The sequence below is a fragment of the Nomia melanderi genome, chromosome 1 (genome assembly GCF_051020985.1).
Source record: "Nomia melanderi isolate GNS246 chromosome 1, iyNomMela1, whole genome shotgun sequence".
Classification (NCBI taxonomy): domain Eukaryota; kingdom Metazoa; phylum Arthropoda; class Insecta; order Hymenoptera; family Halictidae; genus Nomia; species Nomia melanderi.
This window is the reverse complement of record NC_134999.1, coordinates 32,252,096-32,324,184: the sequence shown is the minus strand read 5'-3', so window position 1 is coordinate 32,324,184 and position 72,089 is coordinate 32,252,096. Positions and strand designations below refer to the sequence as shown.

Genomic DNA, 72,089 nt, shown 5'->3' with positions numbered 1-72,089 from the left:
AAATCAGCTGTTCCATCCGCTCGCGTCACGAACCTTCAAACACCTCGGCCGGCCCAGCGCATGCCGGAAGAAAGTAAAAGGGGTTCGAAAGTCCGAAAGCGAAGCGTGCCGGCCGTGGCGAAGCGTCTCGCGGCGAAGAAACGTCCGAGGATAATTGTCTTCCGCGTGTATTGTAAGTTTAAGGAATTTTTTAATTAATCCCGAGGCCAGTCCAGCGCGTGTGGAGGATGCGAGGGACCTTCTTGCAGCATCACCGACCGATCGAGAGCAACCAGCAAAAGAGAGTGAGGGGGCGGGAGGGGGCGAATCTCCTGAACGTGTTGGTTGAACGGCGAGTGTAGGCGGCGAGTAGCTGCGGTCTTCTCGATAGAAACGCGCGAGAGTGAAACAAAGAAAAAAGAAGGAAACTGGAAAGAGAGAGAGGGCGGATGACAGAAACTGCGAGAGAGAAGAAGAGAAAGGGACTGCGAGAGAAATGAAAGAAAAAGAGGGAGAAAGCAAAAAGATGAAAGAAAAGGAGAGAGACAGAGAGAAAAACAGAAAGAGAAAGGAAGAGTGGAGTGAGAGAAGAAGCGAAAAGAGAATACGAGGCGAAGAGAGAAAAGAGAACGATGTAGAGAGAGTGAGTGAGAAAGAAAAAGAGAGCAAAGAAAAGAGAGTTAGAGAAAGGAAGAAAGATTCAGAAAGAGAGAGCGAAGTATAGTGTGTGAGAAAGAAACCGTAAGTGAAGAGGAGACAGTGAGAAGGAACGAGAGAGTGAAGGAAGAATGATCGAGACAGAGAAAACAGGAGAGCGAGAGAGAGCAGAAGAAACAGGTAGAGTAGGGGTTGGGAGGCCGGAGCGGGGAGGCTTAATTAATGAGACGTACGCGGCAGCTGCAGATACCAAGATGCATTGTAAATACACCACCCCAGAAAAACTATTGTCCCCGAACGAGATTTATGCCTGTCCCAATTACGCTCGCGTCGGCCAGTCCAATTTTTTTCGTTCGTAGGACAATTCGTTGACCGACCCTTTTTTGCATGGGCCGAGGCTGTATAACGTTCGCCGGGTAGCCCGGGACTGATCGTTATAGGCGGCCGCGCACGGGACAACAAATGCCCGGCCCCGGACTCGTAAAGCTCACCCACGCAACGGCTCGCCGTCTCACCCCCTCGCCACACCCTCCGTCCACGAACCACCCCCGCCTTCCAATGTTTTATCAATCGAACCGAGGAAGCGGCTGTGTTTGCTCGCAATTTGTTTCTGGGATATTGGATAATGACGGCGCCGGACGTGTTTCAACAGGTGTCGGCCACGCATCCCTCGGCGCGATTTAAACGCCGCGAAATTTAATAGGAACCGCTGGCCCACGTCGACCCGTTGCCGAGTTGCGCGAATTTCCACGGCGCAATCGGATATTCCGGTTTCCCTCGTTCCTCGAATTCGGTTTCGTTCGGGGGTAGTTCTTTTTTAATGGAGTGGATCGAATTTTGGGAGAGTTTGTTATTCGTTGGTGGATACGATATCATGGGGAACGTTGTGTTTGATGATTTGGGGAAATCTTTATGCGTAGTTGCTCCGTAGATGCTCCGTAATTATGAACTTAATTTATCGTTAGTATGGGCAACGTTACTTTTCCTACTTATATTTCCCTTGATTTATTAGCAAGAACATCTACAAAACCATACGGGTAGAATAACCATCTGTGTATACAGTGTGTCTCACTTGTGAGTACTTCGAGTACCTCCTATTGGAAACACAATCAACCAAATAATAATTCACATAATTTCAAAATACGAATCTAATAACAAAAAAATTCTGAAATCGCTTCGAAAGTCAATTTAATTTTTCAACTTTACAAAAAAGACAATTCCAAACATACACAAATTATATCTTATATCACTTTCAATCTTTAATTCTTCACCAATGTTTCTTTAACATGTTGACCGCCACGAAAATTTCAAGCGTTACGTATATTCCCTATATCACAACAAACGCAAATGGTATTAGAATTAATTAGCAACGATTTGGTACCGTAGCTCTTACACTATTATTTACCTACCTACGTAACTAAATATTCTGATACATCACTTTTCTTCTTATAATTGTTTCCAACTAATTTAAACGCTTCAGCCACCAGCGACCACTGTGACAGTCAACGTATAGCAAGAATAATTCAAATATTCAGGACACCCAGTAGACCGCCCGTATCCCCCGACTCGAGACGCTCATTTCTATAATTCTTCAATAATCCGATACCTTGTCCGCAAGTTTCCCCGTCACGTCGCGAACGTTTCGCAACAACGATTCCTCGCGGTGAATTGCACGCGACAACTGTGGTTACGTGCGAACAGGAATTCCGCGGAACGGCGATAATCTCGCCGTGTTACCGTCGCCCCGGTGGCTCCCTGTCACGGAGTAATGACGGCGTTTAAAACTCGGCGACCGATAGCCCGCCGGACACGATAATACCATAGCATTAGCATCTTTATGTGACACGCGGCTCGGACTGCGGCCACGGCCGCCGATTTTATCGGCATAGCCCGTGGGACACGCCGCGACACGGGAACGGCGTCGTTCCTGTCGATAACCGCCACGAAAAACGCGCCGGCCGGTCGCAGAATCGGCGATTCGAATTTCTAACTTCGACTCCCTTTCGAACGTTAAACGCCGAGGATCCGCGAGGCTTTAGGCTATCCGCACGTAACACGCGATCCCGCGATATTTACACACGGGTATCGTAAACTTTGTGCCATTGCTCGTGCGGAGGGAAGGCCAATTACAGTATCGCCGGGGAGGTGTACAGTTTCAACTCGGAACCGGGCATAATTTTAGTGCGAATAGAATGTGCTGGTACGGGGCGTGTTAAAAACAAGGGAATGTGGACGATCTTGGAGTGTATTCGAAAGTTTGGATTTGTTTCCTTCAGAAATTTTAAGTTGGATGTTTGATGTCGGTTTTTATGAGTTAGGGGTTTGTATATAATTTGTGTTAGGAAAAATCTAAATTCTATACTTATTGTACGTTAGTAAAGATTTACTGTTAGGAGGGTTTCTTCTTTTGTTTTAAGGCACTGATTCCATACCTAGAAAGGAAAAGCTTCGTGTTTAATGTGCAATTCGATAGTTTCTTTGAATTTTCATCGGTGAAGATCGTATAGAACAAACGATAAGCACTTTTGAAGAGGATCCTTTTTAGGGAAGGCCCTCGAATTGTTTCAAATTTCTCTTATAATACCCCGAAAACTGTGATATCAAGCGAAATCACATTACCAGAATCTCACGGCGCGAGGCGTAACACGCGATCGCACGACATTTACACGCGAGCATCATAAACCACGTGTCATTGCTCGCACGCAGGGGACGCCAATTACACTGTCGCCTGGAAGGTGTACAATTTGGACGCGAAGCGTAGGTTAATTTCCGTACGGGCAGAGAATACTGGCGGGGGGTGATTTGTCAAAGGAGAAATGAAAGAAACGCGAAGAAAAAAGGGGAAGCGTACCGTTCCGTAGAATGGTTCGGCCGGGCGGTGGCTCGCCGACGTCAAACTGAACGATAAAAAAGTCTCGTATTTTATCGCGAGTTATGATTGCTGTTACAAGAAAATCGAGCCACAATTTATCGGGCCGGCCGCGACTGTCGAAGCTAAATCATTTTTGCCCGATCCCGTACGCTGCCGTTCTTTGCACAGCTGGACGTGAGAACCAGCATGCGAAATCACTGAATATATTCTCGCGGATGCGAAAGATAAATTACGCCCGGCGTCACACTTGTATGTCCGAGTTATAGTTTATGGTTATCGATTAACGTAATTTCAATATCAGCTTTTCAATGCTGCCCTCCCCCCCGTCCCACTTCCTGCGTCCGTGTCGTTTCCCGCGCGTTTTTGTGCCCCCTCTTTTTCGACGAACGAGAGGAAGACAGTATTCGCGTGCTCTTATTGCCCGCCATTCTTGATACCCGGGACAAAATGGATGCGATCCAGCTTGGTAGGTACGAATTTAATCTTTAAGCGGTTTTGAACGGTGTGTTTCAATGGCGGGACACGTGGCGCTTTGTCGAGGAAGTCGAACTTTCATGCGATAAATAATGAAATTTCACGCGGGGTGGTTTGTTTCGGAAATCCTGTCCGGGAAAAGAAATATTGATAACGCCGGGGAAATAAAGTATCGTGTCAGAGGATGCACCATTAATGCGAGATTTATTATTAATGAGATAACAGATTTCAGTGGACGTACGAATATCAGTCAACCGATTGGTGGCAACTGGAATTAAATACAAATTTATTTGTTTGTAATGTTATAATTACTTGAAAATATCATGTACTTATGGCAATAAAGAAGCATTGGTAATGCAAGTATTTATGACAATACGTGTACGCTCGGAACATATAATTGAATCGAAACTGAATAATGAATATCTTAAAATTTGATTGGTACATCCGTGTGGTGTACATTTCTTGAAAGAATTCGTAAATGTCCGAGTATATTAAATTTCTCTATTACGAATCAATATATTTCGGGCTATATTTCTTAATTATATTTACTTTTACCGAGTATATTGAATTTCTCTTTTGCGAATTATCGTTATGAAACATAGATCATAATTACATTCATTTTCACTGAATACTCTTAATTTCTCCTCCAAGAATGAATATATTTTAAAGTACTTTTCATAATTTCACTTATAAACGAATACTTAGAAAAGCATTGAGCACATATATTTCTAAGATTTGAAAATCTAAAAATGCAAAACTACTAAAAATTCCCACAATAAAAATTTGAATTCTCATCTGGACTCTACTACAGTGAACCTGTCCACCATTCCATAAAATACTCTTCAATTTCGTAAAACTTCAATTCCTCGTTCCTCCCGATCTGTTCTAGCATACTTATCCGTTTACCCATAAATTATTACATAGAACTATATCGCAACGTACATAAGACGGCAACGAAAATTATGATTATAATCATTAGAGAGTAAACAATTCTCCGTCGTAAAGTCACGCAGTTAACAGGTTAACAGATATTGTTTCAGCAGCGAACGAATTACCGTGCACGGAGAAGTCCACGGAATGCGAGCGAAACTCGCTGACAATGACTGAGGGAACCCGTTTACTGAATGGTCCGGGTCCATTGTCAGCGTTGCCGGACTCTCGCCGAACAAGGGGTTACCGTGTCCCGGGGACTGTCAGTTAATTGGTGAAAGTATAAGGCCGCGAGTCGAACCCTGTAGTTACACGAGATTATTATTTACAGCGTCGTCGATACGATTCCTTGTAAAGTAGAAGCCCTCGAAAAAGCAATAGCCAATGGAATGCCAGGCCGGGGCAGCGGCAGCAGCTGGCCGATGCGCCGCCAAAGTGCTCCCGTTATTGATTTACGTTGATAGCTTCTTGGATCTTCGGTACGCAACTCCTGGTGCTTCGTTGCGTACCGAGGCCAGTGTAAACAGTGCGTAAAATTACTTTTTCAGTCCGTCCATCCACGGGGCTTCGTATGCCCCAGCCATTTCTGAAGCAAATTAACCTGACCATCCTGCCGCCGTGTGACTAGAGTGCTTTATGTGAGCCGATCTCCGTGATATTTTTATCGAACTTTTATGTTCCTCGGGCCGGTTCGTGTGTAGCGGGAATGAAGATTGCATAGGGAGGGTTTAAAATCGACGCTGGATACGTTTTAATTATAGCACGTGGGCTTGACACCGCCCACACGCTTTCGCGGTCTTTTGTTTAAGTAATTGCCGCGGGCCGAGCCGATAAACTGTTGACTCACGTGCGAACTTGCGGTTTTATAGAATACTCTCGCTTTGCGGTGGAAACTGTTGTAATAGATTTTTCATTTCGTCTACGTTAGGATTGTACGATTTTCATCTCGGTTATCGTTACATTAAGCTAAGATATATTGAGATATCGTATAGATAAATGAAAAGACGTGAAAAGATAAACGAAACCTTCTAGGTTATTCAGAAATACTTAAATTTTCTTTGAATACTTTTCACTGTATAACGAAAATAATCAACTATTCAACTTCCTATTTACAAGTAACACACTTACCGAGTTTAACTCAGATTTTCAGCTACGACCGAAATGATGAAAACCGTTTCACGGATACAACAATTTCAACTTACCGAAACGAATTCTAACATCCCCGGCATCCGAACAATTCCACGTGCCCTCCGCAGCATCCGTACAAATTGTTAATTAAACGGCGCCCATTAATCCGACATAGTCACGCTCCAGCCATTCCGCGGCTCGCGCATTAAAACTCAGCACCTGCAGCACAAAGAGAGCAGCGGAAAGGTCTCCATCAGAAAGTCCAGACATAACTAAAGGATTCCTCGGTGCCCGAAAGCATCGATATCAATTTGTACCGCGGCAGCGCGCAATTGTGCCGGCGGACGATGAAAAAAATGCGGTAAACCGGAATCCGCCGTGTGTGTCCCGCGGCATTATTCTCCGTCCGCGGCGAATCGATGCCTCCTTCTTCGTGCGGCATCCAGCAGGACGATCCCGTTGTCGGATTTTTCGAGTTCCGGCTAATTACGCGTTGTAAACGCGGCCCATCGACAATTTATGTAGCTCGCCCCTGTCCGAACGGGGATGCTGGTCCCCGCGCTCGCGCGCGCGCGCAATTATGCAACATTTCCGGCCGTGTCGCCCGCGGAATGTAGCCGGCGGCCATAGTTGCACCTTCGCGAACGGATCCGCGGCGCCGGATTGCAAATTTTCTGAATCGGCCGATTCCGCCGAGCCACCCGGTATTCATGTATTCACCCGGACGGGACCGAGCCGAATGTGTACCCCGTGTTTACGTTTCCACGCGAGATGGAAGGGTGCGCGAGAAAATAAAACGAACGACAAACTCGGATACCGCGGGATCCTCCGGGAAATTATACGTTCCGGTGGGTCGCCCCGGACTTCGCTTGTCGTGTCCGCCTACCGGCGAATTTCGTCTTGCAATCGTTTCAATTAATACGGGTTTGTCGTGTGCAGATTGTAATTGGGGGGCTTGCGGTAAGTTGTTAACCTTTATGCTTGGCCCTGATGTTGATTAATTGGATGATTACGGTTTCGGGGGAAACACGAGTGTTACTTTTATTGATAAAATGTTGGGAAAGACGGTCTGTCGTCTGTCAGACTTTCTTTTTCAAACGTTTCTCTCGTTATTTCGTGGATGGTAATAGCAAGAAATATTCTTTAGCTCGATGCGACGTTTCTGTTGGTTTCTATGTTATTACGGAGAAGATTCAACGAGCAACTAAAAGATTCCGGCACTTTAAATACACAGATATTTCATTCCGCGGAGGCAGCACAGAGAGATAGGGGATAGAATGGTGAAACGCGTGGCTGACCCATCGCAATGCTGAAAGCCTCGCGGGTAACTCGGCGAATCATAAAGTTTCCAGGCCTGCCGAAGTTATGTGAAAAGGCGAGCACCTTCATATATCACGCGGCTTTAAATTAGATCACATAATAAATTCTTCCCTCCCGGCAGGCTGGTAGCAGCATTCTGTATGCATAGGGTAGCCAACATCTTGCCAGGTTACTTGTTGCTGCTGCAGGTTCTTGCTCCGGGCACCGACATACCACCTTTGATTCTATGAAGGCCTGCCTATTCCCGATATCGAGAGCCCTCGAACGTCGAATCAGCAATGGAAGTGATGATTATAGGCCCTCTCGCGTATTAGGAACGATTAGAAATTCGGATACACGAATTTTCGGAGCGTCGCTCGTGTTATTTATTAGGGTGCGCCGGTTGTTTTATTCGGCCGGTGCATGGGAACGCGAGACTCTTCGAATAATGGTCGTTCTTTCGTTAATTATAGGATGAAACATTGAATGTTTGGTTTATTTTGTACATTCATCAAGCGTTTACTTGCCAACGGTAATTAAATTGATTTATTTCTTTGGATGTGCTGGATAAAGGACTCAATGTTTCTGATCTCCTCATTTATCGTTCATTTTGTGAAATCAAATTCCTCTGTTGTCAATTTGTTTAGATAACCAAGACGTACAATACTAGAACGGGTAAATATTTTACCTTTTTTGATGCTTTATTGAAAATATTTAGGCTTTATTAATAATTCTTTCTTACTATGTGAATAAGAATTCAAATTTTCAGTTTTCAAGGTCTTTAAAACGAGAATAAATAAGGAGGAACGTATGAAATATAAACTGTTTTAATATCACGAAGAACCATTATACCTAAGATATTTTTTAATTTCTTCGAGGAATAAATTTCAGAGAACACTTACATCTATGAAAGGACGATGTTTCGGTTTTCTGAGAAGAATCTACAGCGGCCTGGATTCCTTTGTCCGTCAAGGTTCTTCGTGAGTGGACCGGAATAAGACCCGGAGCGATGGTTTCCGTGCGAGGAGCACAGGCTGCGACCGTCGAAAACGAGGGAACACGTTGTGTGAATTAAGCCCATTGTCCGGCAGATATTCACCGGCTAAAGTGATAATTTGCGGGTCACGATTAAGACGTGGGATTATAAATCGTGTCGTGGCACGTCTGCGGTGCGTGACCAATCGCCCATTAAGGTAACGTCCGAATCACGCGAGAGGTGCCAGGTTAATTTGTGACTCGTGTTGCTCACGAGAACTTCTCTAAAATTATTTCTGAACGAACGGAGATTCGCACACATGCTCCGCCCGAGCCTAATTTTTTGGTTCCGACTAAAACGACTTCGAACGATTTCTGGAATCGACGTTCGATTATTCGACTAATTTCAAACAGATAGTTTAAACTAATTTCATTCGTCCGTATTATAAACTCTGAGATGCATTTTAATGAGTTGTGTTACCAATGATAGCAAACACTTGTGCAATATTTATTTGTGTCTCGAATTATGCTTTAACAGAAAAAGTTATGATCAAGTTGTCGATGTGCCCTCTCTAATTTTGATGATTTTCAAATATGTTGTTGAGGATATGATTTTGAACAACTGTTTTCTTTATATGTTGTCAACGGAAGACTTTAGTTTCCGAGATAATCGTGAAAAACTTTTTCTTCAATTAGACTGAATTCTCTATTCGTATAACGCACGCATGTCGTTTCGGCTGAGGCTTAAATGTCAGCCTTGATAAATGTTCCTGACTTTTGAATATTGTAAAGTAATATGTTTGAACGTCGTCGATACCACCATAGTAGCATGAAGTTCGTCTTGCTCTTACGAAAAATGTAATTTAAATTTATCTCGTATGGCTGTCAACGTTATTTTGACACGCGATATATTATACCTGGAAGTATAATTAATATGCATTTAAATTTAAGCTGTCCGAGTTTATCTTTTGACTCAGATACCCCTGGAACTCAACTTTCTCGTGTGACATATTGCTTTTCAAGGATACAAAAAGGTATGGGAATGTACCCGAGCGAGAAAAAATATCTCGCGAGCACGTGCGTGACACGAGAAACACTCGAGGCCAGTATGCATCAAAGTTTCGCCGCCTCTTTCGCCCGATCGCCACGTTGTCCCGTGACATCTGGCACACGGCAACCTCGTTTGTCTCGTTATAAATCGGCTAAATTGGATAATCTGCGCAACTTTCGCGCCGCGCCTTGATCTCTCGCGTTAAAAACTTTATATTCCGCCGTTTACTTTGTTTCATCGTGCTCGGTCGACCGCAAACGATGCAAATAGCGCATAGCAAACAACAATTTGCAAATCTTCGAAAAACAACATCGCGCATTCGTACGTGACTTTCGTGCGAGAGAATTCGAAAGCGATAACGACCGCGATTATGGCTGAGGTTTTGTCATCGATTATCATCTATCGGACTACCTCTTAAAAAGAAGGGTCTTCCAACAGACGAAAGTAATTACTTCAACTGATACAGTTCCAATTTATGGCATTACACAATTCATTACTACCTAGACAACTCAATTAATCCCCCAAACACACGATTAACAATCTAATCAATTCTAAAACAAACAATTCAATCTTCAAAATCACTCCTAAACTACCTACACATAATATTTACCATAGAACAACTACCCTTAACAAACATCCAGATGACAATATTAACCCTTTGCACAGAGATGACACCATTTGGTTTCATATAGTAAAACTATAAAATTTGATATTTAATATTTGCACAATGCAATTTGAGAAATATTGAAATAAAACAGCTTCGTCCCTCAATGTTTTCTCTTCGAGTTACTTTCACGAAATATCGTCTTTATCTCATCAGAGAATGTTCAAATATTTCTAGCGAGAAACTTCCGAGTGCAAAGGGTTAAAACACTTCCATAAAACTTCACCTTGAAAGATCCAAAAGGTTCAAACTAATTTCTAAAAAAAAAGATCAAACGTATTCCACCTAAAAAGCTTCGTAAACACGCTCGCAACGGAGAGCTGGAAATAATCAAATCGCGTTTCCCAAGGACCGCCGCGTCCAATTACAAACCGTCCCCGAATGGCCGAGTCTCTAGTGTAACCTCGCCGTCGGTAGGATCCGTCTGAGCAATTTACGCCTCATTATGCGGGGTTACGCTAACAAGGCACGGCTCCGTAGGAAGGAAGCCGCGGCCGCGTGCACGTGGAATTGCGGACGAGCCGGTGCCGCGGACGATGACAACGTAAACTCCCGGCGAAAAAGGGTTTCGGGGCTCGCGGTAAGATACGGTCGCGTACGTCCGCGATTAATTCGTCAGGTTATGGGCTCCCACCTCCGGTTTTCATGGCCGCGAGCGTAATATCCGGCGGAGACGAGTTCACGCTGCGACGAGCGGCGACGCTCGAAATTGCACGACGTCGCCCGGCCACGAAGACAACTCGCGAGACATTATGGGCACGCAACGCGGACTCCGGGAAAAAAACAAGTCCCGCTCCGTCGGGCGCGGTTCGATCGTTTTGCTCCTTGGACCCCGTAGTTTCGGGGCCCCTCGTTTGCGGGCCCCAACTCGCGCCGCTGACCCCCCTCCACTTTCGTTTCCACTCGACGTCCACTTTGGTCGTGCGCCTCATAACGCGACCCGTTGGTACCTATATTGAAATTTTAGGGGTGAACATATTTCCTCGCGAACGGTGGGACCCGCTGACTTCTTTTTGGGGGTTCTGCCGTCTTCTTTTTCGTTCGACCTTTTTGTTTCTGCTGACCGGCGAGAGTCGGTTGTAATGAGCCTGCGTTACAGGCGGCTAAATGGTTTTGCTGGCTGGCGCGGTGACTCGCTGGTATTTGGCATTGTGTAGGTATCGGATTCTTAAGGGGAAGAAGTTTCGATGGAGGAATCTTGGTGCGGTGTGTATAGTATTTAAAATTCTGTGGAATTGAAGGTTATAAAATTTGAATAATTACTTGGAAGTTAAATTTTTAAAGGGAATGGGAATAGAAACTTTCTGCTTTGCAGAGAAGCATTTAAATAATTCTTTAGCGTTCTTCGGAATATTGCAGTATTGGAAGATTACATTTTCAACTGTGAATATATATCTAAAATCAACTAAAAAATCAGGAATATCAGGTATATATTCTTCTCGAGTATCGATAGATGCACAGTTTCTTACCCTATCAATTCAATTCTCAGGATCTGCGGAAGACAGCGAGTTTATTGTCCCCGAAACATTTAGACACGGCATCCGTCACAGTTTAACCGGTCGATCGCGGAGAGTAACATTTCGCGCGGAACGCAATCGCGCGTTTTGTCGAAGAACGGGGTCGATTCGTTGACCGGCATGAACTTTTCGCGAGCTCGGAGTCACGACTCGGTCCGGCGAGCACGAGTGGGCAGCAGTTGGTCCGGCGAGCAGGCGGGTGGCCCGTGGACGTGACTTTATGCGACGTAGGACTCGCTCGCTCCGTACCGATGATATAACGTGGAAGAGACCGGATACAATAGAGTGCCATCCTCCGGGGCACAAAAAGGAACGAGCCTTTCTCCGGACCGCTGCCCGCGATTGATGATCGCGATCCGATTCTTAGAAAGTTGCTCTGTTCCTTCCGCTGTATTTCTCGCGTTTGTCTGCCAGGGACGTTCACTTTGAAAATATGATTATGGAACGTTGGCTAGAATGATAAGCATTAAAAACTAAAAATCCGCTCGATTGGATTTATTATTATCGCCGTTGCGGGGGTCTGAATGAATCGAATCTTTCTTACTGAAGTGTATAAAGGGTTATTGTTCATAAATGTAATTCTTCTATTCAAAACTGTTTAACGGGAATGTTACTTTCATCTGTCACAGTAATCTCTAAATCTCTAATAATACCATTTTGTTATTTTCCGCAGATTCATGAAGTGACGAGAGAGATATTCAAGGTACCAATTTTTTCCAATTAATCTCGAAACCTCTAATAATGCCATTTTGTTATTTTCCGCAGATTCATGAAGCGATGAGAGAGAAATTCAAGGTAGCGATTTTTTCTGATTAATCGCAAAGTTTACACGACTTTATACATGAAAGTAACAGTTGCCCAATAATTTCTGCGCACGATATTGTTGATGCTAACGCGAACATGGGTCCAAACAAATTCCGTCAACGACGATATGATCGCGGGCCATTAACAGGATCACCTAAGCCCACCTCGATTTACGATCCGCGGTCGCGTTGGGCGTTCTCGGAAGTCAGGTCATCGTTTAAGCGTCCCAATTAAGGTAGCCACAAGGAGGATCGAACAGGAATCTCGACGGCACAGTTTGATGGTTCGGGAATCGCGATTGTCACGGCACAAGCGCGCCCCGTGACGCTCGGACTCGGTTTACCGATTCCAGGGAACGGAATCACGGCCGAGGGCTACAGATCTTAGACAATACTCGGATTATTTCTCCCACGGTGTCAGCACGAGGTCCGTGAAAATCGCGTCAGTGATGCCTCGAATCGATTTCGTCCGGAGAACGAACGGAATCTCGGTGGTCCTGCTATGGTCATGCATCGGTGGCCTCGAACGAGGCTGATCGGAAAGTTAGCAGTCCTTGTTAGAAAATTTTATATTCCCCTTTGTCCACTTTTTCTTTCCTATTCGAACCTTTGAGCGTAGAACTTTCCGAAATACGAAAAAATTCTTTGGAAGTCCCACTGTATCTAAGAAACCGTAGGAATTTAATTAAAAAGAAAGAAGTTCCATTGAAACTTTAATCATAAGATATAAACGTATTTTAACTAACAGTTCTTGTTAGAAAACCGTAACACGTTTTGTTAGCCTTTTAAATTTTAACCTTCGAACATAGAATCTTTTTAAATTTGGAAAATAATTTAAAATTATCAACTTAACTGAAAGATCATAAAGAAACTGTTATTATTCTTACTATTATATAAATAGAAAAATCTCTTTTAGTTTCGATGTCGATCTCTTCTTTTAGTATAGAATCGCGAAAGATTAGAGCTGTAGACATTACATATTAGCAAAATTCGAAACTTTCACGACCCCTTTCCACACCGAAGAAACCGAATGATTGCTCGTAGACGTCGATGCGACCAATCCGCGCGGATAAAGACGCAAGAATAATATTACAATTTCACCGTGTTCGATTCCGATGGGTTAATTACCGGCGCCAGCCGAGGCAATAAATTGAACATCAGCCGGCCGTGTACAAGGATCCACGGGGATCATGTTCCCCTCTGTGTCAACCACTCCCGCGTCTTGTCCGCGTCCGGAATTATAATTGCAGATCTATATGGCGTGCTCGTAATCCGTCGGCGGATGCCCCGCGGCGCCCGCGGCCGAGATTTACAGACGGATCCCGGGTTCTCCAGTTTCCTACGCCTATTGGCATTTACACCTGCGCCCCATCCTTCTTCGTTTTCCGCGAGGAACACGCGCCCGCAATTCATTCTCGCGCGGCGATCGAGTTCTCTCGGTTTATCGCGGCCTGTATCGCCGTTTAATTTATCGTCCGGTTCCCGGTCGCGGCATTAGAAAACGAGGAATCGACCGTACGCCGCCACAAATCATCCCGCGGGGACAACGCGTTGTCGTCGTCGCCCGGTGTTAAATGGATCAAATACGTGCACCCTTACTCGACGAGGAACCTGACGGTTTCTGAGAAAGCGTTATCCCGCGGATACGGCGCCGAACGAATTGGAGCGGTGTTAATGTTCGCTCGTGCTCGCCGTCGGGACAATTTATTGGTTTAGATTAAGAAGGTGAAATAGAAAAAGGGGTTTGTTAGCTTAATGTTTGCACTCCGAATGATTGATGAACCTTCGAGCACCTTGGAAAGATTGATTTGATACGGGAGATTAATTAGATCGTTGAATCATTGAATTCTTGTGGAAATTCCTGTGGAAATTCTTATGAAAACAGGAATAATATAGAAACTTACGGTTTCGGTGAATAGTTTTGTACGAGGAGGAATGTTTAATTTATTTTATCTCGTTGACTTTTGCAAGAGATTAAGAATAAAAATGGTAACAAGCGAACGATCTATATTCACAGATTTACATTCCTCCGGTGCACTGTCCCCCAGCGATCTTTTGTCCGCAAAAGGCAGGAAGGAGGTTCTGGGTTTGCCGAAATAAAAAGGGGGCCTCTGTGAAATCTGAAATTATGCAGATCGCAGCCCATACGCCGGAATTTTGATGGCTGCGTGTGCTCCAGATTAATATTAATTTAATTCGTCACTCGCGGCTATGAAGGCAGGCCGGGTCAGTTGTTCGTCCAGGAGGATTCCCTTCTTTTTACAAGGAGGCTAATGATTAAGAATGAGCACAAGTCGCGTAAATCAAGCTAGCCGTGCTTCTGTTATTAAGGTTCACTTCACGCGCCGCTTTCTTCCCTTTGGAAATTGTTCCTCCGCGTTGACGAATGTCACGGCTACCACCTTATTAAAATTTACCGTCAATGCGTGCGATGCTCTACTTGCAATTAAAATGTTCCTCGGAATTCGAGAACCCCCGTACTTACTAACATCATTGAACGGCCATTTAATCCTTTACGATCGGATTTTTCTGGTGGCGGTGCCAACTGCATAAAGAAAAATAATGTTTTTAAAATTATTTCTCCATAGGTGATTTATAATAAATATATCGATATTAACAAACATATTATTTTGAAGCTAATCTATTACTTACTAACATCATTAAACGACCATTTAATCCTTTACGATCGGATTTTTCTGGTGGCGGTACCAACTGCATAAAGAAAAATAGTGTTTTTAAAATTATTTCTCCATAGGTGACTCATAATAAATATATCGATATTAACAAACATATTATTTTGAAGCTAACCTATTTCATTGAATATTATTAATACAAACAAAATGGCGACGACTTTGAAAAGCAATATTAAGCAACCGCAAAATGTTAAAGTACGCTCCCATTCCTTTCTCTATGAAAAAATTAATATCTCTTTGATTCCTTCTTTCTTATAAAACTTCTCTTCGATATTCGAAAGTAATAAACGAACACTATTAAGTAGTTAACGAAGTATTCCAGAGGAACGATATTAACTGACTTTTATTAATTGACTTTCCGGCAATGTTGCACAACACAGATGTCTCCTCAAAGATATGGACATTGTAAGAAAAATGCTGCTTTCGCGAAGGAATTGGGGTCCGGCGCGGTAGAATTTAAACGATTAAATAACACCTTTCTTGGAAATGAAACACAGTGATCGGCGATAAAATCGCGGTACGTTGCACTTGACAGAATCGGAAGAGAGGATCGAATCCGATAGCCTTACCCAGAACGCGAGCGAATCGATGCACCGTTCTTGCGCCGCTCGATTGATTAATCGAAGCGTTGCCCATTAAGTCGAACGGTGTGGGAACGAGGAAGTGAAACTTATAGATCACAGGACCATGACTCGTCGCCCGGTATTAAACTTCGAGCGTACCGTGGACTGTAAGTGAGCTGTCGACTCGGGTCAACTGCTCTCGAGCTTCCTAGTGGCGGTTAACTGACGATTGATTAGCAACGAGCCAATGGCATCGAACGTTTTGCCCGATGAAAGAACCTTTCGTTCGTAAAACAAAGAATTTATTACCCAAGCGTAGATTTCATAGATTTATGGCGCAGACGGAAAAATTGCCAATTGAACGTTGCAACAAGGATGAATGGGATTTTCCTTTTATTTTCAATTTAATGGATCTCTTATCAGATGTAATATTTCATGTTCCTTCGTAAATGAACGTTTTCTCCGGGGAGTCTACCTCTCTTAAATAATAGCTGTAGAAAATTGAAGAGAAAGTATAAAATATTACTGAGGAATATTAAGTATCTATGCGTTCTTCGAGACAATTGAGGATAAGTATATTGATGACATTTACACGATTTTTTCCGGTGTGAACGTATTTGCGTTAAGTTTTATCTTTCGGTATGACCAAATGGTCCCCTTCTCTGCCAAGGGCGCACCTTAATGCAGTTGGCCCGACCATCACGCCTGCAGTTTCGTAAACGTTGGCCCTCCTTTCGCATGCCACACATTCGAAATCAGTGGAAGTAACTGTAATCCTAATTCACTACCTAGAATTTCATTGCTAAATAAATATCGGCGTACAACAAATCTTTCCTATAAACGTACATTTTATCCGAGAAGCTCTCTCTAGCCAATAAATTATTCACCGACGTCCCAAAAACCTGCCAAAAGAGATTTCACGTCACTGTCGATAAAATTCCATTTAATTCCAACGCCTATAAACCTGTCCGTAACGACGTATACATGAACCAAGAATTCCGAAACTTTTCCGTGAAAAAACAAGTTTCCACGTTCCACACTTTGTTCGAGGAACGTCCTTACGGGTCTCCTAACATTCTAGGCAACACGTTTAAACTCAGTATCCTCCGGCATCTCGCTGGCAGCTGATACCAAAGCAACATTGCGATTCCCGCATAACGCGGAACGGGCTTTAAAACCGAGGGAAATAACATAAAACGGAGATGAACAACGAACGTGTCGTCCCTATAAAACGATCCGGCCCGCGTCGAACGGTACGTCCCTCGAAATGGGAAAACTCCGCTCGAACAGTTTTCGACGCGTTGCGGCGGGCAACTAATATATTGTCCGCATAACTTAAACGGATTTTTTTTCTCTCGGCCGGCAGGGGAACGCTGAAAACGAAACTGAAAACCTTTCGCCGTTTACTTTCACGGTGCCGGCGAGTATTTCAACATTGAATGATCGTGAACGCGCGCGGCCGCGCGTGAAAGTGCGTACGCGTCGACACGCGGCATGATATCCGCAACGTGACAGTGAATGTTCTTTGCACGACCCCGCGGCGAGCACCTGCCTGACCTCCGCCCGGGCCGCATCGGGCCCCGGCCACGTGCATTCGCCGGCGATGCTCGCGCTGCCCACGCGCCTCCACGCAACGCTTATGCAATTCCTGGAATCCCGCGGGAGGGCAAGGAAAGGGCGTTGCATCGGTACCCGCAGTCGAATCATCGTAAACGTTCGCGGGACTCGCCGATGGCCGCGCGAGTGTTGAAACTACACGCCGCGGCGGAGTGCAGGGTAGCGATGGGAAATGATGCTGCTCGAGTCGCGACGATGGTTATCGCTTGCGCTGGGAGTATCGGGAATTTAGGTTTGAATTTTTTGGATTGCAGGTGGTTGCTGTGGGACTGAAGGTATTGGACTTCGTGACGTTTGTAAGTGGCGTTCGAAAGTTCCCGGACAGATCGTTTTTGGAGGTTTTGTTCAATAGGCTGAGTTTAGGAGAATTTTCGTTGATAGAACGAATAAGGATATATTTGTATGGATGAATACTACGTATTTAAAGAGTAACTAGGTTGACAGGTTCGAAAGTTTATTATTATGGTTTACTGTTTATTTATAGGAAAATGTATAAAGAATAGATGGTGTTGAGTTTGATACAGTATTCTCTCATGCGATGTATCCTTTGTATGTTGTAACGAAAAGCTCTTGAAGCCTTTATCGTGTAAGAAAAGTTCCAAAACCGATCTGGCTGCGAATGTTTGAACGCTACTGTAGCTGGAAGTGATTAATTTTAGCTGTTGGATGATTTCAAGTTTTGGTAGAATGTTTGGAAATTTGTTTCTGTTGTATGATTTTACTGAACTTTACCAATTTTGATTTTTTGATTGAACGAATGATGCAGAGAGCTCAGAATCAGTCGAGGACGTATTTTATTTAGATTTTTAAAGTTTTTGTTGTTGGAATTTTGAGTTAATGAAGGAAGTGTGATAGTGCGTGGGGAATTAAGTATTAAGTATGGAAGTGGTAAGATAACTGTGCCATTGATTGGAAGTTTTAATGATGGAAACACTTCGAAATGAGTCAAATGAGAATATGAGTTATAGCGTTTGACTTCTGAAATCAGCAAATGGTGATGCTAAGTATATAATATATTGATATGTATCGGATATATGAGATAAGTGGTTGAGCATTGAATTGCTTAAAACTCGGGAGAAATACTGGCGTCAAGCCCATCGCTACGCACGGGGGTTATGAACGCGAGTTTTACGATCCCGATCGAACTCGAGATAAAAGCTTCATAAACATTTGCGCGCGGCTATCCGCTAATTTGTTTAAATCGAACGTGTCGATGGGGGAACATTTACGGCGGATTTCTCGTATTTCATCTTATATTCATTTCTTCCTTTGAAATGGAAGCGGCTTCCTTCGCCGGGGGAAAATAGATTTTACGATTCGTCGTTATTGCTAATTTGTATAAATTGAAAGTGTTAACGAGGAATTTTATGCCCTGATCTCCCGTGCTTCGTTTTATATTAATCTCTTTCTTTAAAATCGAGGCAGGCGCTCGGCTATTAAAGGAAAATTGATTTTATGCCGAACGTTATCGCTAATTTCTGTCAGTTATTGGATACGTTCGAAGAAAATTGTTTTCTCATGCTTCATTTAGCATTAATCCCTTTCTGTGGAGCAGATATAGTTAGCAGTTGTAGGAAAATAAATTCTATGCTCTGCATTATGTAATGATTATTCTGTAATTATTTTCACTTCGCAATTATTCTTTATCTCGTAGGAAAGCCTGAGTTTCTTGTTAAACTTCGATACGATGAGATAAGTGGATAATAAAGTATTTAACGAATTGTTAAGTAAGAGGGACAGTAATAATTTGTTGGAACAAGTTCGTCGATAAGGAAATTAAAATTTATCGGGAATGCAACGGTGTATGTTAGAAATAAATTAGCTTCCATAAGTTACACCGTAACGTGTATACACTTACACGATACACGGAACGTAGCGTTGTTCATTCATCAAGCCGGCGGTTACGCTACTCGAGTTACACCACCGCCTCAGCGTTTCCGCATTTTTCGTGAAACGAAGTTCCGATGGACGGGTTTCTCTCCTTATACAGTAACAACTGAATCGAATCCAATCACGGAAGCTGACTCCTGAAAAATAATATCCATTAACGCTTAATGTGCAACAAAAATGTGAAAACACGAGGAATTCATTATTTCACAGGTAATTACAGTTAATCATCGGAGACTGTCGCACTGACTTCTTCATATTTTCACTTCACTTTTCACTGTAATTTCTCATTACGTCAATTTTAATCGTCACTCCAAACACGTAAGAATATTTACCATAAAAATCTTGCTCCCGAATATATAACTTCGATTCATTGAACTTTCTTGAACCATGAAATATTTAAACACATCAAACACAGTTGTACCTCTAGAATCAATATCTTCATTGTTAACATACATTTATACCAATCTAAACATAACAATAATTTTCCACGATAAACAGAAGACTACGCCGAAGCACGCAACCTCGAAAATTTCCGAGTAGAAGACAGATAACAAAAGCTTTCCCACAAACCCCGCGTTAATTCACAATTGATGATAATCGAAAACAGTGACCGTAAAGCCAATAAAACCGCAGTATCTCCGTCACCGCCTCGAAACTTTAATTTTAATCAGCCGATCGCCAATAAAGATCACGATCGGGACCCGTTCCGTGCGCCTCGATCGAAGATCGAAGAAAATTAGAGGGAACTGTGCCTCGGGTCGGTCAGAATTCCGGAATAGTCGATTCCAATAGATTACAGGTTTGATTAACCGTCGGTAGATTGCACGAGCATTACCGTCGGCTCGTAAAAATGGGGGAAAGCGACGGGAATCCGTGGCGAGGGCAAACACCACAGTTTATGGTGATTGAAATTTTACGGAACGGGGCCTGCCTCGAAGTGTAAATCCCGGCGCGAAGTGTAAATCTCACCGCGATGCGGGATTATTAAACGTTTCATTGTAATTAACGGGTGGAGAGACTGGTACGGATTAGGAAATCTTAATTAAAATTTTATGCCGGTTAATTTTCAGATGGTCGTTCGTCAGAGAGGGGGGTGAAGGGGTACCGTTGCTGCCATCAACGAAACCTTTCTCTCGAACTATGGTCTACCGTCGACTGTACGAGGCAAAAAGTCCGACGGCTATATCATGTTTTAGACCGTGATAGCATCGATGGATGCTTCTTGCGCTTCCGGTATGCGTAACACGATCCCCTCTGTCACATTATACCTGATGTTTTCGAAGGAATTTTGAAATTAAGTGCATACTTACAGTTTGATTTCCTCATACTTCAATTGATCATGCTGTTGATTCCTGAAATATGGATAAATAAAATGTTTACTGTTAGAAACTCGTACAATGTGTTGATGGCTATAGAGTAATCGTGTCTATACTATATGTACTATATTTATTATATTTTCTCGTTCCAAGTTATATTATCCAATGGTTTGTACAATATTTTAAATATAATATTGTAAAAGTACCTTCCTCTGTGGGTGACAGTACGTGACTAATAAAATAGAATAAGTCGAGGCTGATCGAAGCCTCCGCTTCGTTATGTTTTATCGAATATCATTTATGGTAAATGCATAAACCTCTCAGCCTAATGGTAACCATTCCGCGTGTTACCTTAAAAGAAATAATAATTCGGAATTTATTTCATTCGCGAGCCGTCCGGCTTTGAAAAATCCGCCTTTTTCCAACCGACACGTCACGTAACTTTAATACGTACGACTTTCTTGTAAAAGTTCCACGCAACCTCCGTCGAATGGTGGCTTCTCCGATGTCCGAGCGTACGCGAGCGCGCGTGTACTTATCGAAAACACGTCCCGTAAATTCAGTTCCAAGTGGATAGCATCGATTAAAAGCTTACAACTCGCCGGATCTTATCTCACCGCGTGGACACGTGGGCATACGGGAGGCCACGGTTGCAGTCGTCGTTCAATCAGACATTCCTGGCATTCGAATTTCTATTAAAACGCCCGTAGCGTACAGTGTGCCTTCCTGCAGGCCATTTTCTCGGCTGGAGCCAAGGAAACTCCCTTTAAGACCGGCAACCGGCTGAACATGGGAGTATTCGTGCTCCGTTAAGTTCCTCCGTTCGTTCTTCCTCGGTTTTAAGAGCGAACACTTGGAAGATGAAGAAGCAATCTCACTGGAAACTTTTTAAATTCCGAATTAATGAAGAACTGCCGAGGATGAGTTTAGAAAGTTATTAATTTCCATTGAAATCCGCGATCTGGAAGTAAATGACGCTTGACCCCTCGTCCTATAATATCGTGTCAGGATGAAGATTTCAAATAGAATGTAACAAACATAGATATTATTCAATTTTTTTGAGTTCAAACTGTGCATTATTCCTCTGTTATCAATGATTATACTTTAGATCAAATGTTGGCATAGAATATGCCTAGAATTTTCCTCTTATATTCAATAAGTTATCAATAACAAGGTACTCAAATCAGTCGTATTAAACAAAGAACTCATAGGGCAAAGGGTTAATCGACAAGTTACAATCAACTGAATCTCCAAACCTTCAAATAACATTCACCAATTATTCAACAATAATTACTATTTCACTTTACAATTGAAATTTCTCAGTATTCGCTGAGTTAACAGAACCTTCCTCACATAGCTCCCTCAGAAGAATCTCTTCGCGTAGACAATGTTCCGCCCATGCACGATCTGGAAATAAAGGACGCTCAATTAACAGCTTACAATCAACTGCATCTTCGAACCTACAAATAATACACACCGACCAGTCGACGATAACTACTATTTCGCTTGCCAATTGAAATTTCCCAGTATCCGCTGAGTTAACAAAACCTTCTTCACAAAGCTCCATTGACAAAAGCTGTTTACGCGCACAATGATTCCGCTCATTCGCGATCTCGGCCAAGTAGCCAATAATATCGGTTCCAATAAACATTCATAACAATTAACATCCGATGCGTCGGATGTATATTGTTGCGCGCAGATGGCGACGCGATTCCTGCGGTCCGTGGGATTCAACGATAAATCGGCCCGACCCATTTCGTCGGCATTTCACGTGCCGCGTTTTCGTTATTACCGCATTCCGTGCCCCGTACACGGCGGACCACGACCGGTCGATTCGATTTACAATACGCGGGGCCGCGTTCCGTGATATCCCGCGATTCCGCGCGCGCGCGCGCGGACGGCGCGTGATGGCCCGGCACAACGATCCTGCGCGCGGAACGAATCGATACGGCCCATCGGGGCCCTCTCTACTTTGTGTTACCCGGCCGTTTCACCTGGCCCCGCGACCCGTTGACCCTACACGTCAAGTACGTCGAGCCCTGGCCCAGCCTCGAATCACGAAAATGAGCGGAGGCATGATTTATAATGGTGTAATGGGAGCGCGGGATGAACGCGAGGCCGCCATTGTCGGGCTGCGTGGCGTTATTGCGGCACGACCTCGGCCTCCCCGTGAGCCGAGTACTCGGTGATTCAGAAAAAAATTAGGAAATCGAAATGTTGTGTTGGCTTGCTTGGAAAATTTTGTCATTGGAATTCAGTTGCCTGTTTCTGGTCTGAAGTGTTTCTTGAAATGGATGTTGATTATTTGAGAGGGTGGGTTTTTGGGCGTTGATATAGATAATGGTGGATGTTTGTGGATATATTTTTCTTATCCATCTTTGGCTCTACTGTAGGAAAATATTAGTTTTGTATTGTAAGCATTCGAATGACATTGTGAGAATATTTTTTGAATAGGAGAATAAAGTAGTGTAAGGATAGTTAGAGATGAAGGAATAGTGCAGAGTAGAGTAATAGATTAAACTTTCATGATGTCATCATCAATACTATCTGTTCAAAATGTCAGTGGCATTATTCACTGGAACCTGCAGATGCCTAGACACTGTTAACTACAACCCCCTAAGGAAATACTGTAAAATACTATCGCGATCATAAATTTCAGCAAAGTATGTAAGTCTCATATGAAAGAAATGCAGCTTGTCTCTGTCGTCCAGCTTTCCCTAGGAAATCCCTTGCTCGACGTACGCCACCAGAATTAATGTAGCAACTGTCCTTTCGCAAAATCATTCCTCAGAAAGTCTGATGATCGATACATCCAGTGTCCTTTTATTTCCAATTACCATCACACCTCGCGAACCCCAATTCCCCTATTCAATTCAGCATTAATTTACAGTTACACTCGCGAGTGCCAAGTGAAAAGATCACGAAATCGTCTTCTATAATTCCCATACTACCAAATCCATCTTTTTCTTTCGCTTTATAACAAAATTTAGTGAAAATGTTGGAATACTCCCCGCTTTTAAATCAAACAACTGATTATTCATAAAATTCTCGTAAAATAGACCCTAAACTCCTATAAAAATTGACAACAGTGAAATTCAAGCGGCTCGTTTGCCCAGTATAAATGTTTAACCCCTTACTGTAAAATGACAAACGACTAAAGTTACAGGTAACACGTTTTTACATGTACAAAATTTGTGCAGCTCCTAAGTGAGAATAAATTGGCATAACAGTTACCAGTACCTTGTCACATTACTTTTAATCAATATCCTGTTAATCAACAAGATGTGTGAGTCATAAAATGAAACACGTTTTCTTCAATGAAAATAAAATACATCTATTACGCACAATTTGTCATGATTCAATCGTACCGGAAAGGGTTAATCACACTGCGAGTCGTATTATTACGTTGGCAGTCTAAGGGTTAAAATTGAAATTCGTTTCATCGCGGACGTATCGGAATTTTACTATCGTCCCCGAAGCCCCCGGCAGCGCGGCGAACTGCGAGCAACAAATTGGCAAACTCCAGGGGAGCCTGCGGATTGACCGTCGACGTTTACGACGGTCAAGGGGTTGAGTGGGGGGAGTGGGGGGGCAGGACGAAGGGAAAATGTAGCCGTTGCTCGGTTCTCGCGCCTCCGTCATCCGTGATTCTCGCCTTTACCCATTGGGGTCGCGCGTAAATTTACGTTCGCCGGCGTTCTTCCAGGTTAGGCGACTTCCTCATTGCCGTTCCGCGGTATCGCGACACGGAAATTCGTTATCGACCGCAGCCTGCGAAACCGCGGCGGATTTATCGGCCGCGTTCCCATGCGGCGTTGACAATTCACGTCAAATAAATTCGACGCCTCCTGCAACGAGTTGCCTCAACATTGTATTGTCTAAAGTCTCAGCGATCAAACTTGAGTAAATTGTATAGCAGTTTATTGTTTCGGAGACAACGCGTGTAATAATTCACCTTCGACGGGGCTTACGAAAGTTTATTGATTATGTTTCGGTTTGGAAGAAACAATTTCAGTTGCGATGAATGGGCTTGTTTTGTGGGAAATTGATTGAGCGGTTTGTTCTCTGGGATGTTATATATTCTGAGATGAAGCAATTTGAAGTTTGACTATGGTTAAATATGGAAAGTTAGTAAAAAGCGGAAGGAATTCTATGTATTAATCGTAGGTTAAAAATTCTATATTCAAACTGTAATTATATTTAAAGAATAAACTGTATTCGCAGTAATGTCTCAAAATTCGTAAAACCTCAAAATTCGATTAATTCATCGTAATGTGTAGCAGGTACTTAACTCGTGAAATAAGTAATAACCTTGGAAGGTAAATAAAGCTGGTTTGCTGAAATCGTCTATTGTATAGGAGACATGCTCGAAGAACTAAAAAGTCCGAGGAAGGATATTGTATTACGAAAATTGTGGCCATAGAAAATTGAGGGCCGATTCTCCACGCTCGTTCGTCTCGAAGTTTAAGGGTAGTTCGGATATTTATTTCCGTTTTTTCAGAGAATATTCCTGTCCCTTGTCCTCGTACAAAGCGGTCGTGACATGTGACAAGGCGGGACATATTTTCGAGAGGCACGATTCGCCTGGACCCGAAATTATGATCTTCCCTACCACGGTTTCCCGTAAAGGGAACTTAAACGGGACAATAATGGTTATTTATGAAATCGTTGAATGGCGATTGGGGCCGGTGTCTTCGGCGCGGAACATTGCTCAATATAGCGGAAAGGGAATAGAAACCATCACGAGGCACTGATCTCGAAAGAAAACTCGGGACCGTGGGCTACGATCGACGACTGGAATGAAAATTGCAAACTTATGGCCTCCGCGAACCTATTCACACCGTTACCTGGACCTCCTCGTACTCGAAACGCAGCTGTTTTACTGAAAACGTCAGAATTTGACGCAACAGTCCTCTTCTCGTGAAATTATGAGGTATTATGATCAGAGGAACAGTTCTATTGAAAAATTAAATTATTAAAATTTAAAGAAACCATTGGAAACATATTTTGTACACTTGCATGATCATTGAATTGAATGATCGAATAATATAAAGGTAATATGAAAATTTCTATTAACAGTTGATGATTCAATTGACAGATTATCATAGGTGCTATATTATACGTTATAACTGTTAAACCCGTAAAATATTGTGTTGAAAATATTATACGATAAGGTGACAACAACTGTTAGTTGAATGGTAATGTAAAATCAATCGAATAATGATTTATCTCGTCGTAATACCGGAGATTCAATTTTCATCACAACAGATATTTTTTACTGTCAAAACCGCATCAAAATCAAAATTGATCCTTTCACCAGCTTTCCAAAGAAAGTAGAACGCGCTGAACTTTTGACGAATTTTACGATGCGCCACTTTGTTAACGTGTACCGATCGGAATCACGCGCGAGAAAATGGTTATCTGGCACCGAAAATTATTCACCGGTGGCAGACTATGAATTACGAAGCGCGGTAACACGGTGAGATCGATTTTGTGCCTTTTCTCGCGAGGTCGACGGTTACCGATCAAGCCGTTACACCGATCGGTCTTCGTATCGTAATTAAATCGTATTTTCAGCTCGGTAATGGGCCATCGAAACACGCACAATGTTTCACTGGACGTCTGTAACCTTGTACCGTTAATTTACTTTTCAATTTTCGACTCGTAAAATAATGCAATTTATTACGATGAACGATGACGGAAATCACGTTGATTCATTCGTCGATCACATTGATTGATTCCTTTTAATGGGCTCGGCTCATCGGTATTCGAGCGTGTGCCCTTATCAATACCGGATCGCGCGTCCAATCTACCGGCGAAATTATCGTCGAAATTATGGACAGTGGTTAATTCATTAAACACGCGGCCAGAAGTATTTCAATCATACCCCGCATTATTTTGTGAATTATTCGGGAAATTACAGGCCGAGCAACCCTTTTAAATGTACCCTGAAAAGAGAACAGCCATTCCACGTACGACGATAATGATAATGATGATGGTCATCATCACGATGATCTTGATCACCGCGATGAGCGTACTTAATTGTACATTGTCTGTAATTATGGTAATAACCGCGTCTCAGCGTGTACATTATAGGCGTCGTCGAAATTTCTCGTTGAATAATAGATGAAAATATCTCAGGGTAAGTAAATTGTATGCAGAGGAAACTCGCTTGCCTATACCTCAACCGATATTTTATCAATTCAATATCCTTTAACGTCACTACAAAGTTTCAATATTTCTACGCGTTAACCATTTTTACTCGAAACTAAAGCTTAATATTCGCAATATTAATATTATACACGAAGATTTTCCTTTCTACTTATCCTACAAAAAATTAAGAACGTCGAAATGAAAAGTAACCAAATGAAATGTTATTTAGTTCGAAGATGAACATCCATCACCTACCCGTGTCGTCGTAGTCTCAGAGATACCCCTCTTTTCCTCCCTTCAAATCCTCAATTATTCTCAATATCCTTCCCCGCCTCTCCAACTTCATCATTCCCTTTGCTCTTTTCAATTCCACTGCACTCACTCCATTCTGCGTTCCACGGACGTCTCCCTGCGCCTCGTCCTCTCGGCCTCCTTCCTCCTCTTCGTCCGACTCGCTCTCACCCACGTCTCCCTTTGGCCTTCGTGTACGAAGGGTACGGTAGGATACGTGATTACCAGCAGCCTCCGTGGCAGCAGACATCGGGCAGAGGTTAAGGGTCGTCCCGCCTCGGCTTACCGGCCAGGCCGCGAGTAATTGCAGCCGACTGCAATCCCGGAAAACCGCATCCTGCCTCGGTCCACGGCGAAAAATTAAGGATAGTCCAGACTGAGAATCTTTGATAATAAACTATCCGCGTATATTATCTACGGACAGTCGAAAGACCTCGACAAGTGATTTATGTAGATTGTCTGTGTTAATAATTAAACCAGGATTAAGATACAAAATTTATTTTTCAATTTGAAGATGTAATATTATTCCTTTTAAAGTATTTTACACATTGTGTGTTCTTTCAATGAATTGGGAACTATTTATTTTACCTCTATCAAATCAAATGCCGACATAATGGCGACTTCGAGCTTCCATACCTAAACTCGAAAATTGTAAAGCGATAATTTAATTATTTAAATAACAAGATATTTATATTTTCTTAATAAAAGGAGTTTTCAGAAGTTCAACGAATTATCATCCCCAAAAGGGTTGATGCAACTGATACTCAAACACTCATGTAGTTGTATTAAAATAATTAGATGCATACATCAGCTAAGGTAACATTAAAACACCCGTATAATTAGCTCTCGTTTTCTCCTGAAAACAGAATATATGTTTATCAGCGAACTGGCTTAAAACCGTTTCATCCCTCGCGATCGACAGACTATCATTAAATCCATGAATTCCAAAACAGCACAAGTTCACTTCTCAAAATTACCAATATATATTACCCGTATAACGATTTTCAGCTTCCCCAGATTTATTTAATAATATTAAAAATGTCTACTGAAAATGTACGTGTACCGAATGCTTGCAACAGGAATCATTGAAGAAGATAACGAATGAATGAACGAAGTTGAAAAGAAAGATTGATTCTCAGAAAATGTTGATTAGCTGATTTGTACTATTTTGGGGTTCGTGGCTTCAATTGTCAGTCTGAACTAGCCTTTACGCGCTCCACGTGAATGGGCGCAACCTTCCGTGCCGGACTTTCGCGCGGACGCGAGAAAGTCGCCGCGGAATCCGCGGCACGGCACCGAGAATATAATCCGAGGTTCATCGTGAATATTACCGAGGCAATTACACGACGAGCGGCGGCGAGCGTGGCTGACCGGTATCCACCAGACAACTCCGCGAATTACGATTTCCTCCTGGCACTTCTGACACACCTGATTGAATCTCGATGACTTCCGGCGGTCTACCCGCCGACGGACACCGGTGAAAGTACCTTTATTTTAGCATTGATTAATCGTGCCGATCGACGGAAGCCGTTGAACACCGCGAATACCTTCGTACGATTAATTGGTACCGCGCCGGGGCTTTGTTAATTGTGGGAATAACGTTTCCTGTATCGGAAAGAATGGAATTATCGCGTGCACGTATATCGATTTTACTATTTTATTCGACATTAATTGGCACCGTGTTGGTTCGTTAATTTCTTTCGACAGAGCTTTCTACGTTTGGTAGGATTAAATTGTTGCACGCTCGTCGGTGATGTTTTGTATTATTCGGAATTAATTGATACCATGCACGCTCCGTTAATTTCTTGTTACGTTTCCTGCATTTGACACGGAATTAAATTGTGAATCCGTACTCGCTTTTCCTTTTCTGTTGCAAATTAATCGAGTCTGGCTTGCAACTCTCTATTTCTCGGTTCTTCCTGTTCATTCGTTTGTGTATTATTTATAGGGGAGGATCTTAGAAACGTTTGTTGTGTTAGAGGAAGGAGGTAAGGGTCGCGGCAGGTTTTATTTTTGAACGCGCCTCACCTGGAGCCGGAAGTTCAACCCTCAACTCCGAAAACCAACAATGTTTCCTCGAGAAACTGAACGGTTGTGAAGGTGTCATTGTTGAAAGCGTCCGGTTTTCAATTAATTTTATGATTTTATTCAAATGAAACATTCGTCGCTGCGTTTATTGAGAAGGTTCTATTGAGATTGTTAAACATTTCCTCGTGTGGACTATTATTTTAGAATGTAATTTCATATCACTGAACAGAGTGGATCCAGCGAATGTTTTAATTCAATCGATTTTCAGTTACTAAATGAAGAGGCGTTTAATAAAGTCACATGATCACGCGTGGAGAATTTTCGCCCCCTTCCCCCTACGGAACAGGCACCTGCGTCACCGTGCCCCCTATTTACGACGTATCAGGTGATGGTGAACTCAAGACCGTTTTACCGAAACCGGTAATTTTCCCTTAGGCTAAAACAAGATGCAAATCTATTAAAATTTCCTGAGAATGAATGCGCAACCATTCCCTCGGCTCGTGAAAGCTGTCGCTTCTTGGCCCAGAGAAAATGCAGTTCAGGAACTTCAGAAGAAATTGCGTGGAAAAGTGCTAGGAAGCATTCTTGGGCCAACTACTTTACATTGTTAATGTGCGGACTTGTTATTGAAAGAACCTACAATGCCCTTTCCGTCTTCCACGGTTCATTTATTCTTCCGAGAGCGAAAGGAGGGAAAGATTCTACAAGGAAAGAGGAAAAGATGGTTTCAGTCGTAAAAATGTTAATGACGATAAATGTTAAGAAAGGAAATAACTTCTCATGGTAAATTAAGAAGATAAATATCCCTATAATACTTATATTAGATTATAATTATTGTACTTGCAATAATTACATATTGACAATTAAATATTAGTTCCACGTTTAGTCTAACTGTTAAAGAAACGAATTGTAGAGAAGTTAAAAGAATTTAATACACATTATTCTTTACTTTAATATAAAATATAATATTAAAAACAGAGGAACCAAGTAATTTGAAGAATTACTTTCGTTTCAATAAATTCTAGATAGATTATGGAATAAGAAGAATTATTTTCGTTTCGATAAATTCTAGATAGATTATGGAATAAGAAGAATTATTTTCGTTTCAATGAATTATAGATAAAAGAGATAATAATAAGACGGAATGTTCTTCGCGGTGCAAGCATAAAAATGTCCCTATTAAGGTGGAGCAACGGTCGTGGCATATCGAGAACCAGAGGAATTCCATTTCACCCACCCTTTCGCCGGCACTTTCTCACAGAGTGCGTCTCTAATTGGCCGGTGGCCGCAGCTGACCATTCCGCAGATGCGACCGTTTGAATCTGGATCCGACGTAAGGCGACAACGAGGATCTAAGGAAAGTATAATTTTTCACTTTAACGACCGATGACCATCGGTGCCCGCTCTTCCTTTCAAGTGAATATGCGACAGCCACCCTTTGAATCCTCTTTCCTGCAATGGTCACACCTCCTCGGTGCTCCTTCTTTGCTCGCACACGTACGGGGGCTCACTAATGATGCGACCGATTTGCATATCAATCGCGATTTACCATCCTGGTTGCGTTATGGCTCCGTAATGGCTTTCGGTATCGCCTGGTTGCGACGCGCCGCTCTGATCCCGCTTTCACCGTATTTGGTGGGCGAAATATGAACGGACTTGGTCACTCTATTTTTGGATGTAACTGTCCCCGCTGGTTCCTCGTTGAATAATTGCCGTTTTATTGTACTTTTTTTGCAAATTCGAAGCACTCTCGGATGCGTCGAACAATTCAAACGGTTTTAGTAGCGCTTTAACCTGTTGAATGGGACATTTTTTTTACTTTTCGACAGGTTTCCGATTTCTATCTTTTTCACTGTAAAATATCATTGTATGTCGAACTGCGAAATATCGTTGCAACCTTACTAATTTTCGAGTTGCTAATATTAAATGAATTAAATATGGATTATTCCATCAATATTTATTGCAATAAAGTTCCAAATATATTTTTATAACGAATATTCAACCAAAGTTACAAGTAATAATAAAATCAAATAATTCCATTCTTACATGGTCCACAAAATTGTAATACCTATTATTTTACTCTAACAGAAGTAATTTTCTAATAAATAAAATTAATTGAATTAAATATCGATTATTCTATCAATATTTCTTGCAATAAAGCTTCAAGTATATTTTAATCACGAATATTCAACCAAAGTTACAAGGAATAATAAAGATAAATGATGCCATTCTTCCATGGTCCACAAAATTGTAATACCCATTATTTTACTCTAACAGAAGTAATTTTGTTGCCGTTATTTATCGATTTCCGTCACTGAACGGAAGGGCCTTCAGATGTTAGACGGATAGATCGTGCCTCCGCGGGGAGGCGTCAGAACGTCATACGCCTCGAATAACCACGCGACAGATGTTGAGTCGTTAGCAGGCCATTATACGAGTGTCGTCACGCGTCTCGAAAACTCGGATTTCCATGTATCCAGAAGAATCCACGGGCCTCCCGCGCCGACAATGGATGACGTCGTTTGCAAATATTCTTGTGAGGCCATTGTGACCGTCGCCAACTCCAATGCACCGGGGGACAATCGAATCAAAGAGGCTAGGCTGGCGAGATCCGCGCGGAACAACCCGCCGTTCAGACCCGCGCCCGCCCTCGAACTTTAATATTCAAAACGTATTTTGAAAATATTTTCTGCGCTGAGTCATCGGTGAACAACGCTGGCCCGACTCTTCGAACCCGTTGCGGAACAAATTGCAAAATTGCACCGTGGAACGTTCTAAATTCTAAGGCGTCGGTTCCTCGGGCATTCGGAATCCTTAGGCGAAGTTAATATTCCTTTTGCGTGTATATTAATGCCATATTCATGAATTTGTAGAAAAATATAAAATTCAAATGTATTGATCTTATAATGTTAATACAATTTTTATATATTTCGTAATGATTACGTTTGCCGTGTATTTATCCTGTTTGTAAATGATAATACAAGTGGAATGTTTCGTATAAAAAGAAGGAGTATAATTATCAAATTTACGAGACGTCTCATTACAGAAAGAGAAGATGCAACATTCCGCAGCGTGTCCTCGGAGATCACGCGGCCATACATAATTCTCCGCTCGACCCAATTCATCAACTTAAAATTCATTTAACGTGTACGAGCTGTACTCGCCCAAATTGCCCGAGCGAATAATTCCGAGTATAAACCTGCTAAGATTGTGTTCTTATTAAATTACCAGGTTCGCGGGTACCGGACTCGCTAAAAAATCTATAAATCCTACGGAATCGCGTATGCAAAGGAGATGAGGCCTGATTACAGTAATGAACGAATCACCTGCTTCAACCAGGCACAAATATCCCATGAACTCTCGCATTACCCTGTCCGTGGCCATCAATATTTCCCTCTAAGCGCGCACCTGTCAGCGATTCAACGTTGCCCCGGAAATTGATCTCGCTCGTAACTTACACGCGGCTCTCGGGGTGTACTCGCGCGAAATCAGCTGCAATAATGACCATTAAATAATGACCGTTCCGCGGCGTAATCGATCCCGTGTGCGCGGCTGTGTTGTAATCAAGTGATTCGCGCGAACCGCGAATCTCGCCCACGGGTTCCGCGGCGGTTGCCGGCAAAGTTGCCGAAGATTCACCGAGAATATCAAGATATCTCGTACCCCGGTTGTATCGATCTCCGATGGGTATCTGCCCACGTAGACTCGATATCCGGCTACGTGTAGGTACACTCCGGGCCGCAGTCAATAATGATTATCGATCATTTCCGCGCCGGCGGTTCGGACGAGGTCAGAAGTTAATTCAAAATCAACGGCGATTCGCGCCGGAACAACGTCGCCTCCACGTTTCCCTGACGCTGCGGGATTTCTGGCGGGGCACCGGATTCTAATCTGCGATAATGCCGATTCTGTTCGAGCCGGACGTTATTCGAATTAATCATGACTTCGATTGACGATTTATAGAATCTTGATTCGGTGAAATGTTGACTTGAACCTTTTTCCTGTGATCTCTGTCGAGACTTTGTCGTTGGAGGTACTGTTAATTATTTCAATCGTTTTAATTATTAGTTTTAATAATTTTTTAAGTGAAAGTGGAATTAGAGGATTATTGGAAGTGTACGTTCAAGATACATAGGAAATATAGGTAATGATAAAATGTTTCTATGCGTAAAAGAAAAGAGGTGAATAATGTTTAGATTTACTAAATTAAATTGGAGATATTCGATTATAAAGATAGAAACTAAATAATTATAGAAACTTGTTTCACTAAATTCACTTCACTTCATCAAAGTGAATTTAATACTTCGAAAAAAAAATTCTTAAAATACAGTTAATATCAACCGAGGGTTGACAGCGTTGCGCAAGAAACACTCCGAAGATTTAAGCGAAACGTGGTTCACCCGGGACAGCTGGACTCCGTGTGTCAAGTTCTTCGAAAAAAGAGTCAGCCGTATCTTCGGACGAGTCAAAATGTTTCTTCTCTATCAGCACCATTACACTAATCCCCTGTGTTTTAAATTTCGTGCCAGCTACGCGACCCACTTCCAGGAGAACCTGTCATTTTCCCCGCGGGTAACCTGACAGGATAATGAACCATCCCGCGTTGCATCGGATTACGTTCAGCGAAATGGGGGAAAAACGAGTTGTCACGGTAAGGTGGTAGATCGGTAGAACCCATCGCGGAATAAATTGAATTCTACCTCTGCCCTGATTCTCTCGATAGCGAGAATTACCATTCCTCGCTTTTCTGGATTAAAGGGAATTATTTCACTGGTCCTGGAATCCCCTATAAACCTCATTTTTTTCTTTTGTCCGAATTATTTCCTGATTTATCTGAAATACCTAATGACTTCGTACAAACGTATTATCGGTTATTCGGATGAATATATAATACCGATAACTCAATTTCTCGCAAATAGATAATAGGGAAAGAGAAAAAGGAAATATTTAACGATATTTAACAATCTTTCACGATTGATTTAATATGAAATTTTATATTTCACGGTAAATTTCAATCGAGAATATAAATCGAAGGTATTTTTAATTTTCTAACTAATATTTCACAAGTTCATTACAGATCTATAATTTATTTTACATTTTCTATTCTGTACTATACAGTTCGTATACTTTGTATTTCAAAGATGGTTATTATTATTAAATTACGTTTGATTATTATTATACCTCTATTCTTCTAAAGAGATACACGAAAATTCGAGATCATATGAAGATACAAATCTGCAAGGAATAAAGTTTGAAATACACGTTGATTGCGCAGACTGTACCATCCTCCGCAAATGGAGGGCTATCTAGCATCGTCTGCGACAGGAAATTGACAAAAAGGACAAACGGGAGGCTGGAGCCGGTAGCCGTGTCATCGTAAACCGACGTCAAAGTCGTTAAATAATTATCGCGACGATCAGCCTCGATTAATGTGACCACCGCTTCGTCCCGGATCCGAAGTGAACCGCCACCGAGAAAAGAACAGACGCACTTCTGGTATTTAGCGTGAGGAATGGCGCACGTCAACGTGATGGATAAACTCGGTTTCCCGCCGTACTTTATCGTAAATGGCGGAGGGAGTATTGCGGAGGCGAAAACACAGGTGGCCGTGGTCGTGTATTACGCGAAGAATACGAACTCCTAAGTAAGAGATCCTACGGGAATAATTAGGAACATTTGTTACGGGTCCAAGAACTGTCGTTGGCAGTCCCGGTTACCGTTGGAAAGTTCAACGTCTTCAGAGTTTTACAGACATCGCTGAAAGATATACTGAAACAATATAATCCAATAAACAGAAAAATATAAGGAACACTTCAAAGTTGTTTCAAAGCTCTTAAAGAACTAACTACTAAGGAAAAGTTTTCTTAAAGTACTGTGGGATAATGTAAAATATAAATGACTCGAAAGCTTTCTATAAAACATCGAGAAAAGTGAAATATCTCTAATAAAAAAGCTATCAAATTCAAAAGATCAACAGTGCACAATAAAAACGTGCTTCTCACAACATTCCGATCACATCGAGCTCATCAAAATCCTCAAATCTTCGATCGAACTCCAACCACCGCCCACAAATCCCTCCGCCGGAGTCACGCGGAGCGCACACTTCCGGGGGTCCTCAAGAAAAATCGTCGCGTCGTTAAATCGTCTCGCAGAAATGCGCATCACCCTAGAGCCACGAAGAAATGTGGCATCCCTTCGAATCAGATCGTAAGAACGAAGAAATCCGAGAACAATGTGAAGAGCTATTGAAGGCGGACGAGATCGCCTCTTGAATGAGCGTTCGCGCAATGGATCGATAAACCACTCGATATCTGTGAATAGGGGATAGCCTCGGACGTTTCTAACGTCGCCTCGAAAGGGCGAGCGGAGAAAAAAATTAGTCTGAAATGACCGGATGTAGATAATCCCCCCACGGTTGGGAGCCGTTGCGTCCGACGAGGGGAAAAAGAGGCGGGAAGGAGGGGGGGCCCGGAGAAAGAGAGGTTAGGAACGTCGCTGAAAAATGGACGATGCACGTTTCGCAAGAGATACGGCGCTGAGATCCGGCCGACGCCTAATCCTGTTTTGAAAACTCGGTCTCGCATGACCGTGACAAACTCGACACCTTGAGATAGTTTATGGCGATGCCCGGGCGCTGCGCGCCGCCATTATCGCTCCACGGCCAGCTCGGTTTCGATGTTTTTCGTCCGTGGCCGTTGCCCAGGACCCTATATCAGAACTTCGACTCCCGCTTTCGTCCATTAATTGGATCCCTATCTGCGGATCGCGATCGGACCTCGTTGGCCGAGCGTTCAATGAACAGATATCGGTCGCTCGTTTCTTACGCCCTTCTGGCTCCCGATATTAATCTGCCACCCGACTCCCGCCGGGTTTGATGAACACTTTGTTGCGGACGGGCACCGCGCTGATCGAGCCGGCCTGACGGGCAGTTCACTTTGTTGGCTCTCATATTTGGAGATAATTCATTAGAGAACGAACCCAGTGGAACGGGGATGACGCTGGGATTCTGATTTCGCGGGGGTGGGTTTCGAGGATTGATGATTTGGACTCTGTTCGGCGGGTTGTTCGTTTTTATTGGACCAATGATAGGCTTAGAAATATGGAATTGGTAGTGGAGCAAGAGAGGAAATTGGGTTATTAACGTGAATGGAAATTATTGATTTCTTTCTTAATATTCAGGGTGATAGAGATAGGATATTTGGAGTGTTCCGTGATCTATGGATTTATGGATTTGAAAAGTATATCTTAGTGTTCTCTGGATTAGATGTAGGTACATTGAGCGACAAACTGGTTTAGATTCATTATGGAAATGTTAATAAATAGTTTTTTGCGTGTTTACGAAAACTCTTAGCGAATTTTTAAAGTCTGATTATTGCTAAAGATACGATGTTGTATAGACATTAGAAATTTTTGTTTAAGTTAACGGTATGATTACACGTCAATTAACCCAGGGGTAGATTTTACCTCTCCTAAAACGGGAACTTCAACTAACCATAAACTTTCCATATCAAAACGTGTAACGACAAGCTGCGGTTGTCGGGAAAGATTAAATTGTATGTCCGAGCATGATTGCCTGCAAATGAAATTTACCTGAAGAGATTAATAGCATCAACCTCTGCTCGCTTTGCTCTTTGCCTCACTCCACTGCCATTCCATAACCTTTTCAGAAATGTTTAAATCATTACAGAACCAAATATCGCGAGATGTATATAAATAGATCTAATAAAATCTTGATTACAGCAATCCGTAACTAGATCACAGAAGCTTCCAGGAAATTAAATTCAATCCATGCGTCTTGTTCAGAGAAACAAGAACTAATCGAAAACCCCTAATTCTCTTGTCCTATTAAAATTAAAGTTAATCTTACCGATCGAGCGGTAAACCATATTTTTAGTTGGACAATTAACAGAGACGACGGAAAAGTATAAACAATTTTCTCGTCCCAGTTCCGAGAAACTCGCCAGCCTGCAGGCCGTGATCTCCCGAAACGTTGAAATCCCGCCGGACATATTATTCCGACCGATAAATTGGAAAGTCTGTAACGATTCAATAAACAAGCCCCTTCATTTCCTGCTTCATTAATCTATCAGGCTTTCATCGATACAGAATAATTTCCCTGCGCCCGAAACAGCCTTCGGGCCGAAATTCATTCATTCCGGGCGAAATTGTTTTCCGCCATATCATTTCCGCCTACTGTTCGGCCCGCGAAGCACGAAATTACACCCCGGCTACGTGTTTACGGAGCGTACGTGTCTTCGCGCGAATTTATTTTCGTCATTACGCCGATGATGCATTCCTCCGCCGATAAATCCCCTGTAATTTGGTACGGGGACCGCTACCGGCCGGCGAGGCGCGTGAATTTCGGCCGTCTCACGATTTGCGAGGCGTCGAGAGAATTGAATTCCGGCCTCGCGGAGAAACAAACAGCCCGGCCGGCCGCGCGCGGATGATTTAATGCGGCCGTCCGTCACGGCCGGCCGGGACAGACGGCTTCGGTTCTTCCTCTTGGAAATCCGTCTAGTCGCGTGGCACGTCGCGGGCGTTGCCCAACGTGTCTTTCAGCGATCCTATCGTCTTGGCTCGACGTCTCTCCGCTCCCATTCGCCGGGCTAATTAACTCCGCCGAACGAAATGAGAAACACGCTTCTTCCCTGTGACTGACGGGGAACTTCTGGAGCTGATACGCGAGAGGTATTTTGCGCTCGAATACGGTTTCGTGTCGTTCCAGAGAGGTACATGCGAATCTTGACTTTTAACCGAAGTATTGAAAGAAGACTTTTGAACCACTGATGACGAGGATATCTTTAATATTTTGTAGACTGGTTCAGGTTGCTTTCATTCTAGAGTTGACGTTCACGGATTCACCGGTAAAGTTAACAATTTATTAACAGTACATGGTGCTAGGGAAACAGTATCTTTACTCTAGAGAATTTTTATATAATTTAATGGAACGTTCCTTGAATAAGGGATGATTTGAATACTTCTAAGTTTTATACTTTAAGTTTACTATCAAATGCAATAGAACATAATAAATAACACGGTTAATATATTTAAATTATAATAAGATAATAGTTCAGTAAATAATATTTTAATATATGATCAGCTCGAAAAGCCACCCCTTTAGACTTCTTACAAGGTTAAAGAGAAGAATGGAGATACGGATTCTTTTAGATCGAAATCGATTCATGGTTCCAACAATTCCACGTACTATCGGTCGAACATGGTCTGGGTCGAAATTCCTAGGCGATTGTAAAACGTGATCGCGTCCATCGAGCGTTAATCATTCTCCCAGGGGTCCGCGACACCTACGCGGTATCACCGGTGATCGGTTGACCCGATAAATCAAGCATCCAGAAATTTATTATTGCGCGAATTCCAGGGAGCGGGAACCGGTGTACAGGAACGGGCGAAAGGTCGTTCCCCGCTCGGCCAATAAATTTAATTAACGGATAGGCGAAAGCGTCAGGAGCGCGGACCGGCGCGGCGGTTAGATCGCTTTTCCACCGCGGAAAAATCTCCGGCCGCTTTCGGTCCCGTGCTCCATAAATATCGATGCGGCCGTTCTGGTCCAGCTGAGACGCTTGCGCAATGTTTCGCGCGCCCGCGGAATGTTCAATCAACCGTGCAGATGGATCCCGAGGGTGAAACGACGCCTCGAGGTAGTTAGGAAGGAACGCTGCGCCGACCGACGGGAAACGTCACTTCTGTCGCTTTACTTTCGCGACACAACACTTTCGACTTTCCACGAAGATATTTTTCAACGGTACTTTTCTTTTTAAATCACTGCATTTATACTGTACGATGTGCGATAGTATTTCTTGAAATTATCAGAAGACTAACACGTCGGACGATTATGTTAAAGGGAACGTATTTGAGAAGGTACGAAGAATTATTGGTGTAATCACTGATGATGACATGCAATAGTATTTCTTGAAATTATTAGAAGACTAATACGTCGGACGATGATGTCAAAGGGAACGTATTTGAGAAGGTACGAAGAATTATTGGTGTAATCACTGATGATGAGTATTTCGTTATGGAACATTTGTTAATTTTGTGATATTTTTGTGAAGTTTTGGTAAATGTGATTATTTCAGAAATTATAGGTTCACTCTAGGTAGAAGGTAGAACAGGATATTCAATATGAGATCGTTCCTCTGTCATTTTTAAAAATGACTGCTTCCCGAAAAGTCCACCTTAATATAGAGAGCATACATATGTCGAAGAACCCAAGACTTTATGAAAACATAAGGAACCGAAATATCGATTTTTTTATATCGGCAGGCTGTTGCGTTCCCTTAACAGGAAAGGGACGAAACGGCAGCACGTGGTCACCCGTTCGAACACGACACCGGTTTGTCGAAACAGCGGGATCTACTACGTCGCTCGGCTCCCGAACAAATGGATTTAGGAAGATTCCGCTAACGAATCCGCTGATTTATCGTGGCTTGGGCTAGGGCCTCCCGGTTTTCTCGGTATCGTTTCAGTTTCCACTGCACGGCCGATCGGCGAAGAATTATTGCGTTTCGGTCGAAGGGGACGGAAATACGAGCGTGGTTTGTTCTGTAACAGGAATCAGTGTATGGTAAATAATTATGGCGGCAGATGGGGAAATAGGAATATCGAGGACGGTGCTGGGGGTAATGGGCGATATGCTTGTTGCTAAAGTGAAATGAGCTATTTAATTTAGGGGTAGTTTTCTGGGGGATGTTTGTGGATAAATTGACGTATAGTTCAAAATTAGATTACACGTAATTATGTAAATTCCTACTAAAAGATAGAAGCGACATTTAATCGAAGAAACGAACAAAAATCAATCTAAGCGATTTCCAATAATTTTATTACATCCGCGTGTTAGTCTCCGAACAGTCCATTATAAATGTTTAAATTAATTCTTCTAATGAACAATTCCTCCGTTATAAAATACACGTTACAGCTGTTCGAAGTACATGTCCGAACGTATTGTACGATAACAAAATGATTTACAGTACAATAAAATTAAAAGCACAGTTTACCAGTTAATGTAAATCATATATAAAATTAATGAACGTAAATTATGAACCATATAAAATTATTACGAGACTCGCGGAACCTGCATGACAATTAAAAGCACGATGCGGCCCACGCGAATGTCTGAATTCAATTTCAATCTCCCTTAAATTACACGCTTTGCCTGATTCACAGCGTTCCGTAAGGTCACGGGGTCACGTGTCGCGCAAACCAAGGAGCACGATTTTATTTTCCTCCCTCCAACGGGCCTTTCATCTTTTCTATTGCTTTCTCTCCCCTCTTTAAGGCGCACGCGTATGTACGCGTGAATACGATCTACGCATTGGATTTCACGTGAATCGTTCGCTCGCTCGCTCGCTCGCGCGCGCGCGCGCGCCCCTCCACGAATTACCGGTTGGATTTATCGCCCGAGAAAAAGACTTGGCCGGCATTCTCGTAATCCTTTGCCGGTGGACCAAGATGCCGGCCCTTTTGATGCGTGGGCGTGGGCCACGCAAATCGAATCGCTCGCCGTCTCATCACGTTCCGTCGAAATCACAACCATTCCGAGTAATCGAGTCTGATTATTATTTATGCTTTTGTGATCCGGGATCCTTTCGCTTCCGTTCCTGTGACCAATGATCCCTGCCGCTCGCGGATTCGTATAAGATACGACAGCTAAATTGCGATCGAGCGTATTTCTCATTTTCGGTGGTATATCATTTCATCGCCCTGCGCTCCCTTCCTTTGAGCTTTTGCGAACCAATCACGCTTGGAAATGTCGTTTCGAGAATGAATAGAACTTCGAGAAGATTTCTCAAATGTTCCTATCGTGATTTAATAAATACTACTGTTATCTTTTGTTTTCAAATCAAAGAAACAGAATATTTTACTATCGTTATCTTCGAAACTCTTTGACAATAAAATCTGATATAATATGAATTATAATTCTCTTGAACCAAGAGAAGAATCGTGAGTCAAGCGGTTGAAATATTATCGCAAATACACTAAAACTCCTAAAAAATCTAATTCGATACAATTAAAAATACAATTACATTTATACACCGACAATAATCATACACACTATTTCTTCCTCGGCAAACATTAAATTCCTCTCCGCCCGAACTCATTAGAGCCCCAATTTCCACTCCCGAAGCAGAAATAATCGAATGAAATTCAAACTATCTCCTCGAACGGAGGGCGTACCGGGGTCTCAATCGATGCGAGCCGTTGCACGTGGCGGCGCGCGTTGCGCCGCGCCGCGCCACCTACGAATTTACGAACATCCTGGACTACTACTATCTTTTCTTCCGCGGCGTGTACCGCATATCCACGGTCGCAGACACAAATACGAACATTTCGCTGTCGACACGCCACGGGCATGTTTTCTCAGCTGGTGCCCTAACTCTCGATCTCGACGATCCTCCTTCCCCTCCCCGCCGGCCTGCCCGTGCCCGGGCTCTCGCCTGTTCCACGGTACACGGCAGATCCTGGTGGATCCTTTCAAGACACGGTCGGCTACCCACAAAGGATCTGCCCTTTCATACGCACGTTATTATACTCTTTACAGAATATCGTTCCACCTTCTCCCTTTTGGAACCGGAGGAAGGAAGGGAAAAAAAAGGAAAGAAAGGAGAAGGGAGGAGAGGAGCGGGACTCGCGCGTGTGTTGGTGTTACACGGCGCTATACGTGTGCACGCCCACGCATTGTGGCCCGAGCCTCCGGGCAGGGTGGACGTCCCGACGAAAGCTTCGAGATTTTCTCGTTTAATTTGTTGTTATAGCTGCTTGAGACCGCGGATCGGGCCATTCGTTCAGCCGTGCCCGATCCTCAAACATTCATTATGTTTTTTCGTAACACGTCCGAAACACCCCCTCGCCGAACTGCACCGCGGCGCGTCGGTGCTGCGGCTTTTCCGCGGCTACGTGTTTGCCCTGCACTCGCGGGCACAATCCGTGTCTATTTGCCGACTGTATCCAGCTAACCGTCTCTATTAATCGAGGGAATGCCGGGGCGGAGGTTCGCACCACCGGGACCCGGGGACACGGCACAATCGGGGACGCCTGGGATAATTAACAATGTGACAATGCTGTATTGTTGAATTGTTTTTCGTAATAGTCTATTAACGCTTTGACCGGCGGGCCGTGGTTAATGGGGATTGGTGCTCGCGTTTGCGGCGCGGAGTTAATTGGAATATCGCGCACGGGGGATTAATTGGAACTTGATTGTTTGACTTCCCGGGTTTTCTGATTTGCGCTCGGAGAGATTGGGAATCTACCGATCGATTGAATATTAAAAGGGGTTGGTTTGGTGTGTATACTTTTGCATGGATTATTGTAGATTCTGGGATTTCTTTAAATAATTGTTTTTATAATGAAGCTTCTTATGAAATAGAAGTTGAAGAGAATTAGAACTTGATTGTTTGACTTCTAGGGTTTCCTGACTTGCGCTCGGAGAGATTGGGTATCAACTGATCGATTAAATATTAAAAGGGGTTGGTTTGCTGTGTATACTTTTGCTTGAATTATTGTAGATTCTGAGATTTGTTTAAATAATTGTTGTTGGAATGAAGCTTCTTATGAAATAGAAGTTGAAGAGACTATAGTAGTTACGTATGTATAAGTACGAATATAAAAGGCTGCAGTATAGGGGGTTAAAAGTTTATTATTAAGTTCCATTTTCTCATTTCATTTTAATCCAATTTGTAATACAGCTTGAGAGACACCAAATTTCATGGTACACTCGGAGAAGTATAGGATATCGTGAGATTTAACAATTTCGAAGGACACGTCCATACACGAGTGCACTCGTGTCAGTCAAGTGTTCAGGGTTTACTATTTTTTTCTATACTAGTACTCTCAGGAGAGCACTCAATGCTGAAGCAGCATGGGAAAAGGTCTGTTACGGTGAAATGCACTTGCCGGGCAGATAATTTGCACTCAGAAAGTTCAATTGAGCAGTTGATCGAGTCCTTTGCGACGATTGCGTCACGGATTGCATCGGATGCGATTAGGGGATGGTATTATCGCGGTCCATTAGCGATTGTTTGGGGGAAAGACGCGAGTCAGTATGCGTCGTTCGATCAGTCGTAAGGAATGCAGTTCAGGTTCGACTTGGAAAAGTTAGTGGAGCGTGGTCCAGGGCCTAGGCGGATCTCTTCTGTCTGATTTGGCACATTTTCCTCCCCTGCCGCTCCCTTGGCTTCTCGATCAGCGTTCCTCTTGAATTATTCTTCAAGGCTTCGTGTGTACACTTCAAAGAAGTACACACAGAGGCGAGATTGTGAAGTCACTCGATCGGTTGCTTTTAGAATATTGGATGTGTTAGAGTCAATTTGCGTTCGATTAATATTTAAACACGTTTCATTAGTCGTGAACTGCGAGTGAGATTGAAGGGAGTTAGCAAGGATTGTCAAAAACGCCCAAGACGATCGGTAAACGTTCTCAGAAACACGTTGCGAGCTTCTCTAGATGGAAAGACTGGACCCATGCATTCTAATAAAAGTGGATTTCTTTCTTTCACAGCTGTTTTGAAATCTTCCTCGGAAATTGAGCCATCACGGTCTACGTCGAGCTTCTTGAGTAAAAGATCTATCAGATCCTATAAGTTAAAAGACTTTGTTAAAGATATTAGATATATTTGTTAAACAATTAGTGACAAATTTTCCGTTTGTCTTCAATTTAATGTCTTCCTATTAGTAGAAAATAGCATATTTTTATATTAACACAATGGTGATTTTCCATTTTACTTTAACAGCTTCGTCAGGATTTTCATCATTCTGCAGTTTGATTAAACAGCCACGCATTATCGGAAATATTTGCTCCCTTTTCAGTCGATTGGTTTTCAAGTGGTCGTATACCTAATTATTCAGAATTTCCATTAAATCATCGAACCACTGGTGATGATTAAAACGTTTAAAAACACCGAGGATTTCACTTTAGAAATTTTAATTAATAAAATTTTAATTTGTTAACTGGCCAGGGGTATGAGAGGGAATATTACTTTATAAGCATACTGTATTTTCTCATCCATGCTGCCGCGTAATGTCACTGAAAGGCCCTCGATCCATTGATCAACGTGCACCTGTAATTATACGCTGTAACTACTATACATTAGTTAGCACTTTCTCGTCGCACATTCCATTACCTGCAACGCGTTCTTTTTATCGAATACCCCGAACACCCTGTCGATTAACAGGTGTCGTATATTTTCTGTAAAGTCGAGACCCGATTGGAAAATGTCCCGAAACACTGATCTGCTCATAGGACCCAACGTTTGCACGCATTTACGGTGAATTATTGCCAGCGCTGCCACAAAATAAATTAATATAATAGATATCAAAGAATTAAACGAATAATTATAATCGATGAACCTATAACCTTCAACTTCTCTGACATTAAAGTGCGTCTGACGTGCCAATCTCTTGAACTTGTCCAAATTTCTCGTCCTGAACACAATTTCCTTAAGGGTGTCATTTAATGCGTCGACTGGTTGCTCGGCAGGCATCTCTCAAAAATTATTAATTACTGTTACTTGAAAATTTTGTACAAAATAGATTTCTTTCCAAAACTCATGATGTGCCCATTTTCTAACAGCAGCTGTCATCTGTTTCACTTTTGGATTTCGTGGATGCTCACATTCAATCTAACCTACCTCCCAGCGATCAGTGACATTAAAATTGATCTATTTTACACTTCTACCATAAAATTAATGAAATATAAATATTAACTCGAGAACTGTCACAGAAATAGAGCTCCCTAGAAACGGAGCACAACGGCCCATTAGCTCAGCTGGTTAGAGCGTCGTGCTAATAACGCGAAGGTCGCGGGTTCGATCCCCCCATGGGCCATATTTATTTTTTTAATTTTAGATTTTTTATTTAATAACAAATACGGGAAATTTAAATATTAAGAGGATATAACATCGGCCCATTAGCTCAGTTGGTTAGAGCGTCGTGCTAATAACGCGAAGGTCGCGGGTTCGATCCCCTCATGGGCCATACTTTACTTTTTATAAATCGTTATTTTATTATTTAACAACAAATACGTAAAATTACTATCGTTGGACATCGGCCCATTAGCTCAGCTGGTTAGAGCGTCGTGCTAATAACGCGAAGGTCGCGGGTTCGATCCCCCCATGGGCCACGCTTCTTTAATTTTTATAAATTTTTGTTTTATTATTTAACTAGAAATACGAGAACTTATCAACGTTGCACATCGGCCCATTAGCAGTTGGTTAGAGCGTCGTGCTCCCAGGTCAAGATCCCCGCCGCCTACACCTCAAGACAAGAAACTATCCGGAAACTCCACCATACAGGCAAGCCAACCCGAAGTCAACAAACCGAATGCACCAACAGCAAAGGCAAAACCACCCACCATCATAATAGTGGAAACACCGCAGCAAATCACGTACAGTCTGTTCAAGGAAAACGCAGGGCTAAACAACTTCACTATAAAAAGGGTAAACGACAAAAAACACTACGTAATAGTAAACACAACAGACGGACACACAAAAACAGTAGAAATTCTAACAAGTCAACACATTAAACACTACACATACACTCCAAAGACGCAAAAGCCATTCAACATAGTGTTAAAGGGACTGTAGACGAAGTACTAGCAGACATAAACACGAAAAAACAAAAAAACGTTAATATTATAAAAATAACACCGCTACAGACCCCAAAAGCTAAACGGGAGAACAGGACACTCCCGTTCTTCCTAATCCAGCTTGCACCAGGCAGCGATGTAAACGGATTTAAACAAATCCGCTTCATCCTGCAACAGGTAGTAACCTGGGAAAAACTAATTAAGAGAGAGCCGATAACATGCGTGCGGTGCCAAAGAAACGGCCACACCGCACGCAATTGCAACCTAGAGTATAAGTGCGTAAAATGCCCCGAAAAACATGAACCAGGTCAATGCAAAATAGAAAAGGGAAGCAGAATCGACCCCGCACTCTTGTACTGCGTCAGGTGCAAAAAGCACGGACACCCGGCGTCGTACAGGGGATGCGAGGAATATAAAAAAAACATCGTAAGAATCCAAGAAATAAAAAACAAAAAACAGGAAGCGACATCGCAGAAAATAACCGCGGCAAGAGCCAGAATAGATTCTGCCTCACTAAGGCCGAACATAACCTACGCGAACGCCATAAAAACAAATGCTAGAAGCACACCAACCACCAGCTACCGCACAAACCCATCCACCGTACCCAACACGCAACACACACTGGACAGCAGACAACAAACACATGCACCACCTACACTAGAGGCCCTTTTCCAAGACCTCAAAACATTCATGACGGTACAAATCAACAGACTAGAAAACAGAATAGGCGAAAACGCACAAAAAATCACACACCTCCACAAGGAATACCACGGAACAAACACTCACAACGACGACATGGACACCTACAGCCCCTTCAATGGATAATCGAAACTTGAAAATCATATCCGCAAACATCAACTCAATAGTAACCAGTGAAAGACGATACGTCGTAACAGAACTACTAAACAAAGAAAAACCCGACCTACTGCTACTAAACGAGACGAAACTAAAGAAACAACACAGACCGAAATTTAAAGACTACGACTTAATACGAAGCGACAGAGAAGGCGGAAACAGGGGCGGCGTAGTCATATTAATAAAAAACACCATACCACACGAACACATACAAAACCTACATTAGCAACAAAACACTGTACAACACCGCAAACATACCACGAATAGACAACCACATACTCAACATCACGCGAAACTACTTCGCCAACACACGAACAATAAAAACAAACTCGCTAATATACAGCATAACATATCCACACGATGAATACTACACAAAAACAATGCAGACAGGCTACATCCCCCCCGAGGCATTCACACTTCTGGACAAAACGGGCAGGACAACAGACCCCAACAACATCCCCATAATATACCACGTACAGAGAACATCCAACGAAAACGAATACGATACGAACCACACACAAACAGCAAACATACAACACAAAAACTCGTACACAACATGACGATACCAGACAGAGACTGAAACAACAAAGACAGACTAAACAAAAAAAAATACTGGTGGCTAGATGAACACACCAACATAAGAGCACAAACACCGTCGACATACAAACACAAACAAAACAGCAAAAAATGTACAAAAATACAAAACGCCAGAAACCAAACGCGAAGCGCACAACCCCGAATGAATGTGAATGAATGAACGAGTGACGAAACGGAATGAGGAAGTGCATGTGTGTATATATTGGAAATAGGATATAGGTTAAGAATTAGATTAAGATAGGCTATAAGTACAACCAAGTAAAAAAACCCTCGGGGACGCTTTTTTTCAGAGCCCTCTGCGGAGCGGATCTTCTTGAGTCCACGAGATCAAGAGAGAAAAAAAATGTGTATATATATACATACAGAGATAAGCTGTAACAAACAGCGAAACAGAAATAGACATAAGAAAGAAGCGAAAACAAAAAAAAATGTAACTCCCGCACCGATGGCGAGCGTCGCACCACGATCAGGCCATCAAATATGTATTTAAGCAAGCAAACCGTGGATTATTCACCACCTGACCGTATCGAAAAATATGTACATAACGGCTTTTGAATAAAGAATATTTCAGAAAAAAAAAATTAGAGCGTCGTGCTAATAACGCGAAGGTCGCGGGTTCGATCCCCCATGGGCCACACTTCTTTAATTGTTATAAATTTTTGTTTTATTATTTAACTAGAAATATGAAAAATTATCAACGTTGCACATCGGCCCATTAGCTCAGTTGGTTAGAGCGTCGTGCTAATAACGCGAAGGTCGCGGGTTCGATCCCCCCATGGGCCATATTTATTTTTTTAATTTTAGATTTTTTATTTAATAACAAATACGGGAAATTGTTAGCTCTAAATATCGGCCCATTAGCTCAGTTGGTTAGAGCGTCGTGCTAATAACGCGAAGGTCGCGGGTTCGATCCCCTCATGGGCCATACTTTACTTTTTATAAATTGTTAATTTATTATTTAACAACAAATAAGTAAAATTACTATCGTTGGACATCGGCCCATTAGATCAGCTGGTTAGAGCGTCGTGCTAATAACGCGAAGGTCGCGGGTTCGATCCCCCCATGGGCCACACTTCTTTAATTTTTATAAATTTTTGTTTTATTATTTAACCAGAAATAAGGAAAATTATCAATGTTGCACATCGGCCCATTAGCTCAGTTGGAAGTTGGTCACAAGTGGTCGTCCAGGTAAGACGTGCCTAATACCTGTGTTAATGACCGTAACCGAAGTGCAGCGGAAATACGACAAACGCAGGGCAAGTGGTGACAAAAAATCAGTGAAACGCATAATTTATTTTATAAATATTCTGCATAAGCGGGAAGTAACAAAAAAATACACAGTATAGTGGCAGATTTAAATTTCCCGTCAAAGGGGCCCTGCGGGGACTCCCGACGAGAAACCGAAAATATTGAAGAAACGCATCATGATCATATCAACATGGAGCAAGAGAAAGTAAAAGTAATACCTAACGAAGTAATAAAGAAGTTAATAAATATGGAAAAAAGTGGTTCACTAAACCTCAACGCTATAGAAAGTGTCAGTAAAAATCTTTCCGGCATAGGAAAGAGAAAAAATTCACACATCCCGATGGCGGATCCAAAAATACCGAAAAATGAAGCCACAACCAAACGAAATGAAGAAGAAAATGCAAAAGTATTAACAGACATGCGCCAATTAATAGAAGAACTAAAAGCCCAAAATGAGAAATTAAACCAACAAGCTCTTGCACAACAAGATATGATCAGCAGCTTGCAAAAACAATTGTACGGAGCCACCTCGCAGAAAACATTAATCGAGAAGGACGGCAAAAACTCTGCGAACGAGAATTCAATGGATACGGAACCAGAGGAAAAGTCTAAAATCCAAGACAAAGAGGACGCCAAAAAAGAAATATTCACAACAATGACACGCAAGAAGCCAACACCACCTTCGCAGCGAGGGACAAACCCCCCATTAAACAATAAAGAAGGAAGACAGAAGACAGGTACCCAGCCCGCACACATGACCAACCAGGACCGTAACATTTCCGCAAGTACCCAACCGGCCCCAAGTAAGAAGCCACTAGACCCAGCAGGACCCGGAAGTAACAGTAGTCCGTCAACCTCAAGGAAATCCAGAATGCACACCGAAATTAATAATTTAGGTATGACAAGTAATACAACAATGCTCAAAAAACCACCACCCATAAACGTAATGTTCCAGGACCCCAAAGAGTCAGTAAAATTATTAAATAACAATATGAAAGAAACATCTTTCCATATCAAGCGCTTAAACAAAGCAAAGCACATAATACAGTTACACTCTCATAATGATTTTAATAGAGTAAAAGAAATTCTTGCCAACGCAGAAACTAATTTTTATACATTCACACCGAAAAGCGAAAAAAATCACAATTTTTTACTAAAAGGCCTCCCACACTCTTATAACGAAAATGAAATTTTAGAGGAACTTCAATCTATGTCAAATGAACAAATCGAATTTATTAAAGTCAACAAATTCAAAACAGCAAAATCAGTAAAAGAAAACAGAGATCTGCCCTTTTTCCTAACTCAAATCTCAGCTAACAGTGACCTATCAAAACTAAACGATATCAAATATGTTCACCATCACCTAATAAAATGGGAAAAATTAAAGAAAACAAACTTAACGCAATGCAGAAGATGCCAAAGATATGGTCATTCGGCTACTAACTGCAATCTAGATTATCGTTGCGTAAAATGCGCAGAACACCATAATCCGGGTGAGTGCAAAACAAACCATATCTCCGACAAAAATGAACACCCAAAACCATATTGTGTTAACTGCAGATGTTTCGGACACCCAGCATCATACAGGGGCTGTCCCAAATATAAAAAATTCAAGGAAAACATATCACTACATAAAACATTGAATAAAAGCAATAGTCCCCGCATTATTACCAACCCGGCATCTGTAATACCGGGTATACCATACGCCGCGATACTAAAAAACACTAAGCAAAAATCCGACTTAAACGATAACACCACCGGTATAGCTTTATCCAGCCACCCCCACCCCCAAACTAAATACCCAATCGAGTCCATCCCACCACTCAAGTCGCAACCACATAACTTAACTGATAGAACCGAAAAATTAGAAAAAATAGTAGGAGCACTCTCACAAAAAATTGAAAAAATAGGTAACCAAATAAATCACCTAATAGAAGTCTTTCTCAATGGCTACCAACATTAACACTCACTCAGAACCACTAAAATTAAAAATTCTATCATTAAACGTAAATTCAATAGTAAGCAATAGCAAAAGAATAGCCCTAACAACCTTAATTAATAAAAAGAAGCCCGATATAGTTTTGTTAAACGAAACAAAATTAAACAAGAAACATACACTATTCTTTAAAGATTATGTCTGTATCAGAAACGATCGTCCAGATAGCGGGGGAGGAGGGACAGCAATTTTAATTAACAAAAAAATAGATCACTCTATAATCGACTCCACGCAACAATACAATACACTTGAAACAACTAAGATTAAAACAAGTTTGGCCGGTAACCACGAATTAATTATAGTAGCTTTTTACGCAAGGAAAAGCAACAGTACCCAATTTAAAAACGAAATGGATAAGTTATTCACGGAATTAAACTTGAGTTCAACGTCGAAATACTATATTATAGCAGGCGACTTTAATGCGAGACACACATCTTGGTCTAATTCCTCAAACAGTAATAGAGGAAATACTCTAAAAAACTGGATCGACGAAAATGATGTAACATACAGAATTAACCTGCTCCACTCAGAATTTCCATCATATCCCCGAAATGGATCATTTATAGATCTTTTTCTAGCCGATGCAAGAATAAATTTCCAAAATGCAGCTCATAACAAACTAGAAACAATCCCATTCACAAGTGACCACGAGGCTATCGCAGCAGTCATTAATATCTCGGACCAGAGACTAGCCTTACGTGACATTCAAAATGAACACAGATTCAATTTTGCTAAAACTAACTGGAAAAAATTCAAAAATATTCTAAGCAAATACAATCCAGATATACCATCCAATACTAATCTCTCAATAAAACAAATAGATCAACACCTAAATGATATAAAAATTAAAATTCTAGAAACAATAGAGCAAACAGTACCAAAATTCCAAACAGCGAATTCAACAGATAAATATCTCAACAGAAAAATTAAACAACTACAAAAGGAGGAAGCACAGGCAATAGCAACAATTCGCAGTATTCGTAGAACGATGGCAGCCGGCCCCCATATTAGACATTCAATACATATTATAAACAGCAGGATCAAAGCATTAAGGAGAAAAATAAAAACGGAGATCGACAAAGAGGTCAATAATTACTGGTTCAATAGAATCAGCAAAATAAATCCCAAACAATCCCATAAAACGTTCCCCGACATCAACTCAATTTTTAGGAAAAAAGAACCATTAACTATCCCGGCACTTAAAATAAGCGCAGAGGATACAGATCTACTATACAGGGCCAACATAGATCCAAAAACCCTACACATAGACGGAAACAATAATTTTTGGGTAAAAAACAATATCGAAAAATTAAACTTACTAGGAGCCTACTATTCCAAAGTCAACGATCAAAACACGGAAATTAATAACCCCAAATTTAGAAATATAATCGAAAGAGAATACTGTAAAATTAACACTGAACTAGTGTCAAAATCACCAGCAACATTATGCACATTTAATCATAATAATTCAGCAGTTATCCCGCTACCAACCGACGAAGCCTCAATGCACCTCACAAACCTCTACAAAGTCGAAAAGAAATTCAAATGCTTAAATAGTAAAAAATCGGCTGGAAACGACAACATTCCTAATATTGCCTTGAAAAACCTACCGAGAAACACAATTCTCCTGTATACAATATTATTTAATAACATGTTAAACCACTCATATTTTCCGGTAGAGTGGAAAAACGCAAAAACCATAGCTATCCTGAAAAAAGGAAAAGATAAATCTAATCCTTCTAGTTATAGACCTATCAGCTTATTATCAAACATCGGTAAGGTATATGAAAGAATAATAAACGACGCTATAATAGAAGAATGCCATAAAAAAGAAATAATTCCGGAGAATCAATATGGTTTTCGTAGACACCATTCCACAATACATGCAATTAACAAACTCGCATCAGATGTCTGCTGGGCACTGAATGGCCACAAATGCGTTGGTGCTTGCCTGGTAGATTTGGAAAAAGCGTTTGACACCGTGTGGCTACACGGCCTCATTTATAAACTAAAAAAAAAAGGGTTCTCATTAATGCTAATTAAAATAATAAAGAACATGATCAGCGACAGATCATTTCAGACCAGCTTAGGGAAAGAAATTTCACAAATTAACTTCCAAATCAATAACGGATTACAGCAAGGAACAATAAACTCCCCAATCCTATTTAATATTTACACAAGCGACATACTAAAACTTTTCGGTCCCGATAACACATCCTGCTCATTGCTAGCATACGCTGACGACCTTATTATTTATAGAGCAGATAATTCCCCCAAAGAAGTCCAAGCTACTCTTCAGATTGCAATCAAAAAAATATTTAATTATTATAAGGCCTGGAAGTTCAAAGTCAACACAGACAAATGTGAGTCTATACTATTCAGACCATCATGTAAATCGGCTTCCTATTCCATTCAGAAATATCACAAAAACTTTGAACTTGTAGGAGTTGAAAGAGGCGAGAAACCCATCATAAACAAAACAGCAGTCAAATATCTCGGAATGTTACTGGACAATAGATTTTTATTAAATGTTCATCCCTTAACACAACTGGGCAAAGCCAAAAAAGCATTTGCAGCAAATGCACGAATATTCCACTCGAGAAAACTAAACACAAAAGTAAAAATAATCTGCTACCAGGCATTAATAAGACCAATAATGACTTATGGTTGTGAGATGTGGTACAACACGGGAGCATCTCTAATGGAACGATTCAGGGTATTCGAAAGACGGTGCCTCAGAGCATGCGTGGGCATATACAGGTCAGAAAGTTCGAATTTTAAAAAATATATTAGAAACTCCATAATATACAACCGAGCGAATGTAAACAGAATAGATAACTTCATTATAAAATTAGTTAGGAACTATTTTGCCAGAGTTTCAGAAATACAAAATAATAGCCTTATCTTCCCGATCGCCTTCCCCGACGAAAATTACATTAGAAATTCGCTAAATTCAGGCTTCATCCCACCAGAAGCGTTTATATTTCTGGATAAAAATGGATACATTCAAAATAGTAACGCAGTGCCGTTGTTGTACCACACTCCCAGACACATGTCAAAAAAAGCTATTACCTACCAATCCCCCCTTAAAGAAGTGAATCTCAACCTCCAAAGACTTGTATATAATACAGACATTCCGCAAAGGGACCAGGTAGAATCACAAAGAATGAAAACTGACTGTAAGAGATACTGGTGGCTAGCTGACCAATATAAACCCCCATAACGCTAATCTTAAGGTGCAATATAGCTTAAGTAAATATGAACCAAACCAAATGATTGTAAATATTGTAAATAGTCTCCACATAGATTTAGTAATTCTTTGTTAAAAATGTAACCATAGTTCATAAGATAGATGTAAGTTATTTCCCTCTCTCTTTCACTCCTTTCCTCCTTACCATTGTATATACCTCACTATTTCTATCACTCCCTTCTTCTTCACTCGTATTTTATAAGCTGCAAATACATATGCTAGTTCCCTTTTTAATGAGGGCATTTTAGGGAGCATTATTAAAATAAGTAAGTTTCTGTATACTCGTAATAGCAACGTACCTGAAAAAAAAAAAATAAGTACAAACGAAGGGTGAATCAGAGTCACTCCTCGTAAAATGAAACCCGTCCCGAATAAGACTGATTTGGGTGCCTTAACCGTATAAGTCTAAAATTATAATCCGTAACCATATATTACTTTTTGTTTATTTAAAGTTAAGTTATCCTGTAATATTTATTTAAAAGCCCTAAATAAACAATTTTTAAAACGTTAAAAAAATTAGCTCAGTTGGTTAGAGCGTCGTGCTAATAACGCGAAGGTCGCGGGTTCGATCCCCTCATGGGCCAAAGTTTATTTTTTTATAAATTTCTGATTCGTCATCTCCAGCATGAGAATTGTAAAATCGACAGCGCTGGTCGTGGGCCCATTAGCTCAGTTGGTTAGAGCGTCGTGCTAATAACGCGAAGGTCGTGGGTTCGATCCCCCCATGGGCCAGATTTATTTTTTTCTAATTTTGATTACAATACCGAAGAAGCAATTAATAGAAGTATTCAAGTGAATAGCTTCTCTTTTGTTTTAATTGATAATTCGAAACATGCTTATACTTAAAAGACTCTAATATTATTATCCACATAGATTAGACTCTAGACCTTAGAGTCTAGAGTCTAGACACATTGAATAAACGAATATCCATAAAATCGTGACTTTTGAAGCGGCGCTATTATTGAAGGAGGCTATGATTGAAGAAAACAGGAAAGTGAAGGAGGAAGGCGTTTCATTCGGGATCTATCAGGGGTCTCGTCAGTGAGGCTTTCTAGTGGACCTCTGTTTTACACGCAGGGTCAAACGTTGAAGGTTCACGGAAGGTATTTATATAAATCACTAAGGACTGAGCAAGAAGCCGTCTATTAGCAGAGTGTGCAAAGGTGCAGCCACACTTCGAAACACTAATTACTTTTATTCTCCCAAGTAGATTGCAAAACTTCAATCACATAAGGAAGTGAAAAATGTTTTCAGAATTAAAAAATACAATGTCCAACGTTACGAAGCATTGAATCAATATCAGAAAAATTAAAGCACATCATTTTCCCTTTAAAAATGTTGCCAACATCTGTGTAACTCTTCGCAGCTGTCATTCGCAAATAATACCGTATCAAGCCGACACCGGTCGACTTCGGTACCGATAAAACGGCGATTGCGCTTCGGATCGCGATAACGGCGCCCACGATCCTCGCGTTTCGCAAACGGCTCGATACGATCTTTCACCTCTGGAAAGTTCACATCGCCGGGGCAATCGTTCGACGGATTATCATAAAAGCGTGGTGCACGCCCGCGGGGACGACGTATTCCGCACGAAAAACTCACCGGGGAATGGCCCGTTCGCGCGGGAGCCAATAAAAAGATGGCCGGTTCTCACGTGGCGCGCGAGAATCCTGTTCACGGGGCGGCGGGGAAAACGAATTTCGGCGTAATAACCGATGAATCGTGAACGCGCGGCTCACGAATCCGTTTCACTGGGAGCCGTTCGACCGGCATAAAGGACGCCAATAAAGTTCCGCCTAAGTATATCTAATGACATCATTTGAACGGTGAGCGTAATAAACTGGCACAAAGGAGCGGGGATTTCGTCGAGAATGTAAAAACGCAGGAACGGCTTAAGGAACGGGAGAAACTGACTTCTGGGCAGACATCGGTTGCCGGTTTCCAACGTCGAACCGTTTCGAATCGAATTTCGAGCAAGGATAAAGCTAAAAATTCGACGTGCAACATATTTTCATCTTGCATCGTTTCGGTCAATTCGGTTGCTTCGAAGTATAATCGAATTGCCTCTGTCTGGAACAGAGAAATTCCAAAAATAAAGGATTCAATCCTTTCTACCCAGAACTGTGCCACTTCTAATTTTTACTGTAACCTGCACCGTGGGTATATACTTCGAGACTATACAAGTAACACATAAATTATGTTTAAATATTTTTTAGCAGGCTGCAACTATCCACGTCGCCGGTACCTGCGCTTTCAATTCTTCTTCCGAAGATAGATGACCAACGGTAACGGAAACAATTACACGCGGGGAACAAGATTAAAATCCGCCGGGATCAAAGTCGACAGTACCCTCATGCCATGCCATTCACATTACATTACCGGCCATACTCGCGAAGCATTTCAATGATCTCAGCAAGCCCGACCCCTGTCACCGTTAAGCACTCAATCAAGCCCGACTGTCCGAGCGAAACAATACGCAAATGAAACGACGACGCAGGTGGGTGGGCGGCGCTGGCGATAATATGCATTCGAACCGGCGATCCTCGCGAACAGAGACACGTAGACGGTGCGCGGCACTCAAGAAGTCATCATCGCTGGATCCCTGTAATCATGAGCTCATTAGTCGCCCAGCCGCCGGATGAATTGCCGCTGCCGTGGATCTGCGGAAAGCTCAGTAGTCCCTGCTTAACCCTTGTCGTCTGATGCTAGATCACTTTGGAGCTGGGTTTCCTGGATGTTGCACGAAGTATGTAAAAATAATAAAAAAAGTAACTTATTAGTACAAGTGTGAAGAAACACATGAATTATGTATATCTTTCAATACATACATGTTTCTATAAATATCATTACTATTGTAAATATCACTCATGCTATGCTTAGTATCAATTTTTTCATATTCTCAAACAATCCAATCGAACAACTCACTCACACTCTGCGCCTTAGTCGTCCTTAACATCGTCGCTCCGCATTACGGTAAAATTAACCATAATTTAGTAGAATAAACAAAGCCACAATTGATCTAGTTAGAGGCCATCGATAGCCTCCGCAGCGTTCAGCAACACCTCCAGCTAAGCGAGGGTAAAACAAGCACTACCGTGAAGCGATTGTTTCGCGAAACCATCGGCGATCATCATCCGAACGAGTCAGCGAACGCTAGGGATCGTTTTCACGAAAGACGCCACGGTTGCCGCGTAGTGTCCAGTGAAGAGGATGAGGCCGGATGGAATTCCTCGTCTCCTCTCGGGCTTGAAAACCGAACGACCGTAATCTTGGGCTATCTAACGTTGTAAATGTAGCGAGGTGATGATTTGCGACCTCCCTGCAGCGCGGCTGGGCCGGCAGAGGGGGGGACGAAGGGAACAGCCCAGGACCCTGGACCCTTAGATTCAATTTCGCGGGGCGTCAACGGCTGACGCGACGTCCGCCCACCTTTTGCGGGACGTTGATGTACGACACGGTGCACCGGGCCGGACGGACGCGTGAAACTTGGACGATTTGCGTGTGGATTGTTTTCGACCGGCCAAAACGATGGAAAGTAATATGTTCTTTTGCTTTCTTTGGCAGCCTCGGCCAGTCTTGTTTGCAGACGCCACGATGGAGAGAGTGAAGAGGGTGAATAAGAGCCGGATAACCGTTCGGCGAGGCTGGCGCGGCGCGGTGGTGGGATGTTCCGCCGGATGTAATTGAATCTGTCGAAACGGAGCCGTGTATGTTTTTTGGGCCGACTGATTAACCGCTTGCATCGCGATTTGATTCGGGCCTCGGTGTCTACCGAACGATATTCGGTTTTATTGAGTTCAGTTTGAAGTTGATTGTATTAGTTTGAGTGTGTATTGCGGGGGTGATGGATTGAGGATTGAATGATGTAGGATATTCTTGTGTCTTTTTTCAATCAGTGGAGCATTGTTCGTGAATAGTAAATTTTTATGGAAATTAGATATGTAGGTGATTTTGTGAAGAAAGGGTGTTGAAATAGCTACTCTCGAGAACGTTATTGTGCAAATGTTTGTAATTATGAAGCTAACTTGAATGGAGCAGGGGTTTTTAATGTTCTCTTTTGTTATTTTTACCCTCTTTCTGGTTCACGCCTAAAGTGGGTATCGCATGTTATGATACACCCTGCACGATAATATATTCAGCAATTTGTTAATTCAGTATCGGTGGGAGTTATCAAGAACGGATAACCATCCGATACGCTCGATACTTTTGACAGTCTAACATTAAGTGATTCACTGTAATTACAAAATTGCATTCGTCCCAAAGAGGAGCAGTATCTTTCTTTAATAAGCACGAACGGATAATTTTAGCGTCGCACTTGCCCATCCGCTAAGAACCTCGGTATACAGGGTGATTCTAGCGACTGAGACCGCCTGCAACTCGCTTTAGACTTCAAAAAAATGTTAACGTTTGCAATAGTACTCTGAAACCCTCCCTTTAACGATACCGTGCTACGTGTGTCGTATAAATCGATTCCTTGAACCATTACTCATAAATAATTGACTTCCAAAAGACCTTACCTTGCAGCAATTACACGAAGAACAGTTCCAAGAATCAATTCAACGAAACAAAAATGGTATAGTGCTATTTAACTATTTACCACACTTCTTCAAAAAGCGACAGCAATGTACAAGTGTACATATACACTTACATATAAAATATTCCTACTAATAATAAACTCAGCTTCAAAAGCCATTCACCAATTGTTACCAAACAATCATTTACCCTCCTACGACTACTCCAAACTCAACACCAATTTTCAAGCGCGATACAACTGCACAGCAAAATATTCATACTAAGATAACAAATTCGTCAAACCATCATTCCTCAAAAGCCGTTCGCCAATTTCCACGGTCACAGAAGCGGAGCGGTTGTTAGAACCACCCTGTATCAGCGTTTTCCATCGGCGCACACGTACGATACACGCAGAGGCCGGGATAGTTTCACTTTTACCCTGAAACCCGTTTCCAGATCGATCTGAAACACGTCGTTGTGGAACGACCAATTACGGCACATCCATAATTACGTTGTTCCCATAAGCGTAACCGCGGCAAGGAGTCCGCTCGCTCTACACAACGCTCGTAAATAGGCATATACATGCACGCGCGAAGGAGATAGATCCGCGGCTTGTAGGCGAGTGGAAGCGATTGCGTGCGCTGACGGTTGCGTAACGACAGGCTAGAGCCTGTATCCGCACCCTCTCGATAATCGGTACCTCCGTCGGGCGGATCTGCAGATCTTCCCGCGCGCCGCGCGCGCAATCGACCGTGCCCCGCATCGCGTGCATCGCGTTCACGGCATCGACGGGCCGCCATGTTTACGGGCCGCGATCCGCTTCTCTTTACACGTTATGAAATGTAAATTGTGAAACGCGGTCCGAAGGGACACGCCGGAGGGGTGGAAGGGATGAACGTTTCTCACGGTTAGGTAGCGGCGGAGAGGCTCACCGTGAGTTATTGCACACTTAAATCAACGGTACGGCTCTCGATGTCCGGCGTCTTAATTAACGCACTGCGCCGGCCGTGTTGCTAGTTTACATTTCGCGCCAGGCCGCTTAATCGCGCATCGCTGAAATTAAGGGACTTTTTTCCCTCGTCGATCCACCTGGTCTCTCGTGAGATCTGGTCGCTGTGAGAACGGAAGCGATGTTTCTGACCTGCCGATGATCTTTCGTGTGATGCGGGCTGCAAGAGATGTGCAGCTCGCTCGCTACGTGCGTGGAAGTTAGAGGATGCGCCGGTGTTTCCTTTCGAGTAGTTAGTTTCACCGTTAGAAGCATGACGAATTGGGTTAGTTGAGATAGAGTAATTAGGAGTTTCGAGGGAGATGAGGATGAAGTTTGGAGGCACCGAGGTTTCATCTTAAATACGGTTTATATGGTCGCTCCCGTGCGTTTTATTTCGACAAGTTCTCGTGTACGATTCCTGTAGATAAGAATGCAGAGTAGTTTTATTTCAAAGCTTCGCTGCTCATAACTCTAATAACCCATAAACTCTCCGAACTTTAGCAGTCCACTAATCATCCGTCCGGAGTTATATAGTTTCAAAGCCTGCGCAGGCCGTCGAAGAATCTAAAATCAATTTCTTTCAATCCAGATAAGCAGATTACACGGTGCACGGCTCGGTGAACCCAATTAATTTCATTCTGGGCCGCGAGTTCCATCGGCCGCGCGCTGAAAATCGAGCAAATCGAGAGAACATCCTCCGACGGGATCCCCCTCTGGACCCAGCTGCGCGCATTGGACCTCTTCCGCAACAATCATTAACAGGGCGCAGATTAATTAGAATTTCAAATCGTCGTCCGTGGCGCGCCATAAACAATTCGCGTCTCGCTCCGGGGCCCTCGTGTGAACGGCAATATCCAAAATCGAAGCGGCGTGAGCGCGAGGAAGGCAAGGAAACCGGCCACTCTCCGCAGCTTGGCACGATGATCGTCCCTGTCGGCCGGTTCCGTGGCGGTGCGCGCGTTCCCTTCGCGTCATTTACAAGCGGCAAGTGGTCCGTCGTAAATTCGACCTCGTATCGCCGGCTGGGATCGTATTTATCTAACAAATAATTATTCCCGATTATCTCGCGGGTGATGCATGCCTCGGCAAACAGAGATCAAAGATACGGCGGCCGACATCACCGTGGGCCTTTGTTTAACGCTTAAACCAAGCCGAAAGGCAACGGTCAACAATTTTCGCCTTTATTTACGACGTGGTGGGTGCACCGCGCTGCACACGCGCGAACGCGAAACCCTACGGGTTACGTGGGTGTTGATGCAAGGGTTAGAGCGCGCCTATTACCATCGGCTGCCTTCGGGGGGTGGACTACCCCGAGGACCGGTGCAATCAAATTTTAGAGTTATTGCCGTGCGACTGCACGTGTTCCTATTTGGCCGGGACGGCCGTACGAGCGGGCGGTTTCGGGATAAATGTGATTTCACCTCGTTCCGGGCCTCCCCCCCCCCCCGCTTGTGTATCGACGGTTTTTCGGCATGGGTGTGAACGGACGGATATTTATGTGACGTTAAGGTGTTCTTGTCTCGCCACGCTTGCGAGGATCGGTAGGTGTGTTCTTTAACGATTATGGTTTTCGCTGTTCCTTGGCAATCGATCGCATTTGACAATGAATTAGGGCTGTCGTTGCTGCTCTTAAGTTATTGGCGACGAGTAATTGTAAATTAAATTCTTGTAAATTTTGTGGTTTGTAGTATGATTAATTGGAAAGGAATAATTCAATGTGATTTTATTTTCTGTAGGTAATAATCTTGAACTGCTTGATGAAGGTTATAATCTTTCAATGTATTGATATCAATGTTTCTATATTCTTTATGATTTTTAGAGAACTCGATTTGAATTTTTATTATTTTTAGACGCTTCAATATGAAGCTACGTTCGTACGTAACAGGTTTCTTTTTTTCGATAGTATTTCAGGTGCACAGGAAAGGCTTGTCAACGTTTTCTACGGGAAAGTGTTATTCCTTGAATGGCAAAAAATGAAGATTAAACAAGGATTTCCTCGATGCAGGAGAAGACTGATTAATTGTCGCAGGAAGTAAGCGATCACATGTTTCTCTAAGCGTAAAGAAAAAATGGACCTGCAGCGTGTGTTATATTCATCAGCGGGAAGCTTCCCCTCTTAATGATTCACGCGTCGCCCGCACGGGAAACTAGAAATGATTAATGATCATTGAACTTTCATTGTCAACGTCCCGTTGTGACAGCTGGCCGTGTTTTCACAATTGCCGAACATCCTCTCTCCCCTTACATCTCATTTTCCTTAAAAACTCCGAACACTTACAGTCTTTTTCAAAAAATATAAGTACATTCAGTTAATTACATTCATTTGAAATTTCCATAATATATAACGTACTTATTATTAACATAATCATTGATCCTAGTATTACAAACCTCTACAATTATTTTTCCAAACTACATTTTACATAACAGACATTTCATTACTTTCCAGTACAATGCATATTACATAAATCAAACATAATTTTAAAAAACACACCCTAGTTACTCAAATATTACAAAATAAACAGTAATCTCTATTGTGGCACCGATTAAATCCTATATTTATGCGTTCAAATCCCGGACAATCCGGCGTTCGAAGAAGAAAACTAGTCGGACAAATATATTTCGCAGAAACTCTATAGCCGACGTATTTCTTTCGTGTTTCCGTAAACACAAATGGCGTAAATAGCCCCGAGAAATTTAACGAGGCATGCTGCAACGTCGGGACGCCTTATTAGACCGGATTTCGAGTTTTCGTCTGGCGTGTGACTCCGCCACCCACGCATTCAATCTTCGGAAAGCACGGTTCCGCGCACAACGCCGCCGCCCGGATCGCCGCTGGCCCTGATTCTCGCTGTTGCACAATGTCCCGGTATGAGGTCCAAGGTGTTCCCTCGACAATAGGAAAATGCACCGCGAAGAAGAAATCCTGACGGGACAGGCTCGAAAACCGTGATCCCATCGATTCACGGTTCACTTAGTTCGAGCCTTCGTTCGACATTTGTCGTACAACTCATTCTGAATGTTGTTGCACAACAATCGCCGCGTTTCAGGACACGCGAACCGGCCCGTTCTTTCCGTGCGCCTCAAAATGAGGTTTTGCACACTCTAACGATGTCTCGTGGCTGGTCCGTTCCACTCTATCATTTTACGTGACACCTTGAACGAATTCCGACGCGTGGAAGATGGATACGAAAAAGTTGTTAGAATGTTTGTTTCTAAGAATCCCCCTTTATTCTATTATTATTTGCAAACGTCGCGTCAGTAACCATCAAACAGAAAGTAAGATATGATCATGAATATTTAGAAAACTTCTGTTCTTCAAAATTATTAGTTATTCCAATGAAAAGTTCAGTATACAAAGTCTACCATTTCACTAAAATCAGTTTCTCAAATAGAGAAGCATTACTTCGAAAAAGAATTTATACTTCCAAGTATTTCCTTAACTTCCGTTAATATAAGCATTTGAGAACCACACGAATACCAAACGAATTATTCAATACGAATAACGCATTGTCTACTCGCGTCAACCATATCAAAAAATAATATTCCCGTCGAGCAGGAACATCTCTCATCCACTAAAAGAATCACTCTCCAAAAAAGAACAAGATTTCCAAGATCCAGGAATTTAGGTACGTGAACAGCAGTTTATAGGGACGCTGCTAAGGTGTTTTTAAGGGGCCCCAGAATAATTCCCTCATTTTTCTCCGTGACTTAGGCAATTTATCCTTTCGATCCGGGGCCGACCCTTTCCGGTGGACGACGACAGCCGGGTCGGTGCCACCGCGACGAGACAAGCCGCGTTTCAACGCCCACCGCCGCTTAAGGAACATGCCTGATTTAGTCGCGGCCGGGTGTGCCGTGATAAAGCCGGCGCGATTTTTCAGTCGCCGTCGCGCGTTGATAGGGGATGATAGCCGACGCCACGTGCGAACGAACGCGGCAACGCGCCGCGCTCCCCGGCCCATCAGCCACCCCATTTGTCGCGTTCGCCTTTAAGCGGTTCGAACGAAGGGTTGAAGACACGCCGGTGATACAAACGCGCCGGAAATTGCCAGTCGTTTATCCGCGCCCGTCACGGCCCCCGCTGAACGAAGTTCCGCGTTAATGGAAGCGGTTTGTTGCTTAACCTCGACGCGTGCGCGGGACACTGGAAATTGATGAGCGGATTGTGAACTTTATTCATTTATATCATTCGCTGATTGCCTCCGATTAAAGCAACGCGAAGCTGGAAATTTTCTTCCTGAGAGAATTTCGGTGAAATTCGTGGGAAAGGGGGATGTACGCGGTTTCAGGAGAGATTCGGGATTTGGGGTGTTAGTGAAATTGGATATGTTTGGAAAATAGTGATGATAAATGAGAAGTAAAATGTGAAGATAGTAAAGGAGAAATAGGATATAAAGATAAAATTGTGAATAATTATGAAATGCAAGAAACTTGAGGTGGAATTCTATGAACAATTGCTATAAATATCTTGAGCGTTTTATGTAACGCTTATTCTTTTGTAAGAAAGGTAACTAGGAACAATTATTAATTATTTGATATCACAACCTTTGCGATACAATATTATCTGCTTATTAAATATTTTTATTCGACACCGGTCGTCTTGCATATTATAATTGTTTTCAAGCAATTCAAAAGTGTTGGTTATCGGTGACAGACATGGCGTTCAGCGTGTTAACAGAAGAAATGTATTAAAGTTTTGAGTATACAGATTCACGAATTCTCTTATCATTCGTCTCCTTTCAAAAGTATGTATTCCTACGTTCAGCGTGCAGGTAGGTTAAGAAATGTTCTTTGCAAAGTTACATAACGTACGTCTCGTGGGGCGCGCAGAGAGCAGATGTCTCCCGGCAAACGACGGCAGAAGAAATATTTAACATACAGGACTGAAAGGGCCGCATTCCTAATTTTCAGTCTGGCCGACATCCAATCTGAGTCGTCGGGATCCACAATGCCGCTCTATTTCCTTGACGCGTATACAATCGCGTCATAGTAATCCTGTTAGGAGACGCTTCGCTGGCCAGAATACACCCCGCTGGGAGCAGAAAAAGGGGGTGCCATCTCTCAGTCGGAACCGACCAATCTCGGCCCACGTTTCAAGCCAACTCGATTTATCGCAAAATAGATTCTCCCTTCGCTTCGTAGGTAACTAGCATCGAGTTGACCCGATGCAAACGAAATAAACGTGGATTCTGCACGTGTGGAAATTATTTTTTTTCCATTTCCCGCATCGCGTGATTTCAAGTTGACGAGTTGTTACGGATAATAAACGGTTGTCATGTTAGATGATACATAAGAAAAATCGTTGATACCTTAATTCTAATTATCGTTAACACGCAACAATGAATAATAACTCGTTAGCACAAGTTAAGTTAACACAAGTTTGAAGTCTCTCTTATCTTCGTAAGTCAAATTTATAAAAGTACCAAGTTATTAATGACAAATATTTTGTAAGAGCAACACTACTTTGCAATTACAAAGCAAAATCTTTTATTCAATCTGTCACTAAGCTGAAAACTAAACAAAAATTTCATAAAACTCTGCGAACGTTAATTAAACTAATAGTTTCATCATTCATATCATCATCGGTAACTTGAAACAAAAACTTCTGCCCATCTCTCTTCGCGCGACGAAGTAATTCGAAAATCCACAATTCCACCGCAAACACCCGAAGTCCATCTTCCGTCCACGTGGCGCTCGGGGTAGCCGCAGTCGATACATCGCGTTAGAATAATTCGCGCTTTGTGAACACGTAAAGAACGAGTTTGGCAGACGTCCCGCGACAAAGGCGTTTTCCGTGTCCGATCCGCGGCCGGCGAATAATCCCCCGTAGTAAATTACACTTTAAAGGAGGCTTTCGCGAAGATCGGCCACGAGTCGCATTAAATCCCTTACACCCGGTATTGTGGAATTTGCTTGTAAACAAGATTTAGGGATTTGTCCCGTAGCCACGAAAATATGATAAGCCCCTGCGTTTCAGCCAGCGAACCCCTTTCCCCACCCCTTCGTTTCTTCGCCAACCCCCGAATCGGCTCGGACCGGGGCAGCGTCGTGTTTATGAAACGTAAAACCGTGAAAAAGCTTGCAAAGAGGATTTCGAACTTAACCCGTTGCCAAAGGCATACTGGTAGGGGGTGGGGGGAGATTGCTGGGTAAACTCGGGGACAGGCCGCGGTATAATGTCGCGGAACATAATATTTTTAATCCACTTTTTTCATCGAATATCAAGCACGATTCGGCCCGATCCAGGAAACTTAATATTCGATCGAGGCTCTCGTGTTCCGACCGATTCCCGTATTATTTCCCGGCAAGAAGGGATTTAACCGTGAATGCCTGTATAATTTTTAATCCCCGCCGTAACGTAACCGGATAGCGCCGATAGATCGAGGTTTATCGATCTTAAATTACCGATACCGCCGTTCGGGAATTGGGTCGCGTACACCTACTCCCACGAGCCTTTCGGATCCTCCTCTCCCGCCGGTCCGGCGTCCCTCCTCCCCTGAACGGGGGGAGGGATTACGCCCCGGCGAAGTGGATTCTCGATTAATCTCGGGGAATGAATTTTATTGCGAAAAGGCGATCACGTCGCGTCTTATTCTATTCCTGTCTCGAGCCCGCGATGTTAATAACGGCACTAAAATAATTAAAAAATTGAGTCCCGGGGAGGCCGGTGACGTGTACGTGGTTCGTTAAAAGTTATTTCAAAAGTTGAAGGAGTAATGAAAATGTGCGTGTTAATATATTTTGGTAGAATACCTTCTTGGAGATATGAAAATGATAGTAATTTCATTTCTCTAAATTGAAAGTTTCACGTTTATCCTGGTGAAATAGAGAAATCCGTAGATCATCTTCGTCTACGTGGTACTTCTAGTAACAATTGTATCAAGCTCCAAACGATATATTTTTTATTCCAAAAAAAAAATTTCTATTATAATTATCAACTTTAACTTATTACTGCTTCAATTTTCGATTACTCGCGATTACATTATAAGTACACAATGTTCCCAACCTGTACGCTAACGGCAGAACCCAACAAAAGTTTAGACACCAATGGAAACTCATGTCTAATACTCCATGGTCCTAGCAGAACGATCCACCTACCGCTGACATTTTGCACAAAATCCGAACAATGGGCAAACTTTCTTGAAACACGGAAAAGGTTACACTCCCGCGAGACTTCGACGCCCGCAGTGGGCGTGCGGAAACACAATGAACGCCCTGCTGGACCTGCGTTCCCGAAGATAAACGCCGATACGGTGGCTTTCACCTCTCGCCTGACACTTTCTATCGATAAAGCAATTTGATTAGGTCGGCGATCGAGAAAATGGCGGCCGTGACGCATTGCGTGCGCGTGTATGCATGTACAACACCGGTTGTTCCCTTATCGGAACCGATATTGTTACGCCGGCACAATGAACGGCGATATTAACAAAGCAAACAGAGGAAGCGTAACGAGGCCACCGCTTCTTATCTCATCGAACCAATTACCGGCGTAACAGAAACGAAATTAAAGATGCGTATCGATCGGACGTCTGTTTAACGCCGTCGAATTAACACTTTCTCGAGCCGGCGTGGCGAGTCAATTAAACGATCGTCGGATAAAGTTGATCGGCGAATTCAGGCCTGTCCGCCTGGGCCAACCGCGCGGCATCTTATTGTCGATGATTAGGTCGTCGCAATTATCAAAACACGATCATTCGGTAGATAACAGGCGAAACGAGCGCGGTATGATTACTGGAACCGCTGTGGCTATTGATGGAGCAAGGGTTGCGTGGAGGTATTGAAAGGATCCTGACGTTTGATTAAATAGGCTGTCATGTTTAATAATTTAACCGCTTCTTGTTAATTACATTGAATCTCATTTTTAGACGATTTCGACTACATTGTCGGTATCCTCGTCTAGTTAATCTCTAGACGATCTAGAAGCTCATTTCACTCGAGGATGAGGATAATAAAACTAGTCGTGGTAATGATTTAAATGAATGCTCTGAAACGGTTGCATAAATTCGATCACGGATGGTTGCGGAAAAATATAGATTTTTATGTACTCATCGTCCCGCTCTCCAATTAGAGAGGACTATAGCAGGATCGTTTCAGCACTATTCAATGCCACAGTTAATTAAAATCATATTAACGTAGGCGGTTCACCTCGCTTTTGAAATAGTGCAAATGAAATTCGATTCGAAGTCTCGGCGGTATTTACTCCGGATTTAATTATCGTCGAATGGGAACTCGTTAGTCGCAATTCGTCAAGATTGTTCATTATTCGTCCAAGGGCACGTACAACCTTCCGCGCTTAATTGTCCTGTATGCATAGGTTTAATTAAGGACTCGATCGTGTACGCTCGTTTGATGAATAGTCCCGGTGGCAAAGGTCCAACGGCCGCGCATCGATTCATCTCTGGCAGGCAACCATCGCGGAATAACCATTAATTTAAAAAGCTGCCCCCTCCCTACCGGGTAGGCGCACACGGAATCTCGCAATTACACAAATTATCGAATCCTGAGGGTCGAATTTCGATCGAGTTCGGTCACGACGCGATTTCACGACTCTCATCTGGCCGCGCTGGAGGATATGGTTATACCCGTAACGATGATTAAGTAATGAGCAGCTTCGACTCGCCGGACTTTTGCTTGTTTTCTGTTCCCATCGACTATGCACAGTGTCGGGGGGAAAATCATAATTACACTGTTTGGTGTAATAATTGCTCGACCGATTAAATAAATTGGACTCGGATGTAGGCATGAATATCTGTAGGTACAAAGAAAATTGATGTATCAGCTAAACGCAGCCATTGTTAGTACGGCTGGTTTGCTCGAGTATTTATGATATCAGTTTAATTCGATTAATGCGATTTAATGTGTGCATTGCCTTGCACGGAGTAGTAACAATGTTGTCGAAGTTAAATTGCGGTAATAACGAGTTTGAAGGAAGAGCACGAAGTTTTGAAAATTCAAACCTAATGTTTATTAAAATTCATGGAAATATATTCAGTGTCCGAAAGCAGTAAGATTGTTACAGTAATTGTCTTGCCAAATGACAAATGTTTCGTCGCTCTTGTTACACAAGAAAATCGATCACTCCGTATTGAAATTCGCATGAATTTACATTGCTTAATGATAACAAAGGTAACTGCACCGAACGTAATCCCAAGCCGAAGATCATCTGTAACGAACGGAATGAAGATGGGAAAGACCAAGGTTGGCAATCAAAAAGCCCATCAAAAGTCAATCGTAGGAGTTGAGCACTGATTACTATCATTACACTCGTCCTACGCATGCTAACAGTACCGAACAGCCGTTTTGTTCATTTTATGATTTCGTTCCGAAAATTGTATTCAATAACGGCTGTATGGAAACCTGCATCTGTATCGAATAATACAGCCTGATTATTGGCTGTCTAATAAACCACTTAATACCTTCATCATGTATAATTCGGTCTAATTTATGAACAACAATATTACAATTTAGAAAACGAGCCACGGATGATTGAAGGAAGAGCGAGGAAATAAGAAAATTAGATTACGAACCGAAGGAAAGTACGACGATCTCGATGAACCTAATCCCAATCGCAGATAAGACGAAGAGAGAACGTGAATGCAACAGATTTTCTCGAAAACAGATTTTCCTCGGTGGTCCAGCACGGCGAAACTTCGTATAGAAACAAACAGTGCGGTCACCAAGTGGCCACCGGAAAGATTTTCATAAGAATGCCCCTCATTGTTCCCCGGTTTAAAGTAACACAATAGTCTCGAAGACGCCACAATGGGATGCTTTAAACCAGCTACAAAGAGATCCTGCGTCTGGTGATTACACTTTCGTATAGATCGGTGCTCCGTGAAAAAGATTCACGTCGTATTTTGGAAACCGCTGGGATTCGTCTATCGGCGATCTTCTTTGCGAACAATAACAACGAATCGTAGTCGGCTTACGCTCTCCGGTTTTGGCTTCGAGACCGCGCCACGATTTTCTTGTTTTCACGTTTCCACGACACGTGGCACGCGATGGTGGGCTCTTTTTCAGGGATCCGCATCATTGTTTCGTTGATCCGAGCAGAAACTGCGCGGTAGAATCAGTAGCTTGCTTCCAGTTCAGTTTGTAGCCGTGGGCACATCGAATTTAAGAAATTAAATATTCATTTATTTATTAAACGTGCATAATCTTCAATTAACTATAAATGTTCTCTAGAAATCCTCCGATGGTCAATGCCTAGACACGTGATCGCAGTATCACGAATCATAAATATTTATTATTCGATCAACTTGTGCTCAGCCCGCTTCGTTTTTGATGATTTTCAACTTTTTCTTTACAGTTCTCTCGCGAACGGGCTCATTTATACAAAATTCAGTGTAATAGCAACAGTTTTTCGCGATTATCAGACTCTAAAGTCTTCCGTTGACAACATATACAAGAAAAGTCATTAAAAATCACGTACTCCACAACATATCTGAAAATCATCCAAATCGAAGCATGCGCGTCGACAACTTCACTATTATTCGACACAGTGCAATATAGAAGTGTTAATCTTCTTCCATGGAACAGCGGATTGCAGTTGATAAGGAATAATTAGAAATGAATCAATGTATACAGTAATCGTACGCGGTCGATCGATGATTTACGCTGATCATAGATCCATAGTGTGGGCACTAAGCGACGAGAGTCATTGGAGTAATATGCGCCTCGCGTGTTTTACAATATCCAGCGTCCGCCTCTCATTTTACTTTACAACGAAGCGGCCGATAGCAATCGTTAATAGGGGATTCGTTTAATTAAAGTACCTAGGATTCCGATTCCAGAGGCCGGTGGGGTCAACGCGGCTGCACGCAGCCGCCGCGGGAAGAGGGAGCGTTGTTTCTATTCCACGGAGAACTGGTTCTGCCATTGGAAGAGGCGAGCGCGAGCCGCGCGTGCCACTCGCGTGTGTCACGTGTGTCCCTCCGCAGAGGTAACAGGTAAGCGGCGCGCCTGGAACCTCAGGTAAATACGCTGCGGCTCTTCGCTCGCCGGCCGACCGATAAATCGCTGCACCGAATTCGGGATTATCGTGAAATTGAAAGTGAAATTGGCCAACCGGCAATTCTTTCTCTCTTTTCTTTGATAATTAATTTACTTGGCTCGATGAGTACGATAGTTAACACTAGAATTACCGAGTATTTAATACGATTAATGTGTAATCCCCATAAAAATTGCAATGATAGATCATTCTCGGATTCGTCAGACATTCGATATAGTATTAAAATGAAATTGCAAAGCAAAAAGATCAAAATCAGTCATTTCGACCGGTACGGTAGTTCTAGCGTTAATAATAGATAACACTGTGATTCGTTAATGAATGTTTATAGAATAGCCTTTATCGTGAAATCTTCAAAGTTCAGCTTATATAACTCCAATGTTACTGCTAAATCTACAATAATTTATTTCATAGATTATATAGTTACTGTATCAAATCTACAGAATTCTGGAAACCGTTCGATACTAGTATTAAATGACGAGACATCGAAGTGCTAAATTATACTTGAACATGACAAAATTAACGACACATACATTACAATCTCTCCCCTTTCTTCATTCGCAAAATCGCTGAATCCCCAAGATCTCCGCAAGTTCCTCGACACCGACGCCCAAAGGCAATCAAAAAGGAATTCCAAAGACGCATTCTTCATCCTGCCGTGCATGATGCAAGCGGGTGAACTGATCAGCCCCGGGAACGGTCACGCTAAACTGGCGTCGCATGTCTCGCGATCAGAAATTAAGCACCTGTCCATCCCTGATGGCGGCGTGTCACGGCAGCGCCTCGCCGGTACACGGATCCGATCCGCAGGCGAGCGGCGAGCGTGTTCTCACAATTATTGCCGGTTTTATTGCGTAACCACGTTTCTCGGGTAGCGGGGAGCGGCGGCTTCGAAGGGAATCGCATAAAATTAGCATTTCCATCGGCGTACGCCGCTTCCCACGGTGCGGTACCCGCGCCACGTACGTATCGGGCTTTTGCCTACGTGGAATAATAAGGAGCATCCGCGACGCGGCGCCGTTCCTTTGCCCCGGCCGGGAATCGGGGGAATACGTGAACGTAGAATTCCGCGCGTCCGTGTCAGTCCGCGGCGTGCATCGCAACGTTCTCCCGCGAGCACACGCACGCATCGCTAATGGAGTGCGCCGCACCGCGCAGATTAAAGGCCGGCCGACCAACTTCGGTAAGTGTCGGCTCGGTTCACGGTTTCATCGGTGTTTCTTGAAATTGTAAATAAAACTAGCCCGACGGACAAACCGACTGGCTCTCGCCAAGGCTGCGAACCTGCCGAGGTGTGGCGATCGTCCCCTGCAATTTGTCTTCATGTGGCGCTCGCGGTGGGTACTTTCGAGGGTACTTCGGTGCTAATAGTTCACCTGAAGAAGATTGGCGTGCTCGACGAGGATTTATGTTTGATTCGAAGGTTGAACGTTGGTATTTTGAACTAACGTTTTATTTCGATTCGAAGTTCACGAATGAATGAGATTTGTCTGAAGATATCAATGCATCGGTAGATTGATTGTTACGAATGAGATGCAAGTATTTAGTTACCATTATTTTATTTCCGCCTGGAGATAAATCAAAGGTAAAATACTGAAGCTATAAAGATATAATAGACATCGAAACATTAACATAAACCGAGAACGGTAATAAAATCATTTCTAACGAGCTCCGGTCAATCTTCCCTCCAAAATCGGCCGCACTAAAAACGAAGCACCGCGACACGCCATTTACATCTCAAACCTCCGCAAACCTTCACTTAAGCAATCCCATTAGACTAAAATATTTAACAACCCCGCGTTAAACGCATCCCATTATCCGTCCCGTTAACACAAGGAGATGGTCCACGGATAAATCAGCATCCGCCGGGGACACGGATTACCACGCACGAAAATTCCCTCTGATTAATGTCCCCGGCCCCTGCGGTTTTAATATCGCCAGGAAATTTCGGGGACCGGCGTGGCCGCGTGTTTATTAAAAATAAGGAGCCCCGGCTGGTTCGTTTAGTGGTCCCGCTTTTAAGTTACAGGATCGTGATATCGACCTGCCGCAGGGGTTGCGGGGCGGCGTGGGGGGGAGAGGAAGCGCCTCCTGGGCCCACGAGTTTCGTAAAATAAACAGCGAATCGGTCCA

The 72,089-nt window shown here is 42.7% G+C and overlaps 1 protein-coding gene, 1 long non-coding RNA gene and 7 other non-coding genes across 9 annotated transcripts; 7 read left to right on the top strand and 2 right to left on the bottom strand.

Annotated features, from left to right (window-relative positions):
* Positions 1-21,198: 21,198 nt before the first annotated feature.
* Positions 21,199-26,910, bottom strand: LOC116428486 (uncharacterized). Its single transcript, XR_004235265.2, has 3 exons — positions 26,837-26,910; positions 21,685-21,835; positions 21,199-21,312 (listed from the first exon to the last, which is right to left on the bottom strand). It is a non-coding gene; the product is annotated as an uncharacterized LOC116428486 (long non-coding RNA).
* Positions 26,911-43,301: 16,391 nt separating this feature from the next.
* Positions 43,302-44,396, bottom strand: LOC116428485 (calaxin). The gene is made up of 5 exons (XM_031980159.1): positions 44,270-44,396; positions 44,037-44,197; positions 43,893-43,973; positions 43,639-43,749; positions 43,302-43,490 (listed from the first exon to the last, which is right to left on the bottom strand). Exons 1-5 carry the CDS (start codon positions 44,394-44,396, stop codon positions 43,302-43,304), a joined length of 669 nt encoding a protein of 222 aa, XP_031836019.1.
* A 269-nt stretch (positions 44,397-44,665) lies between these two features.
* TRNAI-AAU (transfer RNA isoleucine (anticodon AAU)) lies at positions 44,666-44,739 on the top strand. Its single transcript has one exon. It is a non-coding gene; the product is annotated as a tRNA-Ile (tRNA).
* Positions 44,740-44,815: 76 nt separating this feature from the next.
* TRNAI-AAU (transfer RNA isoleucine (anticodon AAU)) lies at positions 44,816-44,889 on the top strand. Its single transcript has one exon. It is a non-coding gene; the product is annotated as a tRNA-Ile (tRNA).
* A 71-nt stretch (positions 44,890-44,960) lies between these two features.
* On the top strand, positions 44,961-45,034 carry TRNAI-AAU (transfer RNA isoleucine (anticodon AAU)). Its single transcript has one exon. It is a non-coding gene; the product is annotated as a tRNA-Ile (tRNA).
* Positions 45,035-47,660: 2,626 nt separating this feature from the next.
* Positions 47,661-47,734, top strand: TRNAI-AAU (transfer RNA isoleucine (anticodon AAU)). Its single transcript has one exon. It is a non-coding gene; the product is annotated as a tRNA-Ile (tRNA).
* A 68-nt stretch (positions 47,735-47,802) lies between these two features.
* On the top strand, positions 47,803-47,876 carry TRNAI-AAU (transfer RNA isoleucine (anticodon AAU)). The gene has a single exon. It is a non-coding gene; the product is annotated as a tRNA-Ile (tRNA).
* Positions 47,877-47,947: 71 nt separating this feature from the next.
* Positions 47,948-48,021, top strand: TRNAI-AAU (transfer RNA isoleucine (anticodon AAU)). The gene has a single exon. It is a non-coding gene; the product is annotated as a tRNA-Ile (tRNA).
* Positions 48,022-54,103: 6,082 nt separating this feature from the next.
* On the top strand, positions 54,104-54,177 carry TRNAI-AAU (transfer RNA isoleucine (anticodon AAU)). Its single transcript has one exon. It is a non-coding gene; the product is annotated as a tRNA-Ile (tRNA).
* Positions 54,178-72,089: the final 17,912 nt, after the last annotated feature.

What these genes read in the sequence shown, in the direction of transcription:
- LOC116428485 (XM_031980159.1), bottom strand. Translation starts at nt 44,396, where the DNA reads ATGCCTGCCGAGCAACCAGTCGACGCATTAAATGACACCCTTAAGGAA. An exon ending in TAATGTCAGAGAAGTTGAAG is followed by an intron (nt 44,198 to 44,269) that starts GTTATAGGTTCA and finishes ATTTTGTGGCAG; the next exon opens with CGCTGGCAATAATTCACCGT. An exon ending in AAATACAGTATGCTTATAAA is followed by an intron (nt 43,750 to 43,892) that starts GTAATATTCCCT and finishes CTGAATAATTAG; the next exon opens with GTATACGACCACTTGAAAAC.